Raw genomic sequence first — 65,891 nt, forward strand, 5'->3', positions numbered from 1 at the left:
CAATTCTGGGCTTCCTAGTTCTGTGAACGTGGAATTGAGATCAACTTTGAAAAGTCAAGGCGATGCGAACAATGAAGCCACCTACCACGAAAAGGAGTTCCAAAGTCTCATCGGCAAGATCAACTTCGTCGAGAAGGTTCATCTCTAATGCATCGAGGACGAATTGAACGTTCATGGTTGGTAAAATCAAACACAGTAGGGAAGTTTCTTTAGAGCGAGCAACGGCGGACGTTTGATGAGATTAAGGAATATCTAACGAAAACGCGTGTTGGTTCCGGCTCCAGCCAAATGACCATTGTATTTACCTTGATGGCGGACACTTCCATACATATGTGCGTGGTACCAAATCTATGATGGTATGGAACAGTACGCTTTCTACCTCGGTGAGAAGGATGTTGGATGGGGCTAGGTACTGAAGATCGGTTGTGCCTACCTTTCTTTTTTACCTGCACCAAGCTTCGTCACATCTTTCGACGGCCAGAAAATAATCCATCATTTACCATCAAGACGTCATCAAACATGTCTTGTCGCTCATTTTTGAAAAACAAACTAGAAGTGATGAATGTTTGCATTATCGGAATTGGATCTCCGGTATCAACTGCGAAAAGCAGTCAAAGAGACAAGCGTTAGCGATACGAGTCTCTGAGCAAAATCAACACGTACACGCAACTTAACATGCAATAAATCGTAGGCCATATTTCGATGGAGTCGATTTACGATGATAGTTGCGGCACTCGGCATTCTGCACAGCACGGGGGGCAACCTACTCTTCTCCATCAGGCTATCTACCCCTTGCACCAACAATGTTGCTGAGTACGAAGCAGTACGTAAGGGGATGGAGTTGCTTATCGAGCCGAGCGAGAAACGTTGGAACTTTTGGCGACTCAAAGTTGGTGATTTTCCCGGCTCACGGACGAATATAAATGTGAAGCGAGTCACTCTTCCCATTATGGATGCAATGTTGGTGATGATGGCACAATTTAGATACACATAAATGCGCCTTCAGCTGGGTCCCAAGGTAGAATACCGAGGGCGAACGATCTCGCCTGGGATAGCGTCGAGGCTACAAGGACCTGCGCGGACGTTGATATCCGGTCGATTCATGGACGGATGGTACGAAGCCGATATCTTCTGGTGCTTGAAAGATTCGGCTGGGGAGCTAAAAGGATAAGGTACAAGGCCGTAGTATGTCCTTGTTGGAGATGACATGTTTTACGAGACCTTGGAAGATTACTTCTAGGATGTTTCGGACGGGCGGGTCTGTCGGCTCTTTACGAGGTACACGAGCATGTGGAACTCATCAATCGGCTCATAAGATGAAAATGGTTGGTCGAGCTGTCGGGGTTTTGTTAGCCACCATCAGAGACTGTTTCAGTACTATCAAGGGTGTCTGACATGTCGGAAGTTTGGGAAAATTCGGATGGTACCCGCGCCGGCCAATGAACCCCATCAGTAGCCTTGGCCATTTCGGGGATTTGGGGGCATGAATGCAAGTCGGAAAAATCCATCTGCCCTTGAGCAAAGGCCACGAGTGAATTTGACCTGCACCAGTTATTTCACTAAATGGGTGGAAGTCGTCCCTATGAAGTCGGTAAAATAGAAAGATATTGTAACTTTGTGAAAGAACTTGTATCATTCATAGATTAAGGTTCCCAGGACTATCACGACCGATGGAGGTTCGGTCTTCATTCTAAAGAGTTCGAGAAGGATTACTGTGACGACATGGGGTAAAGACGTCCAAGTCGTCTCCATACTATGCCTAGAGCAAATGGGCAGGTAAATAGTCGGCAGGCCTTATTAAGGCCGGTCAAGAGGAAAGTTGGTGAGCACCTAGACGATGGCACGAGGTATTGTCGAGAAGCTCGTGGGCTTATCGCATGCATGTCATGGAGCGATAAAAACCTCGCCCGCCTGCATCTGGTCTGCGGACAGAAAGCGTGTTACCCCTAGGAGATCACCGGGCCGGGTCGGGGCTGTGTCACGTTCAGAATGACTTAACAACGGAAGAATACGCGGCTACCGATGAGTGACGATGGCCGTCGAGGATCGACGGAACTTGGGCTTTGATCGCTTGAAAGGGTAAAGAGAACAAAGCCAGAGTGACTCGTGCATATAATAAGAAGATGTAGGCAAGAAGGAGTTCCCGTTGGTGATACGGTATGGGAAGGTATGTTGCCGTTGGGGACTGAGGACAAAGTGTATGGAAAATGGTCTCCAAATTGCGCCCACGGGCCGTACGGGGTCGACCAAGTCCCTAAGGCAATGCATACATGCTCGAGGGTGAGTGGTGCGAAAGTTCCCGATTCTTTGTCAATGGTCAGCATCTCAAGAAATATTTCCAGTATGTGGGATGATGGGCAGTGAAATACGGGGCGATTTAAATCGACGATGGAAACCACATATATGCAAAAGCACGGCGATGCTGTGACATCGACTTTAGAACTAAAAACGATGTAGCCATCGACTAAGAAGAACTTTCTTGTCACAAAAGCAAATATCAGGTCACCGTTAGGGTTTTAGAACTGGTCTTCGCTGGCATTTGGTACGGACCGATGCGTTGCCATCGGCTTTTGGGCGCATGGATTTCTTTTGATAATCGGAAGAATTACGCCGCAGAATCCTTCTTAATTACAGTTCGGGGATTTCTTACAAAGAAGGAGCGATTGCTCGGGGAAAGGAAGAACAAAAGGAGCGATTGCTACTGGTCCTATGCTGACGGCCCCTAATCTGTGGTGTCGGCCCATCGTCGTACGCCATCGTGGCCGCCGTCGGCCTTCTCGCTGACGAACTCCTCGTCATCGCTGTGGCCAGCCCTCGGCCGGGGGCTTCTTCTTCCTCGTCGTCGTCGTCTTCATCGTCGCGGGCCGAGTGCGGAAGCGCTTCGCCGGCGGCTCGTGGAGGGTGCGTCTGTCTCTTCGTCGGAGAAGTGTTGTCCTCCTCATCTTCCTCTTCCTCCTCTTCCTCGGAGAAGTGAAGTCACCCCGAGAAGAGGTCATCCTCACTCTCCGCCTCCGATTCCCGTGCGACGAGCCGGAGGTGGGCGTCCTCCCCATCGGTCGAGCACGTCACCCCGCCCGAAAGGCCCGACGGGGGCCTGGGGTGGGCCTTACGCCTCGAAGTCGAAGTCACTCCCGCTCATCCTTGTCGCCGGAGCGCGCACAGCTGTGCGCCTCCGTACGGTTGTGCTGCGCGCCCGGCTCACTCGAGGAAAGAGGATTGGAAGAAGACGATGAGCGAGAGGAGGAGGATGAGTCCGCAGTAGAGGAGGCACCCAGAGTGGCTAGTGCGCGGCGAGGGGATGAAGAAGCGAGTTGCTCGACGCGGTTAAATAAAGGGATATGGTGGAAATTTAGCCCAGTGTGGCGGTTTCCAGGGACATGCGCCAAAAGCGTAAAATCATTTCGGAAAGTTGAGAGAACGGACATCATGATGAAAGGATATTGCGACGGTTCTGCTGCGCCACGATGTCGACCCTACGAAGCAAAAACGGTGGTTTTGAAATTATCTGTTACCAAAACCGAAGGCATATGTTGTCACGATTTTGACCAAGTACGAAGCGAGCGTGATTCAATGGGCTTAGAGAATATGCACGGGGATATTCACCAAACCGTACATACATATAAAGTTTGTTTCAGATTGCCGTGTGTCTATAGAAATTATAGTAGGTTACGTATGGGATTTAAAATTAAGAGATAGAGTTTAGCTCGTACACAATTGGTTTTATTCCCAAGTTAGAAAGTCCTACGGACTATAAATATGTATCTAGGGTTTAACATTGAAGGAGGGACGATCACGTTCCACAACAAATTTAATCTAGACGCCCGCTTCACCCCTTGTTTCCGAGGGTTTCTCCGGGTAAGCAACATGCGCCTAGATCGCATCTTGCGATCCTAGCGATGTCCGTTTATTCGTTGTTGGTGTTGCTGCGTGCGGAAACGCGTTGGGCGAGCAACACCCTTATCTTAGATGTTTTGGGGCTGACGTACGATGCTTTCACGATATTAGCAGCAGCTACGATACCCCTTGACATCTAGCGTCCTTGCCTATCTTAGGCGTAAGGGCGACATCTTCTTGTTCTTTGATAGGTAGATCTAATCCGTTATAGTTGTTCCTTGTTCTTCAAGGATTGGTTTGATATCCGCATGGTTAGGCCTTATAAACGGGTTGAGCAGTCCGGTAGTGCGTAAGGTGTGGTTTTATTAAGCCCTAGAGGATTGTTCCGTGGATCAACTTCATGTTGGTTTTAGGCCTCTTTAGGGCTGATTTTCCACCATCTTACGTATACGCTAGGCTCGGCTACGCAGGATGTTCCGGTATGCGGTGAAAACCTAGACTATCGTGGAATTCGTTTAGCTTAATCTCCCGATAAGCATGATCTCCATGTCATTATAAATCCAACATTGAACCGCGGGGCAGCCGGCTCTTTGAGCCGATCACGGGGGCACCTGAGCCGATCGGGGGCTCGTATTTAATGTTTATGTGTTTGCCATGCGAGAAACTAATGAAGGCAACCCCATCACCTTCCTGACCGGTGGGTCCGATGGCACGCCCTACATATCACACATGTACTAATGTTTCGGTTAATACAATTATAGCATGATATATAAACATTTATCATAAACATAAAGATATAAATAATAACCACTTTATTGTTGCCTCTAGGGCATATCTCCTTCATACCCCACTTTCGGGTGTAGGAGGATAACACTGAGCAACAGTGGAAGCCTGTCGATAGATAAAAAAACTATTAAGTTCGGATGAAGAAATAGAAACAACCCTTGAAGCAGATGCAAGGAAAATTACCTCGGTTGGAAGGTGCTTAAGATCAAAAGGAGGGCGGGCCGAAGTCAGGACAATATTGTCCTTCTGGCTGAGACGAGTAAGGCGCCGCACCTCGTCACGAAGTTCTTCGTCAGACAGGTCGACTAAGCTGACCCTTGACTTATCATCTTCGCAGGTGTACATCCACAGCTGATGAGACCGAGACATTAGTGGTTGCACCCGATGCCTTAGAAATACTGAGACCACCTCAGTACCACATATCGTCAGACCTCCTGCATTCTTCAGGTCCATGACCTTTTCATACAGTTTATCGACTGTGGTACTTTCTTCCGCAGTCAAAGTGTTCTGCCATGATTTCTTCGGCGTAGCCACAGAGACGTCTTCGAATAAAGGCAGGTTGGAGTGCCATCCAGATGATGGGATGTCTCGCAGATAGAACAATTTCTGTCGCCAGCCCTGGACTGATTCCTTCATTGGATAGTCGAAATAGTTGACCTCCTTTCTGACGACAAAGCCAACGCCGCTAACGACGGGAGGGCCATCATTGCCGTTGTGGCATTTGACATAGAAGATCTTCCTCCACAAGCCCCAATGGGGGTCGATGCCAAGAAAGGCCTCGCACAGAGTGATGAGGATGGAAAGATGAAGAATGGAATTAGGGGTCAGCTACCAGAGCTGGATCCCGTAGAAGAAAAGAAGGGAGCGAAGGAATTCATGGGCGGGAGAGAAAGCCCACGAAACAAGAAGGCGATGAACATAACAGTAAAACCTTTAGGAGATTTTGGACGAGAGGATGAACCTGGGAGGCCAATGTCAGAATCGGCAGATGAGATGAAGCCGAGTGTGCGCAGCTTGTTCATGTCATGGTTGGAAATGTTGGAGGCGCACCAGTCACGGCATACCTTGCAAGCGCCCGAGGAAGCACCTGGACCAGCGGTTCCCTTCTTCTTGCCCATGGTGCTTGAGCTCTTGAAAGCAGGAACAATGGCGAGGAAGAACTGAGGAGGAAGACGAGTAGTATGAAGGTGTAAAAAGTAAAAATGGTGAAAGGCTCTTTATTTATAGCAAGGACTGTTGGGTAATCGTGGCCATAACTAGTGATCGTGGGGAAGTGGACGAGGATCCAATCATACACGTGTCCAAGTAAAAAGATGAAACCGGCGGCCCATTACTCCCACTACGTGCGGAAATCGAGGAGGTGCCTCGATCAATGCACAAGCACTAGTCATTTCCTAACTGACCGCGCAGAAGTAGGGTGGGTCCGTCAGGTCATGTCCTATCAATTAGGCCACAGCAGTGGCTACGTCATCAGTGATGTCACAAGAAGTATCGACTTCACGCGAAGCATCCGAAGGAAATTAAAAACTATCGAGTGGATCGGTTTGAGTCTACACACGTATACGAGCATCCGTGCCTAGACTCGGGGGCTACTCCCATCCGGAGCGCTGAACGCGCACCCGACAGAATTTGGGCTCGAAGACTTTTTGCACTAGAGATTGCATCAGAAGTATCCGAAGAAAAACTGGAGTATTTGAGTAAGTTTGGGCTGAGTCTGCACTCGGTTGCAAGCATCCGCGTCCAGACTCGGGGGCTACTCCCATCGGGAGTGCTGGATGCACGCCCGATAAAAATTATGGACTCGAAGATCTTTGGCGCGGCCCAGAATCATGCCCGGGGACTTGATTCTGTGTAGGGTAATATTGTTTTGCCATCGGCAGTTAACCGGTAAAACTAGGCACGTTACTCGATATCCTTTACGTACTAAATCTTGCTTGAAAGAAATGAAGACCCGATGAAAGGAGATATATCGGATGACCATAACAGTTTGCGGAAAGTTTCGACAGAGGAAATATTCGAGTAGAACAACTTGAGTCTACACACGGTTGCCAGCATCCGTGTCTAGACTCGGGGGTTACTCCCATCGGAAGCGCTGGACGTGCACCCGATAAAGAAGATGCTACTATAACAAGAAAATCAAGTGTTTTTCAGCAAAAATGAAGATTCGAACAGAAGACATATTTTTAGTCCCTGCCCGAAGTTTCTTCGGCCAGTCACTCGAGGGCTACTGATGTGGGCATTACCCTTCGAGTAACTATTATTGCACTACCTCCTACGGCCCAGCTAGGGGTACATGAAGACACTCGACGAACAGGTGGGCCGTAGCGTCGGTTCCGAAGAAGGATTCTTGAAGCACAAGGCAAGAACACGAAGAATACAAGGAAAGTTTAGATCTAGGGCTCTCTGTAACCTAGTCGTACCCGGACAGATCTCTTGAGACCTGGCTCTTTATATAAGGGCCAGGAGAGAGGCTACCGAGGGACACACGCAATCATAGTCAGTGGCGGACCCAGGATTTCGAAAAGATCGGTGCTAATTTTCTAATAACGAGAAACTATGAAAAATATTACCTCATAATCCATCCTAATTACATATAGTATTAGCTTTTGGACACTAAAGGCATAAATGGTGTTTTATATGAAACAAGTTCAATGTTTAACCACATAAATCATGAAAATAAGAAAAAACTCAAAAAAAAATGGTAGCATAATAGCATAACTAGATCACATCTTTGGTACCTAAATAGACGAGCTTTGCCATGTTCCTAGCATACCATTTCCTCATCAATAATAGAAGCCGAGTAGAACCTACAAAGATAGAGAAACATAATTAGAAATGGTATGAACGAATACATGATACAAAAGTTGTATTGCTAAGAAAGTAACTTAGCACTAGCTAATTTTGGTAGTTGTCTTTTGCCTGACCTCATACTTTGGAAACACTTCAAAATCTTATTATCTTCGATGCTTGTAAATATGTCTCGCTCAATATAGCACAATATATTATGATTTATCCAATCATAATTTTATTTCTCAAATCTGTCTTGATAATCTTCATTTCCGAGAATGTTCTTCGCACTGTTGGTGTTGCAACTGGCAAAATCAAGGCTAACTCAACAAGATGATACATCAATGAAAAAGTGATGGAAAATTAGATGAAACCGGTCCAATTGATGAGCAGGTCTTTGATCTCTTTGTCTCCTTTATTCTCTATGTAATTAGACTGAATAAAATGAGTTACAATTCACAATCAGCAAAATTTAGTTATAGCAGTACTAGCAATGAAATTGACAATTTGGTTCTGTAGAAGTATAAAGAGGGAGAGAGATTGGCGGAATATGATGGATATTGTATTGCACCTCATGGGCGAGTATATATAGTGGTACAAGACTTGGAGGCTAAGATAGCTCTCCTAGAGATATGGTAGGTAGAGATTACAAATCCTAAACTACCTAATATACCTATACCAAATATATCTCTAACACTCCCCCGCAGTCGTAGCAGTAGTGACGTGAACAATAGTAGCGTCGCGGACGGTCAGACTGGAGAGAAGCCGAAGGTAGGAACCAACGGGCTGACACTCCTCCGCAGTCATAGCGGGAGCGTCGTGGACGGAGTTGCGTCGCGGATGCTTGGACTGTAGAGGAAGCTGGTGAGGCGCATGCGAGGTGGTAGCCCTTTACGCCGATGTCGAGGTAGCCGAGAGCGTGGGTGCTGCAACCTTGGTCGAGGGAGCCGCGCGAGGGATTGTCGTGGTCGATGTCGTGGCCGGGTGCCGGTGTCGATGTAGCCGCAGGCGAGGTGGTGTGCGAGGAGAGTGACGGTGACGCGCCGAGGCAGTCGTGGAGATGGTCGATGCCGAAGTCGATGCAGTCTGGGCCGTCGAGGACGAAGTGCAACTCCGGTTTTGCCAGAACCAGGCGCACGTCGGGAACGAAGGCATACTCCGGTTTTGCCAGAACCGAGTACGCATAGAAGAACTCGGCGGTGATGCGTCGAGGAAGTCGTAGAGGCGATGCCAATGAAGACGTCGTCGAAGCCGATGAAGACGAGGCGCCGGTCCGAGCTTGCCAGGCCCGGGGACGCGTCGGGGACGAAGGCACGTACCGGTGTTGCGCGCACGGGCGTGCAGGGGTAGGGAACATTACAAAGTGCGCGCCATGTCGAGTAGACTAGTAGAGGAGGTCTCGACGACGGGTGTCGGAGCGTAAGAGCAGGTGGTGTAGTCGGGGAAGAGGCGAGTCTCGACGACGGGTGTCTGAGCAGAGAAGCAGGTGACGTAGTCGGGGAAGAGGCGAGGACGCCGGCGGCAAAGCCGTAGTGTACGAAGACGTAGAAGGCGGCTAACCCGGCGGTGACCGGGGGTGGTCATGCCGGGACGCCTAGACGGCGTTGTGGTGATCGGCGAGCCCGCGCGACTCGAAGTGGTTGGCGAGCCCAGCCGGCGACTCCGAGGTGGAGGCGCGGCGGTACACGAAGTAGGTGAGGAAGACCCGGCGGCGTGACGAAGACCATGCGCGGACGGAGGCGACCCGCGCCGAAGGGGCGGCGCTGTGGTGGCCTCGGACGTCGATGCGCGGGGGACGGCGAAGGTGACCGCGTGCGGCGACGCCACGGCCTAAGGGGCCGGCGTAGCTGCAAGGCGCGAGTCGTTGCAGCGGCGGGACGCCACCAGCGATGTACGCGCCTCAGAAGGCGCGTCGTTGGCTAGCAGCGTGGACCAAAGGCGGCGGTGCTGCGACCCGAAGGGCGACGCAGCGGCAACCCGATGCTCAATCGGTGGTAGGCGCGTGCTCGGGGACGTGCTTGGCGTAGACATGCGCGGGGTCGGTTGATCAGACCGACGGCGGCACGATACGCGCCATGGCGTGGACGACGCGCAGATCGGAGTCGATGGCGGCGTTGTCGATGTAGTCCCGGTCGATGGCGACGAAGACGGACATGCGATGGAGACCGCGCGAGCAAGAACAACCTGATGCGATGTACGTAGGGGCGCCCCGTGTGCAGCGCGTGCGGCTGTGCCGTGCGGTTGATGGCCGGTGCAGGTCGATGCCGTTGTCGGAGTAGAGGCGCAAGAGGACGACGGCGATGGGCGACTCAATCCGATCAATGATCGGTAAACCAAAAAGAAAACACCTGGCCGAGCGACCGGCGACGCAAAAAGAAAACCAATCTACGGATTGGAAAAAAAATGACTCGAGGGCAGCGGATCAACAGATCGGCGGACGAACCCTCATATGGGTTGCGCGGCCCCCGGAGTAGATCATGGAGATCGACCTCCCCGGGGGCGGCGCGGAAACTTTGCGGCGGCTAGGTCAAGGAGCGTGCCGCTCTGATACCATGTAGAAGTATAAAGAGGGAGAGAAATTGGCGGAATATGATGGATGTTGTATTACACCTCATGGGCGAGTATATATAGTGGTACAAGACTTGGAGGCTAAGATAGCTCTCCTAGAGATATGGTAGGTAGAGATTACAAATCCTAAACTACCTATCTATCTATATCTATACCTAATAATAAATGAGCTAAGGTTTCTGCCAAAATTTTCGTCCAACTTTTATTTGGACCGTTTTGCCCTCCCACCAAGATACATAATACAGCAAAATGCCATTGTACCGATTCGACATACCATGTACAGCCGTACCGGTTTGTTCTTGCTTCTCGCCGACCGCCCCAGATCCGGAAGCCAAATCCAATCGTACCGGCGTGAGAAACCTAAGCCATGATAGATCTCACATAAATATTCCTAACCCTCTCCCCAAACCAAGCCAAACCCGACGGATCTGATCTCCCCAAAATTCCGGCACACAAAATCGCAGGATCAAGGATGGGTTGCCATGGAAGATGTCAATCATCATCACCAGTGCGGAAGAGAGAAGATGTGGATTGGAAGCCTGAGCGAGGGCGGACGGCCGTTTGTTTGGACAACGAATCCCCCTCCCCTGCATCGGGTGCTCGCTCGTGACGGCTAATGGCGGACAGCGACGTTCGGCGACAGCGTGTAGCGCTAGCAGCGGAGGGAGATCGAGGCCGGTTCCTTTATTTTTCTTCTCCGCCGAACGAACGACGACACAAACCAATTTTATTTTTTTGCCCCTGTTTACTTTGCCACTCTATCTTTTGCCCTCTTTTACTTTGGGCTATATTTTTTGCCCCTTACTTTTTGGCCACTTTACGATTTGCCCTTTTGCATCAATCTGGATTTGTTTCTTTTCTTTTGAGGCCAGAGGAAAAATCTGGAGGACAATTCTACCCCTAGCTGAACCTGGACCAAAACAAAGCCATGTCTCGCCATTCCCCTTGTTCGCTGAAGAACACTAGCTCGCACAGAGAGTTACCGCCGGCGCAGCTGCACCTCCTCGCCCATCCCTGCACCTACGCCAGTAGCTGCACATGATTTCCACGACATGGATGAGGGAGTCGGGGTGGCGTGACCTGTGCTGCGCCACCGCCGATAACCGCCCCGACCTCCCGTCGTCCTCCTCCTACAGCGAGGTAACATCCACGTCTGCCGGGAACAGGAGGTACGGACGCGGGACTCCAGGTGCTTCCCCTCGTGGCCGCCTCTGGCTCCTGGCCGGCGGCGGCCGTGGACTAGGGCCAGCTGCAGGAGTGAGCGGCGAGCGGAGCAGGAGGCGGGTGGGAAGCGGCGGAGGATTCCCTTCTCGCTCTCTTTCTTGCTCGTTGGTCATTGCTGATTTCCCCTCACTTTCTGATCTGTTTTTCTCTCTGAACTGCAGTATGTGTATAGGCAAGACACATCTTTAAGCTGCAGTACGACTGATTGCCCATCGCGCTTTGTTAAAACTTTCCTTACACCGAGTCTCAGCAACCGGGGGCGTAGCAGCAGCGTCAGGTTGGTTCAATTTGGGGCGCAGTAACGGGGTGAAGAGACAGCAGTAGATCATGGATGCATCGCATGATGATTCTGCAGCAGGGGAGGAGTACTGATGGTAATTAGTTTGAGTAAATCAGTAAGCAGCAGCAATTGTAGAGGCTGCCGATCCAATGAAATTCAACGATTGTGCCAGTAAATCAGTAATTAAGCAGCCGTAATTGTCGAGGCTGCCAATCTAATGAAATACAACGACTGTGCCGCGCTGTTCACCCAATCTGACATTGTTCGTGTTCTTTGCCTAAAGCTCCTGAACCATTAGGAAGCAGGATGTTTTTTAACTCATGCAATTCAACTTTATCTCTAACGCTGTCCATGTAATTTTAGAAAGCAGGCATTGCATGAGAATGTACATTGGGCTGGACTACTGATATAGCTGGTGTCTTACTTCGTAATGGTATGTTTCCAATTTTTGTACTTTACTTACTCATCTTAAGCCGGTAGAGAAAATGAATTCTATCTTGATTAGTCACATTATGAGATACCAGCAGTTGAGTTATTATGCTTTCATAGGCCATGGACATGAACAAACAGAAACAGGTCATATGGTGTACTGTCTTCTGTATTTTGAAGATTACTTGCTCATATTATCAGAAAAGAAAAGATGAAAGAAACATCCAGATACTTATGGGTCTTTGTATCTCTCAAAAATAATCTCAATGTCATCTAGACTTGTGGCGGAAAAGGCTCTGAAGCACGGCGAGCATATCCATGTTTTCCTTCAATTGGTCCATGGAGACCACTCCAATGATGATTCTACCTGTGAATGGGCGATCCAGAACGAATCCCATGGCAAGCTGGACCAAGGTTAGCTGAGCTTATTCGCAACCTTGATGTATTTATTTGTTGCATCTTGTACAACAAGAGTGAAGCAAAATTAATTTTAAAGATAGTCTTAGTTGTAGTGTTCCAGCTTATACTTGAGTCAAACTTGAGTTGTAGCCATGTACGCAGGGAACAAATTTAGCGTGAACCTATTGAAATTGTTAGAGCTTGCCTCAAAATAGTTTTCAGTGAGATCTCGGTGTGTCCCTCTTAATCCCCGATCAAGGGGTAGAGTTGTGAATGAGATGAATAGATCGATGGTAGCCATATCTCACAAAGAGAGGCATAGCCAATCTGGTTGCTCACAATCTTTGGGATCCTTGAAGTTTTGCAGCCAGTACAAAATGCGTTACTTTGCATCAGGTTTCTGATATTGACATTCTACACGTTGGGTTACTTACAATAGAGTTTAGTAATCTGCTAATACTAAAAAATAGAAAATTAACCCGTAGCAACGCACGGGCAAATTTTGCTAGTAATATACCTATACCAAATATATCTCTAACAGGTTCTTCAATCTTGAGTTCATTCAGAATTTGTATTGGAAATTCGAAACAATCAAACAGAGAAATTACCAATTAGAGAGGGCAGGAAACAGGCTTGTTGAACTTGAAGGAGATGACTCGACGATGATCTGCAACTGCCGAGCGCCGGTGTGGTGATTCGCTGGCAGCGGAAGCGCTTCGGCGTGATTTTGCTTCGAGATTCCAGACTGCAGGTCAAGCTTGAAACGGCGCGGCGCGGAGGCGGCATATCCGTGAGTCATCGCGTCGGTGGCGGCGCCTGTCGTGGGCGGTGGCGGCGCCAGTCCTGGCCTCCTGGGCGATCAAGCAAGGCGGGGATTCCGGAGGGATCAATGGAGGCGGTCAGGCAGTCAGGCGGCGAAACGAACAGAACACGAACAGGCAGTTTTATTTTTTTACGAAGGAATGCGAATAGACTAGCGCCGCCCGGAACGAATCGTGCACAGTATTGTGCGTCTCTGGTTCGTTTCTGATTTGCTTGCTGGGCTTTTGTAGGTCTAGCCCGGGCCTTTCCAGCCCAACGACACGGGCTATGCAATTTTCTCCAGAAATTTAGAAGGACTAGTACAAATGCCCGTGCGTTGCCACTTGCCACGGGTCCTCAAATTTCATTTTTTTATGCACATATATAATTCATAACTCATAATGAAAAATCAAAACAAATCAGCGATATCATAATGTACTACAGAATGATAATGCCAAACGCAATAATAAGACATCATTGTTGTGCATTGAGGTACCACCACTTGTGCAATGATGAGGCTTAGATAACCCGACCTGATAACAATCCTTGTATCCAGCAAACATGAGATGATGTCTGAGATTGAAGTGCAATGGATGCGTGCACAAGGTGGGTCAAGACCTGGGCTATAGCCGGGCTGCCCGGGGCACAGGTCCGCCCCTGATCATAGTAATCATAACCACCGCAAGTCTAGAGCTAGGTCATTATAGAACTTAGTCTCTCGACGAGATCATAGCCGAAACCTTCGGCACCCCATTGTAATTTGATGTTTTCATAATCAAGATCAGACAGGCAGGACGTAAGGTTTTACCTCATCGAGGGCCCCGAACCTGGGTAAATCGCTCTCCCCGCTTGTTTGATAACCGATGTCTCGTGTCAGCCTACAGGATTCCATCTACCCTAAACCCCATACGGAGGGCATTGCCGAGGAGTACCCTCGACACCCGTCTTTATTTTGAAAATCATGTTCTTATCATGATATCTATTTGTGAGATGCAAATTCTTGTGTTGTCATCAAACATAAAAATGGAGGAGATTGAAATAGCAAATTCTCTATTCCACTTAGTTTTGCTTGGTGTTGTATAAGCTTCAAGGTGTTGTTGGGAGCCTCCAATTGAGTTGTGGAGTTGTGCCCCAACCATGTGAAGATTTGGTAGCCACCTCAAACGACACCGCCAGGGAAACCTATTATCATGGCTCATCTCCGTACCTGCCCTCGACCCTTTACATTATCTTCTATACCTTGACATGGAGAGAAGCGACCTTCATCGTCTGAGGAGGCAGTTCCTACCTCCGCACCTCCCTCTGTGGATATGATGTCGTAATTGATGTGGATCCTTCTAGGGAGGATGTTGTGTGTCTCACGAGGATCCTCCGAGACATCGGAGATGTCACTGACCTTATTACAAACCTTCAGAGGAGTTAGGTCGCTCCCATCTGGTACATGGACATAAATCTTGATGGTGTCCTCCGTAACATCGTAGCCATCCGAGCCTTATTTATGATGCTATACCTTGGGTTGCCCCTTGCGGTGCACCTCCTTCACAAGATCGATTTCCAACCTCTCTCTGACAAATGGAAAATAAGATTGTTCCTTGGAAAGGAGTGACACATCGGCTGGATGATTTACCTTGGTCAAGTCGGTTCTCGTATCCCTTGAAATCTACGATATTACGTCGCTCGGACTATAGAAGGGGGTTCCCAAAAGTGGATCACCTTCGCAAGCTGGCATTTCTTTGGGTACGAACTGGCAAAACTTTGGGGTCATACTTAGAGTAAATTGGAAAATCATTTATAGGGCGACGAAGCTCGATGGCTCATGATCTTGGACATCGCGAAATTCTTTAAGGGAATGGCTTCGGTCGTCTTAGCATGAGTGAGAAAAAAAACCAAAATAGCCTTGGATGTGCCTAGAAAATCCTTCTAAGGATGAAGTCATGTGCCTCTTTATAACGCCAATTAAATTACTATCGAAGATGGAAAAAAAAGCGAATTTTGGTCCTTCTCTTGGCTACATGTACAAAGCATAAAGACATCGCACCTACAATATTTGACATCTTCAGCTCAAAAAAGTCAAGTGTTAGCTAAGCTCTTCATGATAACTATTGGATCACCCGGTGACCTTAGCATCATCACATCCACTAGTTTTCCACTCTATGGACCATGATATCCACTGTCCAGTTGCACACAAAATAATACGCCTATGCTATCTCATAGAAGTTCACTACTTTGGGAATCTACTATATGAGATTGGCCTATCATGTGCAATTCGTGAGATCCATTTTCACTGGATGAAGCCAACCATATGGAACTATTAACACTTCAAAAATGTAAATTCTTTTCTTGGTTAATTTTCAATAACCATGTTTTTGACGGCCAGAAAACAACAATCGCATGGGTGCCCATGTCGTGGTCTACGTCAACTATGCAAGCAGGTCAATCCCCGAGATTGCTTCCCACCTTCTTTTCAAGTGTAGATACTCGCTTCGCATATGGCACCTGGTATGGGTCTACCAAAGCTTGATCCGAACTCTTTGTAGGGAGATCAACTAATTCATGATTAATTGGTGGACCAGCGTCATCCTCAATGACGATGCAAGAAAAAAAAAGCTTTTGTCCATTCTTTCTTGTGTCATGGGAACTATGGAAAGAGCAAAATACCCACATATATATCTATTGCATATTAGTGTCATGAGATGAAAAGTTGGGTTCTTGCGGATAATGAGAAATGATTTGTATAGCCGTGATAGTAAGCTTTCTTTTGAGGGGCCTTCCCCATAACTCTTATTAACTTCATAATTGATGAGTTGAGGCAAAGTTTTCCAATCCATTAAAAAAATGCTCCTCGGACGTATTAACCCTAGCAACATGGTAAGTAAAAAAGCAGATGTTGAGCAGTTTGAACTTGATCACAAAAAGAGCACAAGGGAGAATCCCAGCCAATTTATTTTCATAAGAGTAACTTTTTGTAGCTACTCGACATAAACTTTTAAATTGAGATTTATGGCATAGTTTAACAACCAAAATTCTTCCCGACAAAGATTCCTACCATCGATTACTATCGTAGATATACCTTTTAAATTATTTTCCTAGTACATATCTTCCAAAAGCAACGTAAGAAAAAGACCGTTCTCTGTTTTGGGAAGGTGGCATAGTCCAACTCTCTCAACTAGACATGAATACGGAGTACATGGTACGCAGACTCACGAACTTTCAGCTAGTGCTTCGATTGCATGATCTATCGCAGAAAGTTAAAGCTTTGGCTTTCCATAAGAAGAACTATCTCACTTCCGTGACTAGCCGTGGAAGAGATAGAACAAGACAAGTCAAACGTATAGCACATTCCCTGCGACTGAGTGATCTGAGACGTACGCGATCCTGCTTGAGGCTTCCAGATTCTTCCCTGGCCTGCCCAGCTGATGGCATCCATGTGTGTACTGCAGGCTCGTGCTCCTCATGATGGCATGAATCATCAGGGAATGCACCATGCATGGAAAGAGAAAAGGTCCGGGAATATGTATTTTGGATATCATATCACCATTGTCTCCACTTGACGGCAGCCTTATAACAGTTGTTAACGTGTCGATTTATTTGGGGTTGTGGTTGATAGATTTGCAGGGTGGCACAACTTGATCCAGGTTAGTGCGATCGATCTCCATTAAATCATCAATTTTCTCTCTCGGGTACTCCTGATCCCAAATTTCAAAGCATATTAGTGTTTGTATTTGTAATTTTTTAAAAAATTGATATAAATCATACTCATAACTAGGTATTACCTTGAAACCTATTGTTGCAAATTTTCGAGGAAAAATGCGCTCAATTTTGGCATGCACACAAAAAAAACGTGTAAATTGGTCTTCCTCCATGAAAATTTTGGAGTGCGTTGTTTTTGTCTTTGCTCAAGTATATAGTTTTTTATTTATGTTTCAAATTTTGCATACACATGCCCGCATAGATCTTCTGTATGTATGATTTGTTTTTCATTTAAAAAAATTATCTAGTACTTTTTACCAATTTTATATTTCCCTACTTTTTACCAATTTTACATTTCACTTGGGATCCATAGTATCCATATTTTGAAAAATTGCTTGTATGAGTTATATGCCCCCAAATGAGTACACATGTATTTTAATGAGTTTATAGCTCTTTTTATGTGCTTGATAGATCATTGATCTCTAGCCACCAACTCCATATGCAAGGTTTATGCCTAATATATTAGCTTGAACATACACATGTAGGAACTGGGTCTAGCTCACTTGATTGGGGTAGTGGATGTATAAACCCGAAACTTGGGTTCGAATCTTCACAAGCGCTTATACTTCTGGATCAAGCTTTCCTGATACTCATGCAATTTATCTTGAAGATTATGCTTGTGTTTATTCAAGATTAAAACCATGGTACCCATTCTTCATGGTTGTGTGCATCTCTAGTTGATGTAGAGGTCGGGGAACTGAAATTCTTCCCAAGTTCTATTGGCAGTGGTGGCTACACTTGTGTGTCAGAGATTAAGAGGGGTTTAGCTTTCTAATGAAAACCACATATTTGTTTTAGAAGCTTACATACAATGGTGTATTTTGGGTAAAATCTATGTATGCTAACATGATGATTGTCACACTAGATGCCTACACACCAGCCTTTGGAGTTGAAGACCTCACTGGATTATTATTTTTAAAGTGGTTTTTGAAGCATACGGTTGACATAGGCATCCCCAATGGGTCTGCCGAAGATGGTACCTGGAGTTTACTGAAGGCCCACGACTCGATGAATATGGAGATTCGGAAGCCCAAGTTAGTACTAAGGAAAGCTAGAGTTGTATTAGGAAATATAGACTTGTAATTTTACGGGACGGGTTAGAAACCCTCCCGGACTCTGTAACTTGTGTATTACGAATCCCTCGGCTCCGCCTCCTATATAAGGGGGGGTCGAGGGACAAAGAGAGGATCGATTCATTGTTCACGCAACTCTAGTTTTCATAATCGTCGAGTACTTTTCAGCTGAAACCTTCGAGATCTACTTGCCCTCTACTTCCGACTAAAACCCTATCTACAACCTGTAGGCATTGATAAGTTAATCCCTTATCAACGGTCTTGATGGCGAAGGATAACTTAGCTCAAATAAATGACAATGCTGTAATGAATGTTGCTTTTGTGATTTGGAGGTGATAGTTGGACACTTCTTTATGTCTTATCTGTTTGCTCGAATTGTTTGGCGTATTGTGTATATGACTTACAATATTACACCTCTAACCAATATTATTAATATGTTAGAAAACTGCTTTAATAGAATTGAGAGGAAAAATAAAGCTAAAATATGAATTGGTGTTTCAGCTATATGTAGGTCTATTTGGACATGTAGAAACAACATTAGTTTTTAACAAGATGAGAGGTATGTAATCCTTTAGGCTATGCACGGAATCAACCGTGGGTTTTTTCCTCCCAGTAGTCTTTGGCTTCTGGATGCAACCAGATGCAAATAATTGCTTAGGATATTTACGGTATGACTGGTTGGTGGCATACTAGTCGACTTCAGTATGAATAGACAGTGCTATGTGATTGTAATATACTGATATTTGAAACTACATAACAATAAGGCTGAGTTCTTTTCCCATTTCAAAAGGAAATGAACGTAGGCAGGGGGACCCTCTATCTCACATACTTTTCAACATCGTAGCAGATATGTAAGCTATTCTCATTGCCCGTGCCAAGTGACAAGGGATTAACTTGTCAATGCCTACGGGTTATAGGCTAGGGTTTAGTTAGAAGTAGAGGGTAAGTAGATCTCGAAGGTTCCAGCCGAAAAGTACTCGACGATTATGAAAACTAGGGTTTGTGAACAATGATTCGATGATCTCTTCGTCCTTCGACTCCCCCTTTATATAAGAGGCGGAGCCGAGGGTTTCGTTTTGTACAAGTTACAGAGTCCGGGACGGTTTCTAACTCATCCCGCTAGATTACAAACAACACTTCCTATTACAACTCTACTTTCCTTAATATATCTTGGGCTCCCGAATCTTTTTATTCTTCAGGTAGTGGGCCTTCATTAAACCCCGGGTACTATCTTCGGCAGGCCCATTTGGGATGCCTATGTCGATAGCCCCGAGATTTTGCTTGAATCGTAGAGTCGGGGAAAATCTCCACTATTTATTTTTATTTGACAACTTAAACTTTTCTATATTTCTTCATATAAATTTCTATATTGTACGGGGATATCGGTAGTTGGGGCTAGTTCATCTGACGGATCAGGTACTAGTTAACTGCTCTAGTGGCAATCCGCAAAAACCTACTTCAAGATCACGTCCCTGGACATGATCTCGGGATACTGGTGCAAACTCCGACAGGTGCCGCTTAAGGTCTTACCATTCTGTCGAGTCCCAGTCAAATTTATCGAGTACCTAACGCGTCCGTTAGGATTTTTCTTCGTATCTGTTGATACGGATAAAAGTAGCAGAGCGCAGTCTTAGGCGATGCCACGCCCAGGCGAACGGATCCGGGGTCTTACCTTCGCAAATTTGCGGCATTCAGAAATTGATCGCAACTTTGGCGTTCTGAGAATATATTGTCGAGTGCTTTTCCGGCTGTTGGAATGGCACATTTTATCGAGTCAAATATGACTTATATTAATCTCCCGATGGGAGTATATGTAGAGTTAATTATAACTCGAAATATACTCTCTTGCTTTTCTATCTTTCTTCCTTTTCCTTTTTTAATTTCATCGGGCACGCGAACAGCGTTCCCGATGGGAGTAGCCCCCGAGGCTACAGCCAAGAACTTGTGCTTGGTTGTAGGCTCAACATTTTAATCCACCTTGTCGCTATATTCTCTCTCTTTTTTTTTTTTTTTTTATATATATATCTCTCGGGTGCGCGAACAGCGCTCCTGATGGGAGTAGCCCCCGAGGCTACAACCACGAACTTGTGCTTGGTTGTAGGCTCCCGCAATTTCTATATTGCCATAGTCGAAATTTTACTTTTATCGAAGTAGCCCCCGAGCATTTGGGCAAAAACTTCCCGAAGTATTCAAATAACTTCTCCTGTCGCCATTCTTCTTTTATTTTTTCTTGTCGACATACTTTCCTTTGTCAAATTCACTTCATCTCTATTAATAGTCAGGACTTTGCTGCCTTGTGGGTCCATTATTTCCACCTCGTTGACACGTCGTGCAAGTGGGGGACACACGTCCTCCGCTTTTCCTGGCGCACGTACGGTAACGCCTGTTCCATTCCATCGCAGTAAAAATACCCTTTTACCCTTGTATCTACAAGATCCTTTTTTCACCACAGGATTTCTTCATCCAACGGTGCACTGCTTCGCCCGAATCCTATATAAACCTTTCTTCAACCTCGGTTTACTCCTTCGCTTGCGCCGCGCATTGTTCCCCTCTGCAAAATCTTCCCTTGCGCCCAACTCTGTTTGATCTTCCGCACGCACAAGCATTACTTTTTCCAGTGCCTTTGATGCCACCGCGCACACGACTCACTCGCCACAGTACTCCAGAATCCAAGATGGCTGCTGAAGATCTTGAGTGGGAGAGATCTAAAATCTCCAATCAAGATGTCAACATGCTGAAGAGGCTTGGCTTGATGAAGAAAGAAGACGCCATCCGCTTTCCCGGCGAAGAAAGCTACCCCAACCCTCCAATGGAGTACCGGGTTAGTTTCGTTGATCATCTCATCCGCGGCCTTTCTACCCCAATTCACGATTTCCTCCGCGGCCTTCTCTTTGTCTATGGGATTCAGCTGCACCAGCTGACCCCTAATTCCATCCTTCATATTTCTATTTTCATCACACTGTGCGAATGCTTCCTTGGAATCACTCCTAATTGGGTTCTTTGGAAACGCATTTTCTCGCCTCCGCCGCAATGGCTCCCACAACGCCACTTATAACATAGGTGGTGTTGTTATCCGTGTCCGAACCGACGTTGATTATTTCGACGTCAAATTTCCCGATTCTGTCCAAGGATGGCGCAAAAGGTGGCTCTACATACACGAAGAAAGTGCCAACTCTGTAGAGCACAACATAGTCCCTTTTGACGGAAGTGCCAAAATTCAACGCCGCCGTTCCCGGGATGTCGAAGCTTCCGAAGAAGAGAAAAAGGCGACGTAAGCACTTATGTCTCGTATTCATCGGCTTCAAAATACTCGAGGCAAAGAGCTGTCTGGTGTCCAAATCACTGCCTACTTTCTTAGGATTAGAGTGCAGCCTCTTCAGGCTCGCAAAAATCCCCTTTGGACATATGCTGGTGTCAATGACGCCAATAGGCTCTCCAATGATCTTTCTGTGAAGGACTTGGAAAATCTTATTCGAAGAATTTCCTCGCTGAGCAAGAGGGATCCTATTCCTTCCTCTTGCCGCGTGGAACCATACAGCTCCACCAATCCTCTCCCCAAGGTATTTTGTCTTCTCGAGTTTTTATCTTGTTCCGAATTTTTCCTGCATCTCATTGATATCTCTCTAATTTTTTCTTTTGTCGTTATTTTTCTGCAGAACCATCCTACTATGGATTCTCTTCCTCCTCTTCCTGAGGGTGGAGATGTCGAGGAAAGGGCCGTTGTCGCCGATGACAACCAAGAAGCCCCCTCTTTTGTGAATGAACCCGCAGATTCCCGAAAATCTGCGGGATCTATTGAAAAGGATGCTGCCTCTGAAGGTACTACATCAGCACAATCTCCTCCTCCTGCTGTTTCTCCAAAGAACAAAAGGAAAAGGAGCAATGTCGAAGATTCCGGGACTTCCAAACCCGAAAGACTGCCGAAATCTGCCCTGGGGCGTCATAATTCGGGTACTGCCGGGGAAATCGTCGCCTCGATTGGTAATTTCGACCACGGTCCTCCTCTGGTGACCCGTGCCGTTTGTTGTGGACAGCATCCTCTCCATCTGCCCATCTATTTGCTATCTCCATTAACGCGGATACTGTTTTTGGATTGGTCCTTCCCAAGTCCTCGACAAAATCTCCACGCCTAATTCCTGCGACAAACGCATCTATTGCTCTCTCGTCAGATATATTTTCTGCCGAGTTTTTTATGATGTTCCACCTTTGGATGTATTTTCTCATTGACTCATCTGGCTTTTGTCGACATGCTCTCAGCTCTTCTAACGACGCAGGTTTTTTGCACGTGGACCTGAAGTTCTTGACGAATACATCCTCGAAACTTTCCCAGCTGTCGATAGATCCTGGCGGAAGCTTTTTGATCCAAGATCGTGCGGCTCCACTTAGGTGCACCTGAATACTTTGCATGGCTGTTGCCCTAGTTCCTCCAGTTAACTTCACCGTCTCGAGGTAATCAACTAGCCAATCTTCTGGATCTTGCAGACCGTCGAATTTTTTGAAATGATCGGGTAGCTTGAATCCTGAGGGGACTCGAGTTTTTCGGACTCTCCTCGTGAAGCATGGTAAGCCGCACATATCCTCGTCGTCAAGCTCCGGTGATTGCCGATGATCCCTTCTGCTTTGCCTCGCTCTATCGACCCTTGCTTGTGCTCCTGTGTCTCTTGCTCCACTTGGTCCTTCAGGGACTGCCGCCGTTGCCGCTGCAGGTCGTGGACTATTTTGCCTTACCGCTCCTTCGGGAGGCGTTGATACAAACGCTGTCCCCATAGCTCCAACCCCTGCTAACGCCATATTGTATAATGTTTTCCTTGGATCACCTGGGGGTGGCCTAGATGCGAGGATATAAGCTTGTGTCGCCATATACCCAGCTTCTGGTGTCTTAGGGATAATGTTTCCTCTTGTATCTATCGACATAAAGGACATGTCGAGGTTTTGAACTAAGTGCTCTCTTTCGCTTCGGGTATGTGTTGTAACCTTGATCTTCCTCTGTTCCGAGCCTCCCTATGGCTATCACCCGAAACTCTAGACCGTCGACTTAGATCCGCCCTTCTCCTCGCTGGATGCGAAGCTGCCTCCTTTCTCCTGTTCAACTCAGCTGTCTGTTTTTCTATTTCTCTGGCGGCTCGTGCGAGCCTATATTGATAAGCTTGCAGTTCTTGAGCCGTAGCCGTTGTCGTCATTGGCTCCGAACCATCTAAAGCTTTTGCAGCTCTATCCCAGGCTGCTTGTGGAAGTTGAACTCTGACACGTGGTGTGGGCCCGACATATTTAGTGCTCATACCTCTCCTTAGATCTGAGGGATCGACATAGGGATTACCCAAATCGTCGAAAGCCTCTGATGTTTCCTCTTGATTTTCAATAGCATAAATCTGATGATATTTTGTACTCAAATCTATGTTGGGTTTGGTGACATCATTGTTGAGATTGATGAAGACCTTGCCCACTGTGATAGATTTGTCGATGAAGTCGTAACTGTCGAGATCGCTTGAGTCATCGCTTATATATGAGTCCGCGGATGACTCGAACGATACGTCGCCGAAGATCTTGGCGAGTTTCTCTCTTGCTCTGGTGCTGACGTAGCGTGTTTCCGAAGTTTCTTCCTCTCCTGACTCAGTTGATGATGTATAGCTTGAAAAATCGGAATCGACCGCCGACGATCCCGACGAGTTCGGAATTTCGACACGATACGATCCTTCCTTCTCGACGCGAAAGTGAAACATTCCGAACGTCATCTCCATGGGCTCCGCCAGATACGCATATGCATCCAAACGGGAGGGTGGGTGAGGAACAAAATCGACAAGACCAGCAGCGATCTGTTTACCTCGATCCATTGTGTTGCTTCCGGTTGACGATGTCGAAGATCTTGAACGTGCCATCGAGATCAGATCCTTACGCCTCTAATTCCCACAGACTGCGCCAATTGACAAGGGATTAACTTGTCAATGCCTACGGGTTATAGGCTAGGGTTTAGTTAGAAGTAGAGGGTAAGTAGATCTCGAAGGTTTCAGCCGAAAAGTACTCGACGATTATGAAAACTAGGGTTTGTGAACAATGATTCGATGATCTCTTCGTCCTTCGACTCCCCCTTTATATAAGAGGCGGAGCCGAGGGTTTCGTTTTGTACAAGTTACAGAGTCCGGGACGGTTTCTAACTCATCCCGCCAGATTACAAACAACACTTCCTATTACAACTCTACTTTCCTTAATATATCTTGGGCTCCCGAATCTTTTTATTCTTCAGGTAGTGGGCCTTCATTAAACCCCGGGTACTATCTTCGGCAGGCCCATTTGGGATGCCTATGTCACCAAGGATGTAGGGCAAGTGGGGAGTTTATTGCCTCATCTTGTTGATGGTGGAATCTCCAGTTTACAGTATGCGGATGACACTATTTTGTTCATGGAGCATGACCTTGAAAAAGCTGTTAATACGAAGCTGATTCTGTGTATGTTTGACTGGCCTGAAAATTAATTTTCAAAAGAGTGAGATCTTTTGATTTGGTAAGGCTCGAGACGTACAACATAAGTATAGGGAAATTCTAGGTTGCCAATTTGGTACTTTACCTATGAGCTATCTGGGTATACCTATTCATCACAGAACACTTCGCAATGCGGAATGGAATCCGATCGAGTCCCGCTTTGCTTCTAAATTGGGTTGCTGGCGGAGTAAAATGTTGTCATATGGTGATAGGCTAGTCCTTATTAACTCTGTGTTAACAAGTTTAGCTATGTTCATGTTGTCTTTCCTTGAAATCCCAGTTAGGGTTAGGAAACGGCTAAATTTTTATCGATCTACTTTCTTTTGGCAGTTCGATGAAAATAGAAAAAAATATCGTCTATCTTAATGGATAATGATTTGTAGGCCTAAGGATCAAGGGGGTCTGGGAATAGAATTACTGAAAATTAAGAATAGATGCCTTCTTAGCAAATGGCTATTTAAACTCTTGTCTGAAGAGGGTATGTGGCAAAAAAAATATGCACAACAAGTATCTTAAACTTAAGACTTTGTCTCAAGTGGAGGCGAAGCCCACAGATTCTGCCTTTTGGAAGGGGCTAATGCGGGTCAAATCTGATTTTTTTGCTAGAGGGTTTTTTAAAGTAGGATGTGGGTCTACTCTTCGATTTTAGGAAGATGTGTGGTTAGGTGATTCACCCCTGGCTGAGCAATGTCCATAGCTGTACAACGTTGTACAACATAAGAATGTGCTAGTTGCAACTGTTCTTGGTCAATCTCCTCTCAGTATTTGTTTTAGGAGAGGATTAAATGATCATAAATGGAATTCTTGGTTACATTTGTGTCAACGTTTGATGGATGTGAATCTTTCTACTGAATCTGATAGGTTTTGTTGGAAACTTAATGACTTGGGTGTTTTTTCGGTGAAATCATTATACCTTGATTTGATGAATGGACATACTCCTTTTCTTCGTAAGTATTTATGGAAGCTTAAGATACCTGTTAAAATCAAAATTTTCATGTGGTTCCTGAACAACAAGGTTCTTTTCACCAAAGATAATTTGGCTAAACGTAATTGAAATGGGTGTCAAAAGTGTTGTTTTTTGGGATTCCAATGAAACGGTTGAACATATTTTTCCGAATTGTCCTTTTGCTCAAATTATTTGGCGCATGTTATATTGGTCTTATAATATTCCACCACCAGCGAATATTACTAATATGTTTGGTAATTTGAATGGAGTTAAAAAATTGGATAAAGTTAGGATTCGTATTGGCGTTTCAGCTTTATGCTTTATGTTGAGCGATTTGGACAAGCAGAAATGATATTGTTTTTAACAAGCAAAAGGGGAGGAATTTTTGCAGGTTATTCAAAGGGCTACGCATTGGATCCAGCTTTAGGTTTTGCTCCTCCCGGAAGATTAGCGGGAGGCTATGTCTACTGGATGTACATGGCTGCTCAAGGTTACGGAGGATTTCTTCTTCCGGGCTACTGGGTGGCGTCATATTAATAGACTAGAGAATGTCTAGTTTTGTTTCCCTGATTTTCATTCTCATGTTGATTTATTTCAATTTTAGATGGTGAACTTTTTGTAATAAATGTTTGTTTTTAAATAAATGAATCAGTCGTGTGCATCTTTCGATGCATATGCTGGGGCACCGCCAACGTATCGAAGAAAAACGTACTCACAAAAACATTAGTCAAAATCGGTATTACATGCTAGATCTCTCATCACCCCTGATCTCAGGATGAGATCAGCAGGCAATCCGTAGTGATCCACCGCCTATCCACTGGTTCTGGAGCACGAACAGTACGTCTCCCTGCCAGCCTCACACACGGAGTTGAACCACGGAGCTGCAATTAACACTTTCGCCGTTCAACATCAGATCGATCAGTCGCATGCATTTCACCCAAGACTTCCCACTATATCTTCCCGCCGTCCTTCTCTCTTGTCTTTTTTCATTGCTGGGGACAAAAACTGGATCAACTTGTTGCTCTCGCATATATTTTCCAGTTTGAATGAACTTCGGTCTTACACGCGTGCAACTTGCGTGATCGACGTGACCAATGTTTTGGAACGGTTTGGTCTGGCGCAATGTGCACATATGCCATGGCTTGAACTACAGTAGTTGCTGACTGTAGACGGTCGGTTGTTAACCGGTTGGTCGTAGGTTCGAATCGTACTTGGGGTGCGGGGTGATTTTTTTCGTTCCAAAATGGACATAAAAGTTTTACCTCAAACTATTAGTTGAGAAGAAATTGCCCAGGTTATTAATAAAAAAGACGAAAATTGTTACGACAATACGACACTGAAAGCATGCAGGTCCAACAACCATAAACTCTCAACACGAAGATCTTGGAATCGACAACCCAAAAGATAAGAACGATCCATGAAGCGGACTCCTTCCATGTGACGCCACTCTTCTAAATTTTGCTTTTGAGATACTCCTTCACCTTCTCAATTTTAGGCTTTTAGCCATTGGAAATCTTCTCCACCGGGAGACGAGCAATCACATTGCTTGCTGACTAGTACTGCATGACAGCCAAGTCTTCCACATGAGTCGCATGCATATGTGTGGGTGCAAATATGCAATGTACACTAGGTAGGGTAGTTTGCTAGTACTCCGTTCGTCCGACGAAGGTTGTCTAAGATTGCTGACAAATCTTAGACAACCTTCGTGTATCGGACAATTGTCAAACTCTATATGCATGCATCAGACAAATCTTAGATAACCTTCATGTATCGGACAAATCTTAGACAACATTCATGAGACGGAGGGTGTACAATGAACGTCAGAAATTGGACAACTTGAAGATGGGAAAGGGAAGTGTTCAACTGCTTGAATATGAATTGCATAAAGACTAGGAGCTTTGAATACAGTATTTGCTTTGACCTCTGAGTTTCCAAAGTTTCATGCATCTATATGTCCTTTGTTTCACACATGCATGCGCGATGGAACTAGGGCCAATAAAGTCACCCCAAAACCCTAATCCAATTCCAGAAGCATTCCCTGCCACCTTGCGCAGTGCTTGACCATGCATGTACATTCATATGTGCGTGCGCGTGTCAAGTTGTGCACAGGAGAGAAGAAAATGAACCCTTTAGTGGAATACATGCACGGCTTCTTGGCTTCTTGCAAAGACCAACACTAGAGCTATAAAAAAGTACTCCCTCCGTTCACATGAAAGCTTTCATGAGACAGAGGGAATAGCAGTAAACTCAACTAAACTAGCTATGACACCCCTCTGAAAAATTCTACCCGACAAATCGATGACCACACTTAGATTCGCGGCATAAGCTGAAGAAATAATGGGGGAAGAAAGCCTATCATAGGTGGGAGAATAAACAACATCATCTCACCAAATCAGGGACCTTTCAATCGACAGCGAGAAAGAGCGGCCTACAACTACAAACCACTTTTACTTTCCGGAGCAACAGATGCCGATTTCGTTGTGGTGAAAAGATTAGAGCATCTCCAGCCGCGTCTCTAAAGATATTTGGGACGCGCCGGACAAAAAATCGTTCCCAGCCGCGCGCCTCAAAGCCTCTTTCCGTCCGGCGCGGTCTAACACGGTATCCGGCGCCTCGAGCCCGTCTCCGCTATACAGGAGACGCTCCGGGCACGGCGAACACAACGAAAAGCGAAGCGAGGAGTGGCGGGACCGACACGTCAATGGCACATTGAAGTTTAACCTAACTGTCGCCTACCTCGCGATGAAAGTTATTGGCGCGCAGCGATGGTGCAGTTCCCGCAGAGGCGCAGCGAAGCGTCTCGTCGCGCCTAGCTCTGCGTGTCGGCGTTAATGAGCGCCACCGTTCCCCCGCCTCCCTTCGGCGTATAAAAAGGGGCGCTAGTCAAAAAGAATGTTTTGCCGTGATAATTCCCACCGTGGGGATCTCTATTTATACATAGGACTACATGTATACAGGGAAGGCAATGATCACAAGCGATCAGCCTTTGATTTACAGGGATCACATCGATCCCGGCTAATGAATACGAGAGATACGGAATCAATGAAATAATGTAACAGATTCTATCCTTAATACCCTCCCTCAATCTAAACCGTCGTGTACAAGGTTGAGATTGGACCGAAATCTGCGGAGCACCACCTGCGTGACAGGTTTAGTGAAGACGTCGGCGATCTGATCTGCCGAGGCGATAAAGCGAACATGAAGAGCTCCCAAGGCAACTTTCTCACGGACAAAATGAAAGTCAATTTCGATGTGTTTGGTGCGAGCGTGAAAGACAGGGTTGGCGGACAAATAGGTGGCGCCAAGGTTGTCGCACCATAACACTGGCGGGCGTGGCTGATGAACACCAAGTTCCCTGAGGACGGACTGGATCCAAGTAGCTTCAGCGGTGCCATTTGCCAGTGCCTTGTATTCAGCCTCGGTACTGGAGCGGGAAACCGTGGGCTGTTTACGAGAGCTCCATGAAATCAAATTCCCGCCAAGAAAAATAGCAAAACCACCAGTGGAGCGGCGGTCATCGGGACATCCTGCCCAATCAGCATCAGTGTAAATATCTAGCACTGTAGACGAAGATGGCTGAATGTGAAGTCCAGTAGAGAGAGTGCCTTTGATATATCGCAGAATCCTCTTGACCGCCTCATAATGCACGGTCGTGGGCCGAGACAAGTATTGACACACTTTGTTCACAGCAAAAGACAAATCAGGCCGAGTGAGGGTGAGATACTGGAGACCACCAACTAAACTCCGGTACCGAAAAACATCATCAGGGCCAAGAGGATCGCCATCATCACGAGAAAGCTTGTCGGTTGAAGACATAGGCGTGGTGACAGCTCGGCAATTCTCCATATTTGCGCGATGAAGAAGGTCCAGCGCATACTTGTGTTGTGTCGAGTATCATGCCCCGAGATTTATAGGCAGCCTCAATGCCAAGAAAGTACTCCGATCGACCAAGGTCCTTGATAGGAAAAGTGGCCGAAAGGGTATGAACCACATGATCCACAAGCAGACGAGGAGGAGCCAGCAATAACAATATCATCAACATACACAAGCATATAGATCTGACACCCACGCTGATTATAAATAAAGAGAGAAGTGTCGGCCCTACGGGAGCGAAACCCGGTTGGAGAAGGCGATCACTCGGGCGGGCATACCAAGCTCGCGGAGACCGCTTAAGTCCATACGGGGCCCTCTCGGAGCTTACAAACATGCCGGGGATACCGAGGATCCTCAAAACCGGGAGGCTGCTGCATGTAAACATCTTCTTCAAGAAAACCATGAAGGAAGGCGTTGCCGACATCAATCTGTCGGAGGCACCATCCTCGAGATACGGCAAGCGAGAGCACAAGACGAACCGTGACTGGTTTTACCACCGGACTCGAATGTGTCATGATAGTCAATACCCTGCTGCTGGGTGAACCCGCGAGCCACTAGGCGTGCCTTGTGCTTATCCACTGAACCATCAGGACGGAATTTGGTTTTGAAGATCCATTTGCTGCCAACAATATTTGTACCGGGAGGTCGGGGCACCAATGTCCATGTGCGGTTACTGATGAGAGCATCAAATTCAGCCTCCATAGCTGATCTCCAAGCAGGCTCGGAGAGAGCGCCACGGTAAGTCGCAGGGGTAACCAGAAAAGCACTGCGACGATAAGGATCGTAGCGAACCGTGCCGTCCGTGTACTCCTTCGGTCGCTGAATACCGTGACGACGGCGGGTCATCATCGGATGAGATGTAGATGTCGTCGGGCGCTCGGCTGAGCGCGATCCTCGCCGACCGATCGCGAGGTCGTCGGGTCGTTGGTTGGCCCGATTCGGACGAGGGCCCAGCAGGCGAGGGGCTCGTGGCAGGGGGCGACGAAGCCGGCTCGGGAGAGGGCGGCTCGTGGAAGGAGACCGACGCGGGCGGGGTCGGCCCAGCACGGGGGGAGGCAGCAGGCGTGCGGTCGCTGGGCGCGGGCGACGGCCCAGCGCGGGGGGAGTCAGCCGCACGGTCGCCAGGCGCGGGCGACGAGGCATGCACGTCGATCGTCGTCGAGCGGGCGACACCAATCGGACCAGGAGGCGTGTCCACGGAGTCCTGCACATCCACGAAGGAAAAGTACCGGGAGGGTCAACTGGAAACATGGAAATGTCACAAGTACGCATGTTAGTATTCTGAATAGCTGGTTCATGTGCGGGAAAAGTAACATGCTGCAAGAGAGAGATATCTGTAGTGACTCCGGGTGTGGCGAAAGGAAAAATCTGCTCGTCGAAGATGACATCACGAGAGATATATACGCGACCCGTGGTACGGTCGAGGCACTTGTAGCCTTTGTGCATGGGGCTATATCCCGAGAAAGACACACATTTTAGATCGAAATTCTAGCTTACGAGAATTGTATTTGCGCAAGCTCGGCCAACATGCACAACCAAACGTGCGGAGGAAGGAATAATCAGGTGTTATGTTAAGGAGGCGAGATAGTGGGGTGGTGTTGTCGAGGGTGGGTGAGGGCATGCGGTTGATGAGATAGCAAGTCAGTGAGAAACGCCTCATCCCAAAACCGAAGAGGAAGAGATGAGTGAGCGAGAAGAGCTAACCCAGTTTCGACAAGGTGTCGATGCTTGCGTTCAGCAATACCATTTTGTTGAGACGTATGTGGGCAAGAGACGCGGTGCGAAATCCCCGTGCGCTGAAAGTGGGTGTGAAGACGATGATACTCGCCGCCCCAATCGGATTGAACTGCACGGATCTTAGTGTTTAGCTGACGCTCAACATGGTTCTGAAAAGTATAAAATATGCCCTCAACATCAGATTTGTGTTTGATGAGATATATCCAACAATGACGACTAAAATCATCGATAAAACTAACATAATATTTAAAACCTCCGAAGAGGGCAATGCAGGCCCCCAAACATCGGTATGAATAAGCTCAAGAGGAGTATGCGACACACGAGATGAATTATTATATGGAAGTTGATGACTCTTCGCACGTTGACAAGCATCACAAATTGAAGACTCAAAATTCGAGGAACAAGGCAAATTGTTGGATCTAACAATACTTTGAACTATTTTATTGGACGGATGACCGAGACGTTGGTGCCATTGGGATGGCGAGATCTTGACACCGGAGGAGGCATGGCGACCTTGGAGGGATGCACGATCAAAAGGAATCGGGTAGAGTCCACCACGACTTCTACCTCGCAGGATGACGTTCCTCGTGGCCTTGTCCTTAACACAAAAGAAATATTTGTGAAATTCGATGAATATATCATTATCGGACACAAGGCGGTATACGGAAAGCAAATTTTTGCTAATTTCAGGAACATGCAAGATATTTCTCAAAGCAAGGGATCGCGAAGAACCAGCTAAACTAGAATGACCAACATGCGCAATAGACAAACCTGTGCCATTGGCGACCTGAACTTGATCCTTGCCGAGGTAGCGTTCATGGAAGCTCATCCGATCCATGTCGTTGGTGTAGTGATCGGTGGCCCCAGAGTCCATGATCCACGGACGCTCATCGTGGTAGGAGGTGGACGCGGAGTTGCCCGAACGCTGCGCATCAGCCTGATACGCGTGGTTGAAGCGGTTCCTGCAGGTGAGGGCGCCGTGCCCCCGCATCCCGCAGACTTGGCATTGGGGACGGGAGCGGCCTCCGCCGCCGCCATTGCGCCCTCCCCTGTTGCCATCGCCGAAACCGTGGGCACCGCCGCCATTGCGGTTGCCGCGGTTACCTTGGTGGCCACCACCACCGTAGTGGTTGCCTCTACCACCGTGATGGTTGCCTCCACCACTGCCATAGTGGTTGGAGCCACCGTCTTGCTGCTGGCCACCATGCGGACGGCCTCCGGAGCGGCCGTTGTTGGGGGCGCCGTCGGAGGGACGCCCACCACGTCCATGGTCACCGTGACGTGCTTGCGGAGTTAGCGGAGGAAACAAAGCTACCGGCCTGCGAATTTTGTTCATTGATGGACTCACACGAGAGGAGCATGGAGTAGAAGTCGGGGACGGTGAGCGCGTGGCCGGTGTTGTTGAGGACGGTGATGGAGGACTGCAGCCCCTCGAGCTGCGAACCGAGGCCGACCACAATGTAGTCGATCAGCTCGTCATCGGAGATGGGGTTGCCGACCATGGCCGGGCGTCGGCGAAACCCTTCATCTTGTGGAAGTAGTCGTGGGCGGACATGTCGTTCTTCCGCAGCGTCGTCGGCTGTCGACGGAGCTGACGGACGCCGGCCCGGTTTTGGGCGGCGAACATGGAGACGACGGTGCTCCGGACGGCGGCCGAGGTGGTGCGCCCCACCATCCGTCCGAGGACCTCCTCGGTCATCGACCCAAGAAGGATGCCCAGCACCCTCGATCGACGTGCCACCGAGACGGCATAGGCCGGGTTGGGCACGGTGGCGGCGGGTTGACCTTCGCCGGCGGGGGTGGTGACCGTCGTTGGCGGTGCCGCGCGGGACCCATCGAGGAATCCGAGCCACCCCTGGCCGGCAATGTTGGGGATCACCCGAGTCCTCCGGAGGAGAAAGTTGGAGCGATCTAGGCGCACCGTAATGGTGTTGGTGAATTGTGTGGGAAGAGAAGTGGGGAGAGTGGAGGTGATCGCGCCGGCGGCCGGAGACGCGGAGAGGGAGGTGGTGGAGGTATTGGTGGAGGTGATGGCGCCGGCGGAGGTGGAGAGTTGCATCGCGGCTGTTTGCATCGCGAGATCGCAGGTCCGAGACGGAAACGCTGCTCTGATACCAAGTCAAAAAGAATGTTTTGCCGTGATAATTCCCACCGTGGGGATCTCTATTTATACATAGGACTACATGTATACAGGGAAGGCAATGATCACAAGCGATCAGCCTTTGATTTACAGGGATCACATCGATCCTGGCTAATGAATACAGAGATACAGAATCAATGAAATAATGTAACAGATTCTATCCTTAATAGCGCTCTCTCATCCTCCCTCACATACAAACTCTAGCGCCTCTCTCCCCAACCCTAGCCGCCACCATCTCAAGAGTCGACGCCATGGCTGGTAGAAGCAGAGGTCGAGGTCGTGGTCGTGGCCGTGGCCGCGCAGAGCTGCACGCTCGCCATCTCCTGCGACATCGTCGTCTTCATCGTCAGACCTGCAGGAGGAGGAGCAGGAAGTGATGTTCGAGTTCGTCGTCGTCCTCAAGGGCGACCCACTCGGCATCCAGAGGCTGCCGGACATGTTCGCTAACTTTGTCGCTGGCAAAGAGCTGGCCGCGCTGCATCTGCGGGAGGCTGGCTGCGACCGCTGCCGGTGAACGTGCTTTTCGACGGGCGCGGCAAGATGTACCTCCACACCGGCTGGGAGAAGTTCGCGCACTACCATGACCTCGAAGCCGGCTGCGTGCTCACATTCTCCTACCTTGGCGACGTCGATATGAGCGTCAAGTTGTTCGACGAGACGCGCTGCCGCCGACACTACCATGGCGACACCGATGAGGAGGACGATTGAGTGTTGTTTCTTCGCAGCGAAAATAGGCACGGAGGTTTCTAGATGTTCTTCCTCGAAAGGACCAACAGGGCTATCATCACCAGCTGGATTTTCCAGTTTGGGTGACTAGGAGTGCCTGGGAGTGTTCTTTCTTGGCAGCGAACACACGAAATCTGCGATGCCAACACTAGTTAGGTTTCATTATTTTGCAATGTTTTAATTTGTGTAAACCATGGTTGAAACTATGTATTACTTTGTGGAAACCATGTTCCAAACTATGTCTTAGTTTGTGTACAATTATGTATATTAGTTTGTGGAATGTTTATTCTCTCTATTGAAATAAAAATGAAAAAAATAAAAAAAGAGTATTTTAATGTATATAAAAGTTTGGGGGCGGCGTTTGGGGGATGCGGCTGGGGAGCGGCGTCCATAAACGCGATACGAACGAAACACGTCACTCAAACATTCGATCCGACGTCGTTCAGAGGACGCTTTGGGAACAGCGGCCGAAAATGCTCTTAGGACTACTTCCCTTTGTTGAACCGCATGCAATCATGGGCTGGCCACCAATCACCCGCAGAGGAATGCTGGCTAGCTGCACGCATTACCTGCTGTCTACTAGCTAGTGCACGAGAAGTCTCGAGTGTACGCGCTGATGACTGAGATTAGTTTTGTGCACTTTGTGCCGACATGACATTCTGCCGGCGGCGTGGCCGTGTCGATCCGGTACAGGTTGACCAGACGCGTTTGATCGAGGTCGTCCACGGGCCTCGGATAGGTTTTTGGAATTCAGAGGAGAGCTAGCCTTTCCCAGAGAGCATTGCACCTGGACTGCTAATTTCTTTCTCCAAAACCAGTCTACTCGAAGACTAGAGATGTGAATTATGGCATGCTTTCTCATCGAAAGATATTTTCCTTCGATAGCGCCATCCTAGCGCCATCCCTATTCTGAACGTTGAACATTACTCCAGAAAAGAAACAAAACGTAATGTTTTGAGACAGAAGGTCGTCCGAATGTTCCCAGAGAGCATTGCACCTGGAGTATGTAGCAGTAGCAGCTTCGGTTTGACTGAAGTTCGTTGCAATTCGTGATCGATCCAGAAAAGAAAAAACGTAATGTTTTGAGACAGAAGGTCGTCGGAATGTTCACACCAGCCTGTTCTTTTCGATCACAACGCATTTTTTTAGTGAAAGATCACAGGAATATGATTTTTCTTAGATTCTTTTTAAAAAAATATGAATTTTCTTAGATCACAGCGATAAGTTGGTGCTAGGTAATATTTGCGGCTGCAGCCCAACACAGGTTGCGAGATGATGTGGGAATGGCCTGGGGGCAGCTAACCATCACCCGTTAAGGGGAAATCGTTAATGGGCCTGGCTCATTAATTCAGTTGTTCCAAAAAAATTCAAATTCGAAATTTCTTTAGATTTGAAATTTGCTCAGAATTGTAATTTTCTCATATTCGAAAATTGCTTAGATTTCAAATTTTCCCAGATTCGAAATTTGTTTAGATCTAAAAATTTCCCAGATTCGAAATTTGCTCAGATTTAAAATTTGCTCAGTTTAAAAATTTGCTTACTTTGAAATTTGTTCGAATTTGAAATTTGCTTAACTTTAAAATTTGCTCGACTTTAAAATTTGTTTAAAAAGAAAAAACAGAAAAAAGAAAAAATCGAAGAAAAACCAGAAAAAAAACTCGACAAACCGGAAAAACCCGAGGCTACTCTCTCCGTTCCTGTTGATGGGCCACGGCCAACGGGTCGAACCATGTTTTGTCCAGACGAGGAACACTGCGACGAATAAATGGGCCAGGCCCATAACTGAAACCATGCGGGTGATGGTTTATACGCATCACTAACGGGTGATGAATAGGATTTGCCGAATGACCTAGCCCTAACACCACCACTGAAGCTCGCATGCAGTTCTGTCGCGCACACAATCGACGACGCTGCCGAGATCCCACGAAGCGACCCAGTGCTACATTAAGCACTGGTTAGACTAAAAAACGAGGCATTAGGCACTGGTTGGAAGAACTGGATTTTTATGTTGATGGGGTCGATGTCTTGAGAGGATTTTGCAAAGGTAGCGGTGACCTTGTGAGCTATTTGGTATGCTTGTAGAAGAATCATACATGATGGCGAGTTCCAACTCTATTAATCTTTTCATGCTGAGTGGTGATGATGACGTTGGTGGGCAACCTTGACGATAGTCTTCGCTTCGGTGGTGTTTGTGCAGCTTCTATGGTTGCCAGGATGGTTGTGTGTACCCTCGCGGTAGTCATGCTCCACGACGGTCGACGAGGATGGTTATACCAGTTTTAAGCCAGTTTTTGTTAATAAACCGGCCACATATTCTTCTCTATTAATAAAAATGGCAAGTCTTACCTCGTTTTAGAAAATACGCATCTCTTCATCCAGAGATTCTTGTGGGACGTGGATATTTCTAGTGTTCGGAGGTTGGTGCCGAGAGCGAATCGCATTCAGCCCCGACTGAAGTGGATTTCCCCGCTTGCTGGTTATGTGAAAATCAATGTGGATGCTAAGATTTCCAAGACGAGGAAGGGAGGCGCTCCCGGCATGGTGTGTCGTCAAGATGAGATGGGTTTTTCCTCGGGGCATCGTTATTAACGATTGATGGAATTGATGATCTAGCCTATAGCTCTTGCATGCAGGGAGGCCCTCGCCTTGTAGGATATGCAGCTCAAGGCTCCAACGGGTGGTGATCACAACTGACTGTCTTTCATGTAATCATGTGGGGTATCCGAGTCGGTAACCCACATAATATTTACTTGTTCTGTAGCTAGATTTTTATGAAACTTTGTTCACGAGGTTTTGGGTCCCGACTGGTTGGCTCGAGACCTTGGGGAGTTCCTCGAGAACCGGGCCAACAACCTCGGCTAGAATAGACGCCTCTTCTGGCTAATGTCTATTGCCATGTTGTGGACAATTTGGACTGTGCGCAATAAAATAGTTATCGAGAAAGTTTTCCTTCGACATGCGATCTTCAAATTTGGACTTCAAATTTGGACTGACTCGATCTTCAAATTCCTAGCCTTCTTGCAGCAATGTTACCCGTTGTGTAGACAACGGGATCGGAAGTGACTAGACGGCATGCTTAGACATCTCTTGGAGGTGGCACGACGCTTCTCACCACCACCCAGTCGCTGACCGGCCTTCCATCGTTGTGGGACGCCGTGCTTCGTATTTTTCTTCGATTTTGATTTGGGCTTATTTCTATTGGTGCGGCCATAGCAAGCCTCTTTTTTCCATTTTTCTTTTGGTTTGTGACTTGAGACTTGCTCTCGTACTCTATATGGTTGTGGTTGTTTTATTATAAAGCGAAGCGAGGCAAAGAGAAGCCTATTTCGGGGTTCAATCTGAACGGCGTGTTTGCAGAAAACTACAGCATGGTTATTCAGGAGGTTAAATCAAAGGTAGCTTCTTTCCAGGATGTAGTGTTTAAACACAAGAGTAGGCTTTCATATTCGGAACCGCATAAAGTGTCCCGAAGAGCTGTTTCTAGTAGCGTGGGACGTCAGCTATGGCTCCTTCAACCTCCTGACGGACTTTGTATCCCTATGACTATATTGCACGAACCACGAATAAAGAAGCCACTGTTCTCCCAAAAAAAGAAAGGCACTGGTTATAGGAGTAAAAATTCCGTTTTCACTCCTCTAAACTGCACCTAGCTGAACTCTAAAACGGTTTAGAGGAGTAAAAAAAAATCATCAATCGAGCGGCCAAGTACTTTTCTCCCCACCGCCACCCTCCCAACTCCTCCCAAATCTGCGCCGGTATCCCCACCGCAATCGTAGCCTCACTTCAGCGCCGCAAATTGCTAGATCCTTCCTCCACCGGTCCCCTCCACCAATTCGGAGTGAGAGACAGCGCACATTCGTCCCGATGTGGAACGTCCTCCTCGCAGTACCCCGACCTGCCACCGTAACGGAAGTGCCACTTCGTGCGCCAGTGTGCGTGGGTGGGGGGGGGGGGGCGGCGGAGATCACCGACCAGAACACGCACAAAAGAATATGGATTGACACCTTCCATTCGGCGGTGCAAGTGGCGAAGGCGTATGACATCAAGTCGGTGTGCCTCCACAGTGTAGATGCGAAGGTGAACTTTCGATATGCAGCCCTGATTGATCGGATGACGATGCTCCGATCGATCGGCACACGCGAGGTGCGGCAGGATAGGGAGGCCCGCGAGCGCCTCGAGGCGAAGCGCGCCAAAAAGGAGTAAATGATGATGCTCCGCTGCAAGTATCAAAGCGCGTCGAGGAGAAGCACTAAGCTTTCAAGCGCTACAAGGCAGGGAAGACCGACGAATCCAAGCCGTTCGGTGAGCCATTTATCGACCTCAGCTCCAACACCAATGACTCAGCGAAGAGATAGATAGATGAGATCTTTAGTAGAAGTGATGAAGGATTTTCAATCCTAGTAGTTTAATCAAGTTCAATGTACTAGGTTGAGTCAAATTTATATGAATTTGTTTCAAATTGGTATGAGTTTAAGTTTAAGGAGTGAAGTATTAGGGGTCAGCTAAAAACGATAAGGGGCCAGATACTGAGTGCGGATTTGGAGCACGGGCTAACAAACCATTCGAAAATGACATTTTGAAGTTCCAAAATATTTCGACCAACAAATCTAGCTGTAGAAAATAATGTACTCCAGATTCTGTCTCAACTCGAAATACCCCTTGGTTTGGGCTGCACAACAATGCCAAATTTGACGTCTAAAGCAGTGAACAGTGCAAAATTGAATCCTCAAGATTCTGTCAGATTTTGTTACTTTTGTGAGGCCCATAATATAAGGCATTTCAGGTTGACATTTTATGGGTTGATAGAGTACAACATTGTATTTTATGGAACTTTAAAATTGTTTTTTCAAATTTTGAAAAAATACCGAGCTGCATGTAGCTCGAGCACCAAAGTGAATTCCTGGCCAGATACTCCTCTAAAATGGCCAGATACTCCTGGATCGGCTAGAGATGCCCTTTTAGGTCCGAGTGAATAACAGAAAAGCACTCAACCAGCAGCACACTCGGTGGGATATCACTGATTAGTCGCCGCTAGCCCAGTACCCTTTCCGAGCTTAACTGTGCAACCGTAGCACCTGGTGTAGTGCTGTTGGAGACCTCTGTATTCACAGTGACCCAAAATATTCAGCATCAGCAGAAGCTTCATCGGGTGCCCAGAACCCCCGGGACGACAGCGTCAATGAAGCCGTCCAGCGTACAAGGCACCCTGCGTCCAACAGAGTGTATCAATAGAGACATACAAGAATTCCACAATAATTTTCGTTACCAGTCGAAGCTGTCCTTAGTAACGAGTACTCCTAACTATTTGTGGGACTTGCTAAACCAGGAGAAGCCAAGGCGTAGCGAGGTGGTTGTGCTAGCCCTGCCTCTATATCAACGTCCAGCTACGCACCAAAATTACCACCTGCAAAACCAAGGCGCCAACAGAGGGAACATCGCCTCCAAGGCTTCTGGATACAGGCCAAAACCCCTCTTGCTTGGCCGTTTGGGATGCGTCCATGGCAGCATTGCTTACTCAGAAACGTTCTTGTTTGTTGCACCATATAAAATCAAGCGGGGCAGAGGGGAAACTCTGCAAGCTACCGCAAAGATGCAGCCTCAGCAGCAGCAGCACAGGTCAGCCATGCGGAGGGAGGATCGGAGGGCAAGCGAGATGCCTGCCCATCGGACAGAGAGGGTGGGCGAGGCGGATACCCGGAGAGCGGCGGAGCTGCCACCCCGCCGGACGGAGAGGGCGGGGGAGGCGGACACCCGGAGAGCAGCGGAGTTGCCACCACGCCCGATAGAAACCGCTCGGCGAGCGGCTGAGAAGCCTGCCCATCGGACTGAGAGGGCGGGTGAGGCGGACACCCGGAGAGCGGCAGAGCTGCCACCCCGCCGGACAGAGAGGAAGAAAAGTCTGGAGAGCCTCCTCGACGCACCGGAAGTGCGGGGGAAGCGCAGCGGCCCTGTTCCGGCTGGCGAGAAGGTGACCAACTTCCCTGGCCAGGGCCTCGAGTTCAAGAACCTGTCCTACAGCGTCATAAAGAAGCAGAAGAAAGATGGGGTCAAGATCAAGAAGGAGGTGTACCTGCTCAATGACATATCTGGGCAGGCTCTCCGGGGCCAGGTCACCGCCATCCTCGGACCCAGCGGTGCTGGCAAGTCCACTTTCCTCGACGCCATTGCTGGAAGGATCGCCAAGGGGAGTCTCGAGGGATCCGTCAGCATCGACGGACGACCTGTAAGATACACAGCCCATTTTTCTGTTGCAGGTTCAGAAAAAATAAAAGGAATGATGCACTTTCTTATGCTCTGAATTGAAACTTCTTCAGGTCACCACCAGCTACATGAAGCAGATTTCCTCTTACGTCATGCAAGATGATCAGCTGTTTCCCATGCTTACGGTGCTGGAGACACTTACATTTGCAGCTGAAGTCAGGCTCCCACCATCCCTATCCAGGGCTGAGAAGCTGCAAAGGGTATGGGAACTCATTGAGCAGCTCGGTTTGCAGGTAACCCTTTAGTTCCTCCTATTCTAGCCTTAGGTAGCACAGCCGAAATAAATCATATAGAGAAAGAATGCTAGCATCTCTGCTTCCTAGCTAAAGTTGCGTGAATACAAGCCTTCAGTTTATGCACTGCTTTGCTCACATTCTGAACCTTGTTTGATCACAATTTACATCTACAATGACAATACTAGCTCAGAACTTTCCAGACCTCATGCTTCCCTTTTTCCTGTTAGATATTTCCCCTTATAGTAGTATATTGTAATACTATGCCTTTTCACTCAAAAAGATGTCTCAACTGACATATAGTAGCAACAGGATCACAACCAAACTTTCCCGCGAAAAAAAATATCACAACCAAACCACCTGAGCTTTATTTACTAATCATATTTCTCAAGCAAAAGCTGAAGCAAGTCAGAACAATATTCTAATAATGTTTGTTCTACTGGAACTACATGAAAATTGCACCCGAGAAAATTACCAGATTTTTGACATATACCATACAAAATGCAGACAACAGCTCACACATACATTGGGGATGAAGGCGTAAGAGGGGTCTCTGGCGGGGAACGCCGCAGAGTGTCAATTGGTACAGACATCATCCATAAACCATCCCTGCTATTTCTCGACGAACCAACCTCTGGCCTCGACTCCACTAGTGCATACAGTGTGGTGGAGAAGGTGAAGGATATTGCAAAAGGAGGAAGCATTGTGCTCATGACAATTCATCAACCGTCTTTCAGGATACAGATGCTTCTTGACAGAATTGTCATCCTTGCAAGGTGATACAACTATCCCATTTTATTCAACTTGGTGTTCTTAGAACATGTTTAATTACATACTTTCCGCTGAGGTTGTTAATGGGTAAACAGTTTAAAACCACATTGCACTATGTAATATACCCTTCTAACTAGTTCCAATACTTTATCCAGGGGAAGATTGATCTATCTAGGCAACCCAGTCACACTTCCCACATACCTTGCTGGATTTGGTCGACCAGTACCTGATGGTGAGAACAGCATGGAATACCTACTGGATGTCATCAAGGAGTATGATGAATCAACACTTGGACTTGAGCCTTTGGTTGCTTACCAGAGGGATGGCAGCAAACCCAATGAAGCTGCAAAAACTCCGGTACCAAGAACACCAAGAACACCATATCAGAAGTCAGTGCAGTTCCGACAAATCCAGCTCAAAAGCAACAACCACTTTTCACTTGCAAGCGCAACACCTCATGCTAACCCCTTCTCGAACTTCGAGTCGTACAATATTGATGATGAGGAGGGTGATTTTGACAATTCTCTTGAAAGAAAAACACGAACACCGCTGCATAATATAACCTCAGGCTACCATCCAAGATTAGCTTCAGACTTCTACAAGGATTTCTCCGTCTGGGTTTACAATGGGGTCGCGGGAACACCACAACGGAGGCCTACTTGGACTCCAGCTCGAACGCCATCAAGGACCCCAGTTCCAAGCTACCCACCAAGCCGCGTGACTACGCCACACAGGTCAATTCCCCCATCTCCCCAAGAACCAGTGTTCAAGATAGAAGAGCCAACCTATCAGGAGTACGAGCTTGCTATTGAGCCACTAGATGCACCCGAGGACGGGCCCAAGTTCGCAAATCCTTGGCTCAGGGAAGTCATCGTACTATCTTGGCGTACCGCACTAAATGTTGTGCGCACACCAGAGCTGTTCCTCTCACGTGAGATCGTTCTCACAGTCATGGCACTCATCCTTTCAACACTGTTCCATCGCCTCAGTGCTTCTGATTTCCTAACAATCAACCGCATCCTGAACTTCTACATCTTTGCAGTTTGCCTTGTCTTCTTCTCCTCAAATGATGCAGTTCCAACATTCATCCAGGAGCGCTTCATCTTCATCCGTGAGAGGTCCCACAATGCATACCGTGCTTCATCATATGTGATCTCCTCCCTTATTGTCTATCTCCCGTTCTTCGCCATTCAGGGCTTCACCTTTGCAGTGATCACAAAGTTCATGCTCCATCTGAATAGCAGTTTGCTTTACTTCTGGATCATCCTCTTTGCATCGCTCATAACCACAAATGCGTATGTCATGCTGGTGAGTGCACTTGTTCCAAGCTACATCACTGGCTATGCCGTCGTGATTGCGACAACAGCCCTCTTCTTCCTCACTTGTGGGTTCTTCTTGAAACGATCAAAGATCCCTATTGTCTGGCGTTGGCTTCACTACATCTCTGCAATCAAGTATCCATTTGAGGCATTGCTTGTGAACGAGTTCAAAGGAGGCCACTGCTATGTTGGCCAAGCTAATGAGCTGTCACCAGGACCTCTGGGACAAATCAAGGACAGTGACCTTTTCACAGAACTGCACTTAAACAGAACAATATGCCCCCTGATAGGCCAGGATGTGCTCGCAACCATGGATATCACAATGGACAGCATCTGGGTAGATGTTGCAATCCTCCTTGCCTGGGGTGTGCTCTATCGACTCTTCTTCTACGTGGTCCTGAGATTCTACTCCAAGAACGAGAGGAAATAAATAGCTTTCCAGCGAAGGCATACCCATATCCATTTATGCCACATCTGTTTGTGTGCATTTGTTATCTTTCTTTTTTGATGGAATACATTTGTTATCTATGCTTAAAACATTCCTAGCAGTTATATCAATGTAAAGGAAAGTTTGTATTCAAAAGCATTGATTGGAAGACAGCATTAAATCATTTTTTTATATTGCATTCAGGTATATGTACCTAAGAGCACTTAGTAGTATTTATATACAGGTTGAAAACAAGGCAACCCATTTTTTGATATTACTAGGAAGCTTTGGTCGATTCATGAATTCAACTCTTGGCTGCACAAATTGTTTCGGTGCCCTTACACATAATAAACATTGTACTACATGAAAATAATGTGAATGCAAATTTTACCATGAATACCACACCAACACAAAGGCAACTACCAATTATCATCTCTATTTCTTTATTCCTAACAGACAATACATCAATTTTCAAAGGAAAGACCGAAAGAGATAAGAAGACTGCAATGACATCAACATCAATCATATATTGAATCTATCATAGGAGAAATATTTAAGAGATCAAATGAAGAATGCTCAAGTTATTAACTGTGAAAAGTAATAGTACTATAACATATAAGAACATCGTAGCATGGGCCTGAATCTGACTCGCACTACTAATGATATAGTTCATTATAGAAATTAGAAAGAAAAAAAAAGATAAAAGATTCTTGTAAGACCAACTTAGTTTGTAACTAAACTTTCAGCATGTAGAATGTCAGAGTTACTTCTTCTGGACCATCAAACTAATGTTACTCTATTATGTGCATATGCATATACCACCACCAAAAAGGCACATACGTGATAAATCAGCATGGAACATACAAACAAGAAAACAACATCGGTCAGATTTCCAACATGTAGGCTAACATTTATTCATAAACATTCTTTATTGAGAGTTTTTAGTCACTTGAAGTACACCATAGAAGTAGCGATAGCTCACTATTTAGGCTGAGCCATACTGCGCAAGCTTCCTTTCAAGACCAGTCTTGTCTGCACCAACAACCTTATCGATCTCTTTGCCGTTTATCACAAAGGAGAATGTTGGGACACTGGTGACATTCCAGCGATGTGCAACATTCCCTAATTCATCGATGTCCACCTTAAGAAAGACGATTTTCCGGTGCTTTTCAGCTAAGCTTTTGTAAACCGGTCCCATGAAACGACATGGCCCACACCACGTTGCAGTGAAATAGAGAATCACAAGCCTAGACAAGCTTGATGCAGCCTTAATTTTTGCTTCAAACTCATTTGACGAGTGGATAGTGATCACATCACCTGGTAAAACACCACAAATATGTACGTATTAGATGCATTAAATTCCAGCGAAAGTAACAATATTGATCACTTCAGTTTGCAGAGAAAACGTGATCCGAGCACAGAACACTAAGGTATATACTCTGTAAGAAAAACTTTGTATATACTACCTTCTAATATTTGTATATAAATGTGTATGGAAAAAACCTAATAAACAAGCATATAACAAACTTACCATCCTTTAGAACAGCAGAAGCAGCAGAAACCTGCGCACGATAATGCATATGAAAACATAAGTATAAAGTAGTTTCTTGAGTTATTAATACAACTAGCACTAAGCATGTGTCTTGCTATGAAAAATCACAAGAAAACGCAAGGAGATGGACCATGTATATGAGGATTTTCGGAAGAGCCTTGATGTCATGGGATCGTTGTGTGGTTAGTGTATATATTTATTTCGTGTGTTTTTTTTTATGCACTACGTATGAATATAAGAGTGCATTTTGTTTATTGGACGTCTTTTGCATGATTGGTGACCCCAAAAGTGTGGATGGTTGTAGTTGTTTATTCAAGTCATTTGTAAGATGTTGGTCCCACCAATATATATAATAGTGATGGGGGAGTGAATTAAACACTAACTCCAAATTTTATAAGTAGGAAAGATCACAGAAACACCTACCTTGTTTTGAAACGAGTTTCAGTCTTAATGACAAAACATTAAAACTTGAATGAAAACACAGAAGAGACCAGTTTTGTAGAGAGCTTTCACACTTTTATCAACCATTTGGGAAGGTGATTACCTCCTCAGCATGTTTACGCTTTCTTTCAGCGTCAGCTTTTTTCATGTCCCTCTCTTTACGCAAGCGTTCATACTTCTTCTTGTGTTCCTCAATTTTGTGGACATTGGGTTCAACCTGTACATGGAATGCATGTCTGAGACACATTCTTACTTTAAGCAGATGGGGTCTGTGTTCTCCGTACTTTCCTTTTTTTTCTAGGGTAGGTTATGTTAATTATTACCTTCTTAAGCTCTGCGCTAATCTCTTCATCAAAATCCAGTTTTGCTGCCACGTGAAGGTCATGAGCAGCATCTTCCCACTTCCCAAGCATAGCTTTGGCCATCCCTCGTGATTTATATCCTTTAGCAGAATCTGGATTAATCTGAAAGGTGACATTACACACGAAGTAACTCGATTATGGGCGTATATATGGACAGCAATGAGATTTATTATCAAAGAATTGCCAAACCTGTAATGCTACATCTGCATCACGAATTGCTGCATTCGGTTTCTTCATCTTCATAAAAACACCAGCTGCAATAAATTGCATCCAGGATAAGAGCGCGATATAAAGTTTAACATAAAATAAATGATTGTATACATTAATTCTTAATACCCCTGGTTGCATAGAGGATAGCTGAAGTGGGGTTCAGCAAGATGGCCTCCGTCAGGTGCTCGATTGCTTCGTTCAGTTTACCTAATACGCAAAATCCACATTGATTCAATCAAATATCTAAATACGCGGAGAACTTTCAGTGTGGAGCTTCACTGAACTACAAAAATCACACTCCATTCTCTTATATTGTAGATATGCAAAAATTGATTGTTGTACATTCCCATGATAATAATTAGACCTGCTCTCTCACAGCGCATATAACCTTTCCTTCCAGACTATAATAATAATAGTTAAACCTTGCCTTCCGAAAGCGCGTCAACGCCCTTCTTTTTGTACAGCTGTGCCTTATCACGTTTCTCTTCAGAGACTTCAACTGATGGATCTCCCATCTATAAAGGAGAAGGGCAAAGCAACATCATCAATTATTTGTACCACCAACACAGACCATATGGTTTTATCAAGATCAGACTACTATTCAACAAAAATCCCGACCTTCTGCGGAAGATCATTGTCAGGCTCAACAACTTCCCCTTCCAACTCGACATCTGACTCCATAATCTCATCGTTGAAGCTGCTCTCTCCAGCCTTCGCCATGCCTTCTGCTGCCTTCTGCTAAAAATTGTATTTCAGTAAAACTCAACTTATCTCCAAATTCTTGTATGAACAACTTGCAGAGAACTAATTAATAGGACTAAATGCATGTAAACCAAAAATAATAATCTTGCACAGCAACGATGCCCACATCCATTAGTATGTAAGCGGCACACAATGAAGATACCACGAAATATAACCGGAACCCTTGCTCCAAGGCTGCAAACAGAACTAAGAGCATGTCAAGCACAACGAAACAAATAAAAGTAAATCGAGACAGAGAACGAGAGGAGGGGAAAGCAGGTGCTAAAGCTTTGTCGAAGAAGAATCAGAAACACAAGGTATCTCAGATTTTTCCACTAACTCTGGTGGCAACAGGATAAGCTATGGTTTTAACTGAGAGAGATCACAAACCTGAGGAGATAGTCCACAAAGAAGGAGAGGGAGGGGTGGTGGAGGAAACAAGGTTTGGAGCGACAGAGATAGATAAGCAACTGCAGCTGGGCCACCCCCGCATCGTCCAGACTATCTTCCATCTCTGACCACTTAAAAGTGTAGGAGTTTTTTCTCCCAGAAAGGATTGGTGATGGCGATGAACTCTGGGTGACGAGGTCAATAGATTGTGATGGTGATTAACTATGGGTGACAGGGGTCTATGGATTGGGGATGCACTCCGGATTAAGAGGGAGATCCCAGGAGATGTGAATTTAATGCAGTGTAAATGGTGTGTTTCAGTTACATATTAATACTTCAGTCACAGAATCAGGTTGAAATCGATTCTTTCAATAAATGTGTAGATGTTATGCAAAATTAGCATAATATCCAGATACCATATTGATTTTCGGTGCATAAGAGAAGAAGCGTGTGCACAACGTAACATGTTGTTACAGTCTAGGGATTATCTTGCTGCAGATGATATGATTTGTGATCACATTCAAAGATCCAATTGCTATGAATTATTGTACTAGACTACTGACTCTATATTCCTCTACAAATGCAGTGATATAAAGAGAACCATCTTAGAATTCAATTTGAGCTCTGAGCCAATGATTTTCCCATATAATTAGGTTTGTGTATCTGTACACTTTTATGCTTTGCACATTGAATGGGGCATTGACCATGACTAAACTGCATTCACCTAAGCTATGGTTTTCGCAGAACAAAAAGGGTTGATTGTAGGAAACGGGAGCGCGCCCACCCTACCCCCCACACACGCACATGAAAACGAAGTAAACTAACAGTAACACGGCCATATACTCAATACTCCCTCCGTTCTACTAAATCAAAGTCAATTAAAAGGGAACGGAGGGAGTAGGCAACAAGGAGAACCTAGTAATCAAATTTTGCAATCCAGATGTTACAGCCATAGGGTGAACTAGTTCATCGGTTAAAAAAAGAACGCAAGAGAATCTGTTCGCGTCGAATTCAATGGGCAGCACACATGTTATGAAGCTGAATCAGACAATCAGTAGCCTGAGTTACCGAATCCAAGATTGGCGGCACAATCAAACATCACGACACTCTGACACTATATCGAAACACATCCTGCTTAGATTTGCACTCCACAGGAGGATAATTCTAGGCGACACACATCAAGGATGAGGCAAGGCGCTCACCCGGTCCTTAGGACTGTCGAGACGGTACGGGTAAGCGCTAACCAGGTGCCGCCGCACGGAGCAGTTCCTCGCCGGAGCAACAACCCTAGGTAGACTCGCCCTCTCCGCACGACGCGCCGCCGGCCGTATGAACCAGCTTATAATCGGAGCTCACGAGTATCAGAGTATGTCTCACAATCACGGCGTGCGGTGACAGTGTACTCGCTGGGACATGTTGTGGGCCGTCTAGTTGCCAAGCCCATATATCCCAATTTTGGGCCAAACATACCGGACCAGTTTTACGCTTCTCTTCGCGATGATAGGAAGCCCAGGTTTCTATAAATATTTAGCGGCCCGGGTTTCTGAAGTAAAGCCTCACAGACAGTCGTTGTTCGGCAAAATTGCTGCATCCTTCATGTACAGGAAGCTGATCACTGAATCTTTTTAAGCCAATTTGTTTCTTAAGTTGCCATAAGCAAAGTGTATTTGAATGGCCAAATTTACCCTGGAGTACTGAGCCTTGAACGTGCTAAACAAAAAAAATTATAAACGGTCGACGAAAATATTTCGAAAAGAAAAGAACACAAGCAAACCGAAGCAACATTCACCAAGGACAACCAAAAAATAACAAGCGATCTCATATATGATCAATTACCATTATAAAGCATAACAGAAAACATCCTGGTGCAAAACAAAAGAACACGCCGCCTACTGCTAGTGTTTAAGTAGACTGAAACGCAATTCTACGGAGAGGGCGGGCATCTACCAAAGATTTTGTACAAAAGTAACAAACATCAGGACAGAAACAGAAGCGAGCAACAGTCTAACTTCCAATCTTTTCCATACAGCGAAAGTGTTACCGAGGGTAACCAATTTGATGGCATGCATCCTTATTGAATCCCAGGCAGTAGTGTTACAGTAAATGACTCAGTGTTCAAGTAGGTTGCAGAAATGGTGACACAAGCAATTAAGAATAATTATATTTGAAAAAAAAGAGCATACATCCATCCATACATTAAGGAGAGAACCATCTGGCATCCGCCCAGTTTCAGGCAAAACCAGGACCCCAGTTCTAGCTGGTCCAGAGTGATTATCTGAAACCCAGTACTCACCCAGTCATGCTAATAACTAGTAGATCTTAGATTAGATCTTCGTACACATCTTACATAAAAAGCATTTACTGCCGTACAGAAATGTTGTCAGTGATGTAACAGACCAGAAAATGTGCAAGTATGCAACAACAAGCTATTGTATTGGGGAGCTAGTAAGTTCATAAGACAGAAGAACAAGATTGCGATCCCTGAAATTTGTAAGCCTATAATTTCATACTGCTAAATTAACATATTTCTTTCTGCAATACAACGGAGCAACGGCAAAAAAGAAGAGATAACAATCAAGAGTCTGACAAGTGACAGACAGCTCTTTTGTTAGTTAGGTGGGGTTGCACCAGCTAAACCAGCATTACAGCAAAAACTAACAAACAAGAACACCTCTAAACATGAATAAGAACAGCATCAATAAATCATATGATGACTATCTCTCTGAGTCGATCCCTCCTCTCCGCTGAACGCAAAATCTTTTTACCATTTTGCGTCAGTCAACATGGCTGAATCTATGGACACCCGGAGATTATCGGATCAGATATGTAGGTTTGTACTTGGGGACTCTCCACCAAAACTGATGTTTCTGGGCCGCCATACTGATTTGTCATGGCTGCTTGACATGGCAATGCCTGTGCATGATGATTTGTTGTTCTCAATGGAGCTCCCAACTGTGTCGCTGCTCTCAATTGGGCTTTTGGCTGATGGATACGGCGAAACGGTTGTCACTCTGTAAAATAAGCATGCACACATGAATATCAGCCGATCAACAGAAATGCAAAGCTATCGCACATGAATTGGCTACTACATGCAAGGATTATTTGTTCTATAACACTCGGAGAGTAAATAAGATGAATTCTAAGGCTATAGTACCTTTCTTTCCGTTTCTCCAAGAATCGGGCTAGGGACGCCTTCCGAGCTTGAGGGACAGCTGAAACAAAAAAAAAAAATTACACCATGAGCATCATATAGTGTACCGATTCAACAGAAAATACAAAACATCATCAAACTAATAGCAGCAGCAGATGCACACAGTGAACATCCATACCTCTTGGCATAATAGCTGCAACAGTGGCAGCGGCAAGTGTGACGGGACGAGTAGGCGGAGGCTGACTTGCGAGAGGCATAACAGGTTGGCCTGAAGATGATAGTGTCACAGGACGAGCAGGCTGATGCTGACTTGTGGGAGGCGCAACAGATTGGCCTGAAGATGGACGAGTCGACGGAGGCTGACTTGCGAGAGGCATAACAAATTGGGTTGGAAATTTAGGGACTGCCGAGTCGATGTTGGAGCTAGAGGCGCTCTTGGGGAGACACGAAGCTTGAGACACGCTGGATATCGGTCTGGAAACGCCTGACGCAGGAGGCGAGAAGCGCTGCTGAGGTAGCATCTGCTTTGTGAGCGAAACCTCGGGTGCTGCAAATTTAGCCGGCGCGAAAAGATTGGCTTCTTGACTGTGAGAAACCTCAGGTGCAGCGACTTTAGCCGGCACGAAGAAACTTGTCTCTGGACTGCGAGTGACAGCAGCAGGTGCACCTGGAAGAGACCCTCTGCTAGCTAACATCATAAGCTCCTGAGCCTGCAAGGATGAGAAACAATTGTTCAGCTCAGGCAGGAAACTGAAATGGCCACGGTAGCATGGAAACGCGTCATCCACGCAAAGAAAGCATACCTTCTCCGGCGAAACGTTGTTGAACACGTTGACGGAACCGGCGTAGAAGATGGTCAGCTGCGCCATCTTCGGCTTCGGCATGTTCCTGTGCAAGCAACACAATGTTTCAGTATTATTTTTTTTCCAACATGTTTAAGTTTCATTCCAGTTTAAAGCAATTTGGTTTGTAACTCAAAAGCCATAAACGAGCAGAGTAAAATAACTACCTTGCATAGACACCAACTCTGGAAGGCGCGACCGCAGCCGTGCTGTTCATCGTGAAAGGTGGCTGTTTGAATGTTCCACCAGCAGCGACGCCATTTGGTAGGCTAGGCGAACTCTGGACCTTGAACATCGGGTTGTTCGGTGATGACCCAGGAATCACTCTAGCACCATTAGTAGCAGCATGCTGCTGGTGGTGGTGGTGTTGTTGACGCTGCTGTTGTTGCAGTTGTTGCTGTGAAGCCGGGCCGCCGTACGCGTCACGCATCGCTGCCGTGTACTGTGGGCTGCCATGGCTCTCGGCACCGAATGATCTCTGCATAACATGCGGAAAACCGAAAAGAATTAACAAGGCAACAGGAATGATGGAGAAATGAAGAGCAGGAGGTCCAGGTACCTGGTGGGTGAGTGCGCGAGAGGCCTGCTGCTTCTGGGCGGCGGAGAACTGGGTGAGCCCCTGGTCCGCCCTGGGCGCGGACCTGAACGACATGACCCCCGGCGCGGCACCGGCACCGGCGTCGGCCCTGCTGGCGAAGGACCAGTCCATGGGCGGCGGGCCTCCTGCTCCGAAGTAAGCTGCGGATGGCACACAGACAATTCACAATTAGACTCAGACGCCCGCGTACATATGGGAGGAGTATGGCAGCAGTAGACATGGAGCTAACACGCGAAGCACCCCCAACGGATCCGTTAGCCATCCCCATCTGACCAGCGGAGCAGAGGGTGCCCGAAATCGGGAAAGGACGCGCGCGGGCGGCCGGAAAGGTTCGGCGGGTCTGCCCCGGGAGGGGGGAATCGTACAGCGGGTTTCCTGCGGCGCCGGCTCTGGGCCGCATCGGGCGGTACGCGGCAAGGGATCCGGCGAAAGGAATTCGGCAGCCATGCCTAAGGCGGCCGGGAATGAAAAGAAACGCGGGCAGAGGGACGTGGGGGAGGAAAAGGAAAGGGGCCGGACACGGCATCGTGGCGGTGGTGCGACGAGATGGGAGAGCCGGAAGCGGAAGGGACGTGTTTTGGCAGCGAGCCCGCGGCCATCCATCCAGCCATGGCGGGCGGCCTACCCGTCCCATCCGGGGATTGGGTACGCCGAACACGCCGAAACGGGGGAGGTAACCGCCGCGCGCACATGGACATGGGTGGGCGAACCAGTCAAGAAACGGGGAGGGAGTGTTGTTACCTGTCTCCTTTCTGCCGCCGTCGTCGTCGTCGGCGCGCTGCTGCTGGCGCTGCCCTGCGGCGCCCATGAAGTCCCTCTCCATTCAAACCGGCCCAAGAAAGGGGTCTGCGGAGTTGCCTTGGATAGGTAGACAGAATAAACCGGCGCACACGCGCGCGCACAGGCAGTACTAGCTCTGTGTCTGAACTTCCTTCCTCTCTCCTCTGCGACGACGGTGATGACGACGATGGCCGCTCTCTCTCTCTTGTACTAGTACTGTGGTGTGCGGCTGCGCTCACTGTCTGCTCGTTTATTTTTAGATGGGCGAAAAACAAATGTGGGGGGAGGAGAAAACAAATCGGGAAAAAGGTGTGGCGAGCACGGCGGTGACCGGATCTGGCCGCGTCGCCATCGCGCGACCCACGTGGTCGGGCACGAGCGCGTCTCGCTCCGCCCGCGACCCGCGCAGCCACTGACAGCCCGGTCAAGGCTCGCCGCGGACCCCGCGCGTCGGGGAGCTGGGTAGACTGGCACGGTTATTCGGGAGTTGCTGCAGTGGCGACACGCGGCTCGCACGAGCCGAATTAGGTGGGGATCGACCTCGTGGTAGCGTTGAACAGTCTTCGTGGCTGACGAGGCGGGCCCCGTACGGCCGGCGGGATTCTCTGCGCGTGGGTCGCCGGGACGGGCACGTGGTCGCGCGGGCCGTGGGGACCGCCGCGTGTTGGACTTTTTCGAGTTTACTACTAGTACAGTACTTTTTATACTCACAAATAAATAAATAAATAAATGGGATATTGTTCTTTTCGAGATCGAGCGGGGTGAGTGGGGATAAAATAGTTTCTTACGGTTCACGGGAGGTCGATCTCCTCTGCTTTGCTGTGGGGTGGGGTGGCGTGCGGCCTCGGCTTTGTTTAGGTTTTGCGGCCATCAACCATGTGGGCAACATGTGTTTTATATACTCGACAGATTTGTACCGGTGGAGTGCTTTGTTTTTGTTTATAGGGTGATGAGGGATTTGTTTAGCAAAGTCTTTGTAGTGATTCGGTGATCAGCTAGCGAGTGAGCTCTGATTTTAGGAAAAGGACCAAAGGTATTCTACTAAAGACACACGTAAAGACGTGTATACCCTCAACCGGAGGTTTTTTTTTTTTTAGAAACCGGAGGTAAGTACCCTTGCCATCCACACGAGGGACAGAGTTCAGGTGTGGCATGTCACCGATGAACAGTGCCGTAACATGCGTTTCAGACCGTTGGATCGAAAATGGATAGACAAGACGAAGCACTGTAGCGGTGCACTGTAGATGACCCTGTAGCAGATGTACTGTAGTGATGCACTGTAGATTGCCTCTGTAGCAGCTGCTGTTCATGTTCATCTGGCCATCCATTTTCAATCCAACGACCAGAACATGGTCGCATGTCACAGCACTGTTCATCCGTGACATGCCTATTGCATGTCACCTGATCTCTGTCCCCACAGGAGGGAGTAGGGCATTTACTTGATCGGCCTCTATGCAAGACATAAATATGATCAACGTTAAAATTAATAATAGTAAAACTTTAATGCATAAAAGGTACTAGTATAAATTATGTGCATATACTTTCTTTAAAATTAAGCAATTTCGTAGTATCCTGATTTCCGCGATACAATAGTTCTAAGAAGAAAACACGATACTACCTAACATCCTTTGGTACTGAAAACCTTGTGCATGAGGCGCTTTGATGGAATTATTTTACATGAATTTACATCATTCGGCAACAATACATTCCCCCTTTCCCAAAAAGAAGTATGTCATACCGCCTTTCTTACACATTGATCCGCATATAAGTTTTGGTCAAAGTCTGCCAAGATATTATTAGTTAGAAAATAAAAACTAATATAATTAGTACGGTAATGCAATGTACCATCATATCATTTATATTTGATTATATATATATATATATATATATATATATATATATATATATATATATATATATTACTCCCCCTGTCCCTAAATATACGGAGTTTAACGATTAGTCAAAAGTTAAATCTTATTAACTTTCATTAAATATTTAGGAAGAACATCTACATATATGATATTAAATGGATCCATTAAGAAATATACCTTATGGTGAATCTATTGATATTGATTCAATATTGTAATTGTACATATTTTGTGAATGAAACTTGGTGAAACTTAGAAAAAAATTGACCTTTGACTAATCCTTAGACGCCTTATATTTTGGAACGTAGTAATATTTTACTATGGATAGTTGATCAAAGATTATAAACCTTGACTTCGACCAAACCTTATATACGAATTAATATGGAATAGAGGGGGGTACAAGTTTGATGTTAGGTTTAATTTCTCATGTCTGATGAAATTTTGTAGAGTGCACAATCAATATTCCTTATACGAATTAAGTCTATGAAATATTATGCCTCCTTCATTTCATAATAAGTGATTCTATTTTTTCTAGATATACATGCGGATTTATCAATTATTATAGGGAAGAGGTTATATATGGGATTGAAGTTGATTTGGTGATAAGTTACACCCTTTTTTATATGTTTGACCAAAGTTGTATTGTAAAAATTTATATTCGCAATGAGAAACAAATACTCCGTTGAATACATATTATGTGGTGTATCAGCTGAAACTGATTTGCTGTCACATTTTTTCCCAGTAAACATGACAAAGCTTAAAAATACTGGCTTAAGACAAAGCTTCGGAACTTGTTTGATTTGCTGTGTCAAGCTTTACGTGAGAGACCGTGCGAGATTTCTCGTCTGCACCACACATTAACAACTCTAGTGAATCAGAGAAAAAGGTAGAGGCCATGTGGAGCTACAAATACTATAGTCCACACTAGTACCAAGCGTTAACATGTTGATCAATTTAAGTATAGTTTCTGCAAGGTGCTCGTCAGCTGATTAGGGTTTAAGAAGTAGAGAACATTGTTTACGTACTTAATTAACTTACGTGATGCAGGTCTGTCTCCCAACGTGGCGACGTCTAATTGGTTGGCAACTATATATGTCGTACTGAAAGTAGTATTATTTAGCGTAGCTTTGTTAAAGAGCTTTCTGCATCCTCCCATGCATGACGCATGTGCTTTCTTCTCTCCAAGCCCTCGATCTTAGAGTTGGCAAAGTGCCAAGTTCTAGTCGCTGAAATAACTTTAAGCAAGTCTTCAAGTCTTGTTTGATCTCCAGCCACTGATTATTCTACCCAAACAAAGTCTTGTTTGATCTCTAGCCACTGATTATTCTACCCAACCCAACTAATCAAATAGTAATATTTTTTGTTAGTCATATTATCCATCCACATGAAGTGTACCACTAGATACCTACAGTTAGCTAGAAGGTAAAACAACCATAGCAAATGCAAGTCATTAAGACAAGGGACATGTCTAATGAGGACACCTCGTGCCCGTAACAACCGGAGATTTTCAGTTATTGTTTCACAGTGCAATCAACATAGGCAAATTCACCTTGAGATATCAGATTCATATTATTTTCTTGCTAGTAAATTACTACATTCAGCCGATTTTTCTTATCTCATTTAACGCGATCTGCCTCAAACCGACTCGTCTGCACTTGGCACCAATAAGGGCTAGCTAGCAATTGTTGTATTTTATTACGAGTAATATGATAATCTTTTATCTCGGCGGTTCTTCAGTTGATAATTCACATAGATTCCATTGTGTACCATATTTGATACACCAATATGGTGTACTCTGTATATAGTCGTTGTTTCCAACAAATACAACAAATGAGCGCATCGAATACAATCAGCAGGAACTAAAAAAATAGTTGGTCCTAACAACATCGTGTCGTCCCACAATTTAAAACATGCATGCCATTAATGCTTCGATCCATGATTTAGAATTGTAAAACAAAGGCCCCTGCCACTCGTGAAGAGATTGCACTGACAGTTTCACGATTAAACAAAATATGCGACTTGTCGAAAAAAATATGGGTACGAAATTGATGCAGAGTAGAGGCCGGTGGATGGATTGACCGTGAATATAGTACATTGTGCCAGAGATCGCGAAAATACCCACCATGATCCAATTTAAAACCCTAAGTTTGGATGGATGATTGATGGTGGAGTAGTGTGCCAGCTTAGACTTCATATACTTAATCATACAATTAATTAGAGCATGTACGAATATTTGTTTAAGTTGTTTTAACTAATTCGGAAGTCAACGGTATTCATGACACGTACTCCCTCCATATCGGTCTATAAGTTTTACGCAAATATTTAGGTTGTTATTTGATCAACCTAATACAAAATATATATCATTAGAAATATTAAATATTATGTATTTTTTAATAGTGTAACTTTTTATTATACAATTAATATTACATTATAATCTAGAAATACACGCAACATCTATAAACCGGAATGATGGAGATACTTGATTTTCTTATACGAGTATGTGAATTATTTTGGGCTATGTGAAAGCTGTTATTGTTAAGCGCGTGTATTGGGAACATATCGTTGAAGATAGCGTGATTAGATCGATCTGCACACAGCACGTTATTATTATATTTGGTTATGATTTTTTTTGCGGGTATTATAGTATTGTGCATGATGCTTGTAGGAATTAACTAGCATCATTGGAGGAAGCATTGTTAATTCATTCCGTGCTGACCGCTGGGGTGCATGCACCAAGCCCAAACTTATGAAGCATGGATGGCCAAAGCGTACGTTCTGCGATAGCAACTTTTGAGATTAAGGCCACGGAGTGGTACTCCTGTTACATAATCCTGAATGTATATAGTTTTTTTTTTTTCGAGGGTACGCCAAAGGCGTACCAAATCTTTATAGAAGGAAGCAAAGCGTCATTTACAAGAAACCAACCCCACATCTGCGAACAGCGAGGGCTGGGACTCCACACACGCACACCACACTCAGCTAAGCCTACTCTCTCGCGATCTGGTGCTCCCCTCCTCTCTTGGCTAACTTCCAAAGCTCAAACTCCTCCTTAATTCTGATTAGAAGCTGCGTGGTGGAGCATTGGAGCTGGGTTTTTCCGAAGACTCTGGCATTGCGTTGTTTCCATATCTGCCAAGCAATGAGAATCACTAGCGTATCGAAGCTCCTTCTATCCTTCCTTCTAACCAGCTCTCTCGCCGAGGACCACCAAGATTCTAACGAACTGTCTCTGTTTGGCTCCACAATATTCAGACCCACCGCAGTTATACAGCCAAACCAAACCTGGCGAGCATAGGGGCAGCGCATAAGCACATGGTCAAGGGCGTCCTCCTCCTGTAGGCACCAAAAGCATGCAGCTGATCTGTCTTGCAAGCCATGCCTGAATCTTCTGTCTGAGGTCCAAAGACGGTATCTCAAGGCAAGCCATGCAAAGATCTTGCATTTTGGCGGAGCAAAGGAGTTCCAAATTGGGTCATGCATGCTGAAAACCTCCTGTCCCATGCACAGCAGCCTGTAGGTATCCTTTGCCGAATAAACTCCATTCGCCGCTCCAATCCAGGCAAATCTGTCCGGTCTGCTGCCGTCTCTTTCCACCAGCTCAATTTCCTCCCAAAGGTTGATGCATTGCGCCCAGCCATCCAACGACAGCTCGGGACCAATGTCACTTAACCAGCTGTTGTTGAGAAGAGCGTCCGCAACGGTCCTCGAGTTCTTTCTCCTGGTGGCCACCGATTCTAGCACGAGGGGTGCGATGTCCTGAACACAACGACCTGTAATCCACCTATCTTGCCAGAAGAAGATTCTGGTACCGGCGCCCACCTCCGACTTGGCAAAGCTGCAAAAACCTCCTGCGCCTTGGCATCCGCGATCAGGTTGAGGCCCTGCCAGGGGCGCGATTCATCAGTTCTGCGGAGCCATTCCCATCTCACTCTCAAAGCTAGCCCCTGAAGCCGTAAATCCTTGACTCCTAATCCTCCATATCTCTTAGGCTTGCTGATGTTGTCCCAAGCCACCAGGCATTGTCCGCCGTTTGCTCGTTTCTTCCCCACCCAAAAGAAACCTCTAAGGTGTTTCTCCACCTCCTCCAGAAGCCACTTGGGCGGGTCCTCCACAATGATATGGTGTATTGGTCTCGCCAGCATGACAGCGTTGATCAAAGTAAGACGCCCAGCCCGGGCAATAAGGCCACGTTGACACGCTGGGAGTGTATGCACCACCGCGTCTAACATGGGCTGCCACTCCGGAATGTATATAGTTGGGAGTTGGGACTATACGAATAGTTCCAAAAACAGACAATAATTGATCCACAAAAGATAAACACTACCAAGAATAGTGCACGCATATGTTTTTTCCCTGAAATCAATAATGATTATAGAAAAGTCCAACAAGTCACACCCACATGTATGCATCTGGGTTGTTTGTATATATTGATGGCCCCTGTGACCAGCTGTTATATTTAATGCAGGTTTTGTCTAGATCTATGGACACTTGTCGATCCTCAGGAAGCCCACGGAAGTTTACAAGTAGTGTAACCCATGCATACTGTGTCAACAAATTATCTAAACCATATGTCTAACAGAAAAAAATCACATAAAAAAATCACATAAAGACAGAAGGTGCACCATGTAAAATTCCAACTCCAAGGACAGTTCGTCACTGAGAAAAAAGGGAACAAATCAAGCCGCGAACAGTGTTCAGTACAAATTCTACATGAACTTGTCATTTTGACATGTTGGCCATTATCCACGGTTTGATTATTTTCCCTCAATGTATGAATCAAAATATCAAATCTGAATTTGAAATCTCAGCATTGTAGACATTCCATGCGTTAGATTATCCACGACAATATTTTGTTCCGATGGGATAGCTTTGGGAGTGCATCCTAAGCTAAAATAGCACTAGATACACGTTATCAGACCACGCTCTCACACATGCTCCTTTCATCCACGATTACTTCGTCTTCTGGAATTTATCTTAGAATGAAGTGCATTTTTTGTGTGAAAGGATTAGATTGCATTAAGCCACTATTCTTACAGAAAAACCTAGAGAAAAAAGGAAATTACAACGAACTCCTCCTTCTACTAGATCCCGACTCCGACGAAGACTACGAGCCGTCGGCGGCGCGCCGCTGCCGCTGCCGCTGCTCCGCATCACGCCTTGGAAAAGAGCCAGCCCCATGGCAGACGGGAAGTCGCCAATCGCCGGGTCCGCAAACCCTACTCGCAGAAACGCCATCGTCGTCATCGCAGAGAGCTTGAACGCCATCTTCACCTTCTTCTTCACACACCGAAATCGCCGCCTAGTCGATCCCGAACGGGGCACGACGAACTCGCCAGATCCTCGGACCGCCGAGCTCGAGGAAGACAGTTGCTTGACGAAGAAGCTCCGGGGAGCGCCGTCGCCGGAAAGGAAGCACGCCGACACCAAACACCACCTCGACCGCATCCCCGCCTCCAAGACGCCGTCGGCTGGATCCGAACCTACCCCTACACTATGTACAGGCCTCGATCCGTGGATTTCCCAGCCTCCCGCCGCCGGAGCGGCCGGCGGAGGCGGAGAAATCCACGGATCAGAGGCGAGCGAGGTGGGGAAAACTCGGAGGTTCACAAAATCGCCTCTCAGCACTGTAGACGGGAGAGAGGGGAACGTCCAAGTAGAATGAAGTGCATATAAAGAGACACCAAATTAGGAGTTATGATGGTAAACACGAAAAACACCCATCAACTAGGTTTTGCTATATGTGTGTGTCCACGCTTCTACTTCTGACCATGACTAAAGTATTGGCAAATAATTAGCTCAATAGGATTATTGTTCAACACGTATTTGGAAGCACTTTATTTTAAGGATGTGATATTGTAAGTACTCTCTCCAATTCAAATTAACACGTGTTTGTTGAGCAGATATATCTATATCTAGATAAAGTTGGGTTAATTAATATGAATCGGAGATAGTAAAAGAACACTTGGACAAATGTACAGCGTGGTACAGCCGAAACTCATACTTGAACCCGCCATCAAACAACTCTCTAATCCTTAATCGTTCTCTTATGATATTAACCCTTCCTTACGGCATGAAAGAGACTTAAGGGCATCTCCAACGGCGCGACGCAAACAGACGCTCAGCGACCGTTTTCGTCCACCGTGACCGGAAATGCGTCTGGGGCCTGCTCCAGCGGGGCGACGCAAAGTGACCGGGCCGTCCGCGGAGAATCAAACCTGGCCCAAATATGCGCCAGGTTTGCGTCTCCGCGGACGCTCGGCGGTCGCACGGAGCGTCCTCCATTTCTTACCCGGTCCCGCATGTCAGGGACAGCGAAATCGACCGCTTCGATTTGCGTCATTTTCCCCTTCTTTGCTGCCCTAGTACGTCGCCACCACCCCAACCCCATCCGCCGCCGTCCGGCCGCAGCGCCGCAGTAGTCGCCGCCGGCTGCGTTCTTGCCGCGCGGGAGAGCGGGAGCATACTCGGGCTTGGCTCCGCCGCGTACCTGCCGGCTGTTTTCGGGCGAAACGCTCCCGGTTGCGCCGCCCTTCCGCGCCACCCACGACCTGTTCGGTCAATTGCGCCGGTAGGTTTCTACTCGTGTTTTCGGCGCTATTGTGCGCGGCCATTGATCCGCAGTTTGTACCCACGCAGATGGACATGTGGCAGATGTTGGACAAGTTCCGCGCGGAGTGATGACCCACAAGTATAGGGGGTGTATCGTAGTACTTTCGATAAATAAGAGTGTCGAACCCAACGAGGAGCAGAAGGTGTTGACAAGCAGTTTCGATGAAGGAATTCACTGTAAATGCTCACAGACAAGTATTCAGGGGGTTTTGATATAGCAGGTGAATAAAATACAAGTAAGTAAAATGCGAGAGAAATAATTGCAGCGAGGGGCCCAATCTTTTTTAGCACAAAGGACAAGCCGGTTTGTTTACTTATAATGACCAAACGTTCTTGAGGACACACGGGAATTTAGTCTAGTGCTTTCGCTTCATATAGCTGATTAATCTTCATTGTTTTGATAAGTGTTGTGTGGGTGAACCTATGCTAATGTACCGCCCTTCCTAAGACTAATACATACTTGTGATTATACCCCTTGCAAGCATCCGCAACTGCAAGAAAGTAATTAAGATAAATCTAACCACAGCCTTAAACTCTGAGATCCTGCTATCCCTCCTGCACCGATATACCAACGGGGGTTTAAGTTTCTGTCACTCCGGCAACCCCGTGATGCGTGTAGTTGACACGTCCGTTGGGAACCCCAAGAGGAAGGTGTGATGCGCACAGCAGCAAGTTTCCCTCAGTAAGAAACCAAGGTTTAATCGAACCAGTAGGAGTCAAGAAGCACGTTGAAGGTTGATGGCGGCGAGATGTAGTGCGGCGCAACACCGGGGATTCCGGCGCCAACGTGGAACCTGCACAACACAACCAAAGTACTTTGCCCCAACGAAACAGTGAGGTTGTCAATCTCACCGGCTTGCTCGTAACAAAGGATTAGATGTATAGTGTGGATGATGATTGTTTGCAAGAACGATAAAGAACAATAGCAGCAGATTGTATTTCAGATGTAAAGAATGGACCGGGGTCCACAGTTCACTAGAGGTGTCTCTCCCATAAGATAAATAGCATGTTGGGTGAACAAATTACATTCAGGCAATTGACAAATAGAGAGGGCATGACAATGCACATACATGATATGATGAATATTGTGAGATTTAATTGGGCATTACGACAAAGTACATAGACCGCTATCCGAAGCATGCATCTATGCCTAAAAAGTCCACCTTCGAGTTATCATCCGAACCCCTTCCAGTATTAAGTTGTAAAACAACAGACAATTGCATTAAGTATGGTGCGTAATGTAATCAATAACTACATCCTCGGACATAGCATCAATGTTTTATCCCTAGTGGCAACAGCACATCCACAACCTTAGAAATTTCTATCAATGTCCCAGATTTAATGGAGGCATGAACCCACTATCGAGCATAAATACTCCCTCTTGGAGTTAAGAACAAAAACTTGGCCAGAGCCTCTACTAATAATGGAGAGCATGCAAGATCATAAACAACACATAGGTAATAGATTGATAATCAATATAACATAGTATTCTCTATCCATCGGATCCCGACAAACACAACATATAGAATTACAGATAGATGATCTTGATCATGTTAGGCAGCTCACAAGATCCGACAATGAAGCACATGAGGAGAAGACAACCATCTAGCTACTGCTATGGACCCATAGTCCGGGGGTGAACTACTCACTCATCACTCCGGAGGCGACCATGGCGGTGAAGAGTCCTCCGGGAGATGAATCCCCGATGCGTGCGATTGACACACGTCCGTTGGGAACCCCAAGAGGAAGGTGTGATGCGAACGAGTAGCAAGTTTTCCCTCGAGAAAGAAACCAAGGTTTATCGAACCAGGAGTTGCCAAGAAGCACGTTGAAGGTTGATGGTGGCGGAATGTAATGCGGCGCAACACCAGGGATTCCGGCGCCAACGTGGAACCTGCACAACACAACCAAAGTACTTTGCCCCAACGAAACAGTGAGGTTGTCAATCTCACCGGCTTGCTGTAACAAAGGATTAACCGTATTGTGTGGAAGATGATTGTTTGCAAAGAACAGTAAAACAAGTATTGCAGTTGATTGTATGCGATGTAAAGAATAGGACCGGGGTCCACAGTTCACTAGAGGTGTCTCTCCCATAAGATAAAAGCATGTTGAGTGAACAAATTACAGTCGGGCAATTGACAAATAGAGAGGGCATAACAATGCACATACATGATATGATAAATATAGTGAGATTTAATTGGGCATTACGACAAAGTACATAGACCGCTATCCAAGCATGCATCTATGCCTAAAAAGTCCACCTTCAGAGTTATCATCCGAACCCCTTCCAAGTATTAAGTTGCAAAACAACAGACAATTGCATTAAGTATGGTGCGTAATGTAATCAATAACTACATCCTTAGACATAGCATCAATGTTTTATCCCTAGTGGCAACAATACATCCACAACCTTAGAACTTTCTGTCACTCTCCCAGATTTAATGGAGGCATGAACCCACTATCGAGCATAAATACTCCCTCTTGGAGTTAAGAGCAAAAACTTGGCCAGAGCCTCTACTAATAACGGAGAGCATGCAAGATCATAAACAACACATAGGTAATAACTTGATAATTAACATAACATAGTATTCTCTATCCATCGGATCCTGATGCGTGTAGTTGACACGTCCGTTGGGAACCCCAAGAGGAAGGTGTGATGCGCACAGCAGGAAGTTTCCCTCAGTAAGAAACCAAGGTTTAATCGAACCAGTACGAGTCAAGAAGCACGTTGAAGGTTGATGGCGGCGGGATATAGTGCGGTGCAACACCAGAGATTCCGGCGCCAACGTGGAACCTGCACAACACAACCAAAGTACTTTGCCCCAACGAAACAGTGAGGTTGTCAATCTCACCGGCTTGCTGTAACAAAGGATTAACCGTATTGTGTGGAAGATGATTGTTTGCGAGAAAACAGTAAAACAAGTATTGCGGTAGATTGTATGCGATGTAAAGAATAGGACCGGGGTCCACAGTTCACTAGAGGTGTCTCTCCCATAAGATAAAAGCATGTTGGGTGAACAAATTACAGTCGGGCAATTGACAAATAGAGAGGGCATAACAATGCACATACATGATATGATAAATATAGTGAGATTTAATTGGGCATTACGACAAAGTACATAGACCGCTATCCAAGCATGCATCTATGCCTAAAAGTCCACCTTCGAGGTTATCATCCGAACCCCTTCCGGTATTAAGTTGCAAAACAACGGACAATTGCATTAAGTATGGTGCGTAATGTAATCAATAACTACATCCTTAGACATAGCATCAATGTTTTATCCCTAGTGGCAACAAGACATCCACAACCTTAGAACTTTCCGTCACTCGTCCCGCATTTAATGGAGGCATGAACCCACTATCGAGCATAAATACTCCCTCTTGGAGTTAAGAGCAAAAACTTGGCCGAGCCTCTACTAATAACGGAGAGCATGCAAGATCATAAACAACACATAGGTAATAACTTGATAATTAACATAACATAGTATTCTCTATCCATCGGATCCCGACAAACACAACATATAGTATTACGGATAGATGATCTTGATCATGTTAGGCAGCTCACAAGATCCAACAATGAAGCACAATGAGGAGAAGACAACCATCTAGCTACTGCTATGGACCCATAGTCCAGGGGTGAACTACTCACTCATCACTCCGGAGGCGACCATGGAGGTGAAGAGTCCTCCGGGAGATGAATCCCCTCTCCCGCAGAGGTGCCGGAGGAGATCTCCAGAATCCCCCGAGATGGGATTGGCGGCGGCGGCGTCTCGGTAAGGTTTTCGTATCGTGGCTCTCGGTATCGGGGGTTTCGCGACGGAGGCTATTTGTAGGCGGAAGGGCAGGTAAAGAGGCGGCACGAGGGGCCCACACCATGGGTCGGCGCGGCCGGGGCCCGGGCCGCGCCGCCCTGGTGTTTCGCCACCTCGTGGCCCCACTTCGACTCTCCTTCGGTCTTCGGAAACTTCTTGGCAAAATAGGACCCCGGGCGTTGATTTCGTCCAATTCCGAGAATATTTCTTTACTAGGATTTACGAAACCAAAAACGAGCTAGAAACAAGAATCGGCTCTTCGGCATCTTGTTAATAGGTTAGTTCCAGAAAATGCACGAATATGACATAAAGTGTGCATAAAACATGTAGATATCATCAATAATGTAGCATGGAACATAAGAAATTATCGATATGTCGGAGACGTATCAGATCCCGACAAACACAACATATAGTATTACAGATAGATGATCTTGATCATGTTAGGCAGCTCACAAGATCCAACAATGAAGCACAATGAGGAGAAAACAACCATCTAGCTACTGCTATGGACCCATAGTCCAGGGGTGAACTACTCACTCATCACTCCGGAGGCGACCATGGCGGTGAAGAGTCCTCCGGGAGATGAATCCCCTCTCCGGCAGGGTGCCGGAGGAGATCTCCGAATCCCCGAGATGGGATTGGCGGCGGCGGCGTCTCCGGAAGGTTTTCCGTATCGTGGCTCTCGCATGCGGGGGTTTCGCGACGGAAGCTTTAAGTAGGCGGAAGGGCAACGCGGGGGGCCACACGAGGGCCCCACACGCTAGGCTGGCGCGGCCAGGGACCAGGCCGCGCCGCCCTAGCGTGTCGGCGCCTCGTGGCCCCACTTCCTTTCCCCCTCGGTCTTCTGGAAGCTTCGTGCAAAAATAGCACCCTGGGCGTTGATTTCGTCCAATTCCGAGAATATTTCTTTACTAGGATTTCGAAACCAAAAACAGACGAGAAAACAAGAATCGGCTCTTCGGCATCTCGTTAATAGGTTAGTGCCGGAAAATGCATAAATACGTCATATAAAGTGTATAAAACATGTAGATATCATCAATAATGTGGCATGGAACATAAGAAATTATCGATACGTTGGAGACGTATCAGCATCCCCAAGCTTAGTTCTGCTCGTCCTGAGCAGGTAAACGATAACAAAGATAATTTCTGAAGTGACATGCCATCGTAACCTTGATCATACTATTGTAAACATATGTAATGAATGCAGCGATCAAAACAATGGTAATGACATGAGTAAACAAATGAATCATAAAGCAAAGACTTTTCATGAATAGCACTTAAAGACAAGCATCAATAAGTCTTGCATAAGAGTTAACTCATAAAGCAATAAATCAAAGTAAAGGTATTGAAGCAACACAAAGGAAGATTAAGTTTCAGCGGTTGCTTTCAACTTGTAACATGTATATCTCATGGATAATTGTCAACATAGAGTAATATAATAAGTGCAATATGCAAGTATGTAGGAATCAATGCACAGTTCACACAAGTGTTTGCTTCTTGAGGTGGAGAGAAATAGGTGAACTGACTCAACATGAAAGTAAAAGAATGGTCCTTCAAAGAGGAAAGCATCGATTGCTATATTTGTGCTAGAGCTTTTATTTTGAAAACATGAAACAATTTTGTCAACTGGTAGTAATAAAGCATATGAGTTATGTAAATTATATCTTACAAGTTGCAAGACTCATGCATAGTATA

General features: G+C 46.4%; 3 protein-coding genes across 8 annotated transcripts; 1 reads left to right on the forward strand and 2 right to left on the reverse strand.

The window, feature by feature from the left end:
- The first annotated feature begins 39,419 nt into the window (after positions 1-39,419).
- LOC124656887 (ABC transporter G family member STR-like) lies at positions 39,420-42,843 on the forward strand. The gene is made up of 4 exons (XM_047195545.1): positions 39,420-40,052; positions 40,144-40,323; positions 40,831-41,099; positions 41,250-42,843. The coding sequence occupies exons 1-4, from the start codon at positions 39,420-39,422 to the stop codon at positions 42,841-42,843; spliced, it is 2,676 nt and encodes an 891-aa protein (XP_047051501.1).
- Positions 42,844-43,709: 866 nt separating this feature from the next.
- On the reverse strand, positions 43,710-47,871 carry LOC124653849 (TPR repeat-containing thioredoxin TDX-like). Of its 6 annotated transcripts, none has more exons than XM_047192913.1 (9): positions 47,739-47,871; positions 46,024-46,140; positions 45,833-45,920; positions 45,532-45,612; positions 45,385-45,449; positions 45,157-45,297; positions 44,937-45,050; positions 44,372-44,402; positions 43,710-44,157 (listed from the first exon to the last, which is right to left on the reverse strand). In XM_047192913.1, exons 2-9 carry the CDS (start codon positions 46,123-46,125, stop codon positions 43,826-43,828), a joined length of 954 nt encoding a protein of 317 aa, XP_047048869.1. In that variant the 5' UTR covers positions 46,126-46,140; positions 47,739-47,871; the 3' UTR covers positions 43,710-43,825. The 6 variants fall into 6 exon arrangements, with proteins under 6 accessions (XP_047048869.1, XP_047048870.1, XP_047048868.1 ...); XM_047192914.1 differs by having other exon boundaries at positions 46,024-46,143; positions 47,739-47,866; XM_047192912.1 differs by lacking the exon at positions 47,739-47,871 and adding an exon at positions 46,310-46,456.
- A 1,137-nt stretch (positions 47,872-49,008) lies between these two features.
- On the reverse strand, positions 49,009-52,045 carry LOC124651771 (protein TIFY 6b-like). The gene is made up of 7 exons (XM_047190809.1): positions 51,869-52,045; positions 51,089-51,267; positions 50,697-51,007; positions 50,491-50,575; positions 49,866-50,397; positions 49,691-49,748; positions 49,009-49,547 (listed from the first exon to the last, which is right to left on the reverse strand). Exons 1-7 carry the CDS (start codon positions 51,948-51,950, stop codon positions 49,355-49,357), a joined length of 1,440 nt encoding a protein of 479 aa, XP_047046765.1. The 5' UTR covers positions 51,951-52,045; the 3' UTR covers positions 49,009-49,354.
- Between the last annotated feature and the right edge of the window lie 13,846 nt (positions 52,046-65,891).

Source organism: Lolium rigidum, chromosome 5, assembly GCF_022539505.1.
Source record: "Lolium rigidum isolate FL_2022 chromosome 5, APGP_CSIRO_Lrig_0.1, whole genome shotgun sequence".
In the NCBI taxonomy this organism is placed as follows: Eukaryota; Viridiplantae; Streptophyta; class Magnoliopsida; order Poales; family Poaceae; genus Lolium; species Lolium rigidum.

Excerpts from the sequence above, each read along its gene's own strand:
- LOC124656887 (XM_047195545.1), top strand. The coding sequence starts at position 39,420 with ATGCAGCCTCAGCAGCAGCAGCACAGGTCAGCCATGCGGAGGGAGGAT. Across the intron at positions 40,324-40,830 it reads TTGAGCAGCTCGGTTTGCAG|ACAACAGCTCACACATACAT; the intron begins GTAACCCTTTAG and ends TACAAAATGCAG. Across the intron at positions 41,100-41,249 it reads AGAATTGTCATCCTTGCAAG|GGGAAGATTGATCTATCTAG; the intron begins GTGATACAACTA and ends TACTTTATCCAG.
- LOC124653849 (XM_047192909.1), bottom strand. The coding sequence starts at position 46,363 with ATGCTCTTAGTTCTGTTTGCAGCCTTGGAGCAAGGGTTCCGGTTATAT. Across the intron at positions 45,450-45,531 it reads TATCCTCTATGCAACCAGGG|CTGGTGTTTTTATGAAGATG; the intron begins GTATTAAGAATT and ends AATTTATTGCAG. Across the intron at positions 45,051-45,156 it reads TTAGCGCAGAGCTTAAGAAG|GTTGAACCCAATGTCCACAA; the intron begins GTAATAATTAAC and ends TTCCATGTACAG.
- LOC124651771 (XM_047190809.1), bottom strand. The coding sequence starts at position 51,950 with ATGGAGAGGGACTTCATGGGCGCCGCAGGGCAGCGCCAGCAGCAGCGC. Across the intron at positions 49,749-49,865 it reads TGCAGCTATTATGCCAAGAG|CTGTCCCTCAAGCTCGGAAG; the intron begins GTATGGATGTTC and ends TTTTTGTTTCAG. Across the intron at positions 49,548-49,690 it reads TTGGAGAAACGGAAAGAAAG|AGTGACAACCGTTTCGCCGT; the intron begins GTACTATAGCCT and ends CTTATTTTACAG.